The sequence below is a fragment of the Ammodytes marinus genome (genome assembly GCF_949987685.1).
Source record: "Ammodytes marinus genome assembly, chromosome: 5".
In the NCBI taxonomy this organism is placed as follows: Eukaryota; Metazoa; Chordata; class Actinopteri; order Uranoscopiformes; family Ammodytidae; genus Ammodytes; species Ammodytes marinus.
In genome coordinates this window covers 9,544,272-9,616,360 of record NC_137234.1, presented here as the reverse complement: position 1 = coordinate 9,616,360, position 72,089 = coordinate 9,544,272, and the positions used below count along the sequence as shown (strand labels likewise).

General features: G+C 41.4%; 1 protein-coding gene across 2 annotated transcripts; it reads left to right on the top strand.

Annotated features, from left to right (window-relative positions):
• The first annotated feature begins 35,493 nt into the window (after positions 1 to 35,493).
• Positions 35,494 to 67,011, top strand: wnt7bb (wingless-type MMTV integration site family, member 7Bb). 2 transcript variants are annotated; one of them, XM_080027523.1, is made up of 4 exons: positions 35,494 to 36,109; positions 43,166 to 43,392; positions 59,509 to 59,780; positions 65,493 to 67,011. In XM_080027523.1, exons 1-4 carry the CDS (start codon positions 36,039 to 36,041, stop codon positions 65,970 to 65,972), a joined length of 1,050 nt encoding a protein of 349 aa, XP_079883649.1. In that variant the 5' UTR covers positions 35,494 to 36,038; the 3' UTR covers positions 65,973 to 67,011. The 2 variants fall into 2 exon arrangements, with proteins under 2 accessions (XP_079883649.1, XP_079883648.1); XM_080027522.1 differs by lacking the exon at positions 35,494 to 36,109 and adding an exon at positions 38,457 to 38,779.
• The last annotated feature ends 5,078 nt before the right edge of the window (positions 67,012 to 72,089 follow it).

Here is a 72,089-nt window from a genome sequence, read left to right as displayed (position 1 = left end):
TCACCAATGACAGAGTCAGCAAACCAAACCTCAACAGAAACCTGACTGTGAGCCAATGCATCCATTTAGACTTAGTACAGCCTACTTAATAAATGAGTTGAAATAATAAATCAGTACACAGTGCATTTTCTCAAACTGCATGTCAACTCTACAGATATCAACAACTCCATGTACAAATTAGAGAGAGAGAAAGCCACAAAATGGTCCATCTAATTATGTGTTTTGGATTGGTACACCGTACTTCCAGGGATAACACTGTTCAATGCAGTTATTAAGGCCTATAGTGGAGCGAATCAGAACTGCAGTTCATTGGAGCCAGAAAGACGTTTAGCCAAATACATTCCTGATAAAGGAAATTTGAACTTTCAAGAAAACTCCCCGAAGTGAACACAAGTCCAAAAGCAACCAAAAGGAAAATCAAGATATTTTTCACTCTGTCTTTAACCTTTTTCAGTGTAGGCTATGGTCCATGTTCAATATTGGAAAATGTGATGAAGCATATGTGATTCAAACGTATATGGCTGAGTGGTGGGTATACATTTCAGCCCAGGTTTTGTCACAAATCTTGAATTTGGATCATCAGTCCCCTTTAAGTCCACAACAGTATAGGTCTTGGTTTTACTAACATGAATAAGATAACAAGCCAACAACAACTACATGGCCTTTGGACCTTGTAGGCCTCATTTGTTTAAGTTTAAAAAACAAAAAAACAAATAAATTATACTCATTAACACTTACAGCTAATAAACTGATTCCCGCTGAAGTAAAAAGGTTTCTTGTTTATCCCACAGAGGGGGTTAACTCCCCAACTGAAATAAAGTGGCTTAAAATCTGCATGTCTGCCACCTTATTTTTATTTATTTATTTTCCATGTGAGATAAACCTGACGAAACCGTAACATTTCCTCGTACTATAAAACTGTGGGTCAATCCAATTAAAGGACCTATCACGTGCTAACTGTATGCTAACATTACCTTTATTTTGTTAACTTCACAACACTTATTTATTTCATAGGCTGAATTCTTCTTGCTGGGAGTTTGTTTTGAGGACGTTTTGCCCCCTGGTGGTCACAAATCAGCTAATACAGCCTTTAAAGCTCAGTTAATAAAAGGCAATTTAAGGCAATACAAGTCCTAATTTAGTCGTACAAGGCATAGTTACAGTTTTATTTAACAAGGGATAATGTTTTTTCATCTCTGTAATGCTATTGATGAAATTCCCATATTTGACTGCAGGTGTAGAAAATACTACATTTCAATAATAACTGTCTCAAAACAGTTTGAAATAAGGCAATGTGTGTTTTAGGCCTATTGCATTGTAATTCTAAAGTTATCAATATTTCAATATCAAATATGAACTACGTAAGATAATATATAAATACTTCAGCTAGTAAACTAGATAATGGAAATGGCCATAGCATCGTGACTTGGATGTGCAATTTGACTCACAAAAATCTTCTAATCCGTTTCTCTCTCTTGCTCTCTCTCATCTTTACACACACGTTCATACTCACGCACACACACACACACACACACACACACACACACACACACACACGCACACACAAAAAGAAAACCTGTACAAGGTATCGGCTTAAGCTAATTAAAGTGATTAGGTGTTTTTGCCTGAGCACTGTCTTGGTTTACTGGCTCTGGCCTAACCCAATGCACGGCCCGCCTGCAGTCTGCCTGCCAGGACGCCAGGAATGAAAGGCTGGCACTTGCCCTTCTCTCCTCTAACTGATCCCCTGTTGCTACCCTATGTGCCAACAAAGGTATTTCTGCCCCTCAACAGACAGGGAGAGAGAGAGAGAGAGAGAGAGAGAGAGAGGTTTTGAGGCAGGCTTGTCTTTGTAAAGTAAAGCAATAGTATAAAGTGGGATTACTTTTCTAATATTAAATTATACTACAGAATTAGTCTGTTTTGAAGTTTCTTTCTCTGTATCTGTCTTCCCTATTGGATCTTCATCTCAGGACTTCAGCAGATTTATTAAGTGAAATCCATACATGGGCATGCTATTTTCTATTGTATCTAACCAATCAGACCTTTTCTCCCTAATGTATTGCCCTTCAGTCAAGTATGACAATAGACACTGGGTGGTACAGACAAAGACGATGATGAAAATGGCAAAGAAGAGGAAAACTCTCTATGGCGTGTCCGATATCCGCCTGTCTCAATTGACCTGTAAAATCTTTGAGACTGGAACGAATGAAAATAGCACTGACTTGCTCACACCAACAAACAAAAAAAATGGAATTGAACTCACCCTTCAGAATGGTGAGGTGCCCACAGCAGGGAGAATATGCGGCCTGTGCTCTGAATGGCACAATGTGAGCGAGGCCAAACACAGAGCTACGGGGAGCGAAGGCCCAGGACCCTCCAGGCTGCCTAACACTGTTGAGCTGAGCCTCTGCAGAAGCTTCAACAACCTAAATCTGAACACCAATACAGTGCAATGCCTGGCTAACATTGCACATACATGCCTGAGCTCGAAATTTCAACCAGGTAAATTAAAATCAGAAACTACTAATACTAATCATTTTAAGATAAAAAAAAAAAAGTTGTGAGCATATCCCATTAGCAAGGCACACAAACCCCTTAAAGTTTTAAAACTGCAAATGTAGATTGTATTTTATAAGTTCTAAATGTAAAACAGGACAGAAAAGAGATGGTGTCAATCTCTGTAAGACCAATTAAGAATATAACAAACAATTACTTGTAAATTGTAACAAATTACGTCCTTATACGTGCAATATGTGCTTATTTTATTTTGAAAGTATAAAGCATGTCTGTAAAATGTAAAGTTTAAGTTGACCCATCCTTGCCCATTTGTCTTGCTGTTGTTACATAGCCATTCATTATGGGGTGAGAGGTTTGATTCCTGCATCAGCAAATGTCATTCTTCCGCCATGCAACCATTCTTCATGAGCGTTTTCTCTTCTTTTTCTCTGGCTATTTTGATTGTTACAGTCTATAAAAATAAAATAAAACTCTGTCATATGATATAGCAGAAGTGAGAGACTGAAACAGTCCACACCAACTGTTTTATCTTTATCTGACAATATTTGAACTGAGTTGGTGTACAGTACGTCTAAACGGCACAGCACTGTACAGCCTCATTTCCATGTCCATGACTCAGGAATGTATTGTTAATATCTCTTTAAGAGAAGGCTGAACTCACAGCCGTGAAAGCTCTCCGCTTTGCTGCTCTTATTTCTACTTTCAAACTTAATTTTTAGCCCATGCAAAGATTTTCAGAGCCACTCTGTGGACGTTGGCGGCAATTTCACCAGCAGCCAAGCTTCCCGGCATGCCTTGCGGCTGGCTTTGTTCACAAAGTTAACTGTGAAGTTGCTGTGCTCGATATGGGATACAGACCCTGTTTCACTCTAACCAGGTTAACACGACATACATGATTTACTATCACACAAATTACGTTTTCACATGCATGCTGTATTTACAGCTTTTCATTTTGCACCCTCTTCCTGTCTTTCATTATGCCAGTACTGAATATTCTTTCAGGAATCTCTTACAACTTTTGATGCATGGCTATAATTTGAAAGCTGTGGTTGAAAAAACCCAATGACTTCCAAAAAGTGGTTTTAACTGACACATTATAATGTTTTATATCAAATGTCTTCTTTCATCATTCCTCCAAATATTTGAATGAAACCAAAGAAATAAATCACACTGACCTCTGTCCACTTTCTGCAACAGCTGCATCATCAAAGCTTCTTAATAGCACAGAATGGGACGTATTTTCGATGATGCACAACTACATTTGATTTAATCCTTACAACACCATGGAAACAGTTCCAGCTCTTTGCTCCAAAGGGGATTTTACATCTCCACTGCATGCCATGCAAGGGACAGTACACACTGCCTGCAGCATCTGGTGGACACCTGTAAGACTGCAAGTCACTGGAGTGAATAAGAGAGGCCTTTGTGATTCTGCTAAATCACCAAAAACCTGGGCCAGAGTATACTGACCCTCAGTGTTCCAGCCAGTTCCAAAGCCTGTCGGCACGGCAGCCATGTGGGGTATTCAACCTGAGCATTCAATCACTAAATTAAAAGGCACCATAAATAACAATGAACAGTCAGCGAATAGTAATAAAACTCCAAACCGGCCAGCCAGACCAAGTTCTTGGGATGGGCAGCAGATCAAGCTGCCAACATTTGCAGTTGTTTCCACTGACACAGAAGGAACGAGACAGAATGACCTGTGCACTTGATATTTAGCCTTTTCCAAGTACGCATGCGGTCTGCAACTTTCTGGATTGAAGTACAAAGGGAGTGATTCAGAACTGCTTCTGCACATTACTCATGTTTTCAAAACTTCATTCGTCATCTTCTCACACAGTTGCACAGTCAGAGACCTGTTGTTACACTGCAGGTTTTTGATATAGAATACATAAACCGTGGACATAATTAAATAAACATCTGTGAGAAATAATGCAACCAAATACAATCTTGGCAATAAATTTGACCCTGTACACAATGTTAAATAAAGGTGATGAAATTGCTTTTAACGTCAGGTCATACTTTGTGTGTTTTTGCCTTTCATTGCAATGTGTTGTAATGTTATGCAGTATTACAACATATTATCATAACGATGTGAACCCTCTGGAGAGTCAGTAATTCAATCAATACATCATCTGACATCCCTTACCAATGAGAATACACAAACGGCACCTTTCAAAAACTGGTATGTATGACTGATATATTTTACACAGGAACCTTCTGGTCATATAAAAAGTACTCACATTTATCATCTCTTCATTCATTGTTCTGTTGGGTAAAGAGAAAGAAAAAAAAAATCAGTTTGTGTGGAAAGAGTTGATATTGTGTCTGGTGATGAAACCTTTCTTTGTCAAACTCAAAGAAAGTGGTTCAACATGTGCTTTAGCTCTGCAACACTGCAGACATGTATCCAGTGAGCACCGCTAGCTCGTTCATTTATGAGAGCTAATCACTACAAGTGAACCACATCACAAAGGGACAGTCACTGACACCAGTACAATTACGTTATGCAGGTCTAATCCCTTACACAGCACTTATGATAGTTTTAAGGGCCACGAGGGCATACTGTAGTGGAACTGTTTGGTCCATTTTACAGCCACTGGGGCACAGGCCTGATTGTTAAGACCAGGGAAAGTAATCCCTGGAGTCAGGCCACTAAAACCTGCTCTGTTCCTGTAACCATGGCAGCAGACAGGTAGTGTCTGGGTCACAGGGCAAACATGGCCCAGCTTCAGCACTGGACGGCGGGTTAATAAAAAAACTAGCTTGGAGTGAACACACACACACACACACACACACACACACACACACACACACACACACACACACACACACACATGTGCAGGCAAAGGCACATGTGCGTTTACACAAATGCAGATGTGAATGTACATGCATGTACTAAACACACACACACACACACACACACACACACACACACACACACACACACACACACACACACACACACACACACACACACACACACACACACACACACACACACACACACACACTTTGCCAGCTGACATGGGATGCGATACAACCACACAATGGCATTGGGTTTCAGTTAATCAACAGTAACACTGGATATTCAAGTTGGATACAACACCACTTACTAAACACAATGAGTCACAGTGCAGGTGAATGTTAGGGTCCAGACATTTTTAAATTGATACATTTTAAAACAGTAATATATATTTTTTTATAAGAACACATGACTTTACATAAGTCTCAGACATGTAAAAAGTAATAACCCTTATATATATATATATATATATATATATATATATATATATATATATATATATATATATATATATATATATATATATATATATATATATATATATATACACGTCCTCCAGAGGGGTCAGTGGATGGCACAGGTCATCACAGTGAATGGGCTGGATTTTTTTGTTTGATTCAGATTCAGAACTTTATTTAGGATGTTTTTTGCCATCTCTAAGCATTTTCTTTAAAAATATTATAATCCAATTACTTTTCTCCCCCTCTACAAATGCTGCTATCCCACAGCCCAATATGGGCATTTGAAAATAAGCCAATAAATAATGATGAGCTTTGTACAAGAAGAATCGGCAAGTTTGATTTTCATCTTGAAAATGCCCGAACTGTGGTTTGGTTTTGGTCCGTCTTGCCCTTTCGAAAGAAAAACATGATCCCCCCATGGCCTTTTTCCCCCTTTACTAGCTCTCCCTCTCTCTTTTCAGTTGCTATGAGACACTCCAGCCGAAGCCAAGGCTTCCACAATTCATTACTGGAGGAACAAAAGCCAAAGCACTGGACAAAGCCGGGCAGACCAACTCAAACCAGCTCCCACTTAACACACACATCACACCTCTGAGTGCTCTGCTGAGGCACAAATGGACAATTCAAGACCTCTTCTTTTTCCCCCTTTTTTTAAATGTATATTTCAAACTGCCAGTGGGATGGATGAAGGAAGCGCTCAAGATACACATAAGAAGTCAACAGGTTGAAGATTTGCCAAATTCCAAGATCAGTCACAGTTTTCTATTTTCTTTGCTCAACTTGATTCATATTAGCACCACACATATTTTAAAAGGAATTCAGAAGATAACTTTTTCATACAGTAAAACTAATGTTTTGATATGTTTCTTCTTGGTGTAACACAACTTTTGAGAAGAATTTTGTGCAAACAATCGAAGTGGCCACAATGCACCAGCAGTGCAACATCACCTGTTTCTGGCTTTCCACCAGCTTTGTCTCGCCAAATCATGAAACATCTCTTTTCTCACCAACCAATCAGATCACAATCTCTGGCTGTTCTCATGCAAAGAACGAGACGGGGAAGGCCAATCAGAAAGGACCCTCCTCCTTCCCCTTGTTTCCCACACACACACACACACACACACACACACACACACACACACACACACGACAATCACCGTCTGAGAAATGCCAACGGACGGGCAATCAGTCATTGTAATTAGGCTGGCTGCCATTCCCGAGCCTTCATAATTCAGGCTGGAGCTGGAGGACAGAGGTAGTGAGAGCCCAGCTGCAGCACACCCCTGGCTCACCCAAACCTCCACACAGGCCATTCGCTCTCCGTTCCCTCTGATGGGGGGGGGGGGGGGGGGGAACAGCAGAATTATAAGGGGGGATGGCTGACTGCAAAATTAAAAAGCCCCCCCCCCACACACCTCCCTCCCTTCCTTGTCTTCATCCCAAAACCGCTCCCACTCACACTTTTTTTTCACTGCACTGCAGAGTTTTGTTCTCCAAACTGCATGAGTGCAAAAGCAGATACCTTGTGCCGAGAAAAACGGCTTTTAAACAGAGGAAAGGTCCTAATCGAAACACATAAAATGCCTCAATAAAAAGTGGGCTAGTGCCATTTTCCCCCTGTACAGTTTTATTTGAAGGTGAAAAGCCAACAGATGGGTATGTGGTTTCTGGGGAACATTGGTTTTACAGTACAGACAGACATAGCCTGCTCTTTTCTCCTCGGAATTCACAGCTAAACAGGAAGCTATGGCAGTATTCTGCAGAGATTTATTTTATTTGCCTAAATGCCGCGGTTGACTCAGGAACTGGCTTTGCCTGTTGTATAGGACCTGAAGTTTTCTTGGCAGTGAAATGAAGAACTGCAAGTTCAGCCAAAATAGACAATAAAGCAAAATGGAGAAACATGCCAAATTGCTGGGGCAATTCAGTCCAGGGGCTCAATTTTCCAAAATGATTCACACTGGAAAGAAAAGCATTTCCCTGTCCTTAGGTGAACTTAGAGTGCTCTCTGTCGGCTTTTACAAGGAAGCTATGGGGAAGGGAGGACACACACACAAACACACACACACACTGTACATGTGTGTGCACACATATGGATAACCACAAAGCCATCACTGCAGCTTCTTTTCTCACTGTGGAATTAGGCCATGCACATAAAAGCCCCAAACACAGACACACATATACACATGCACTACTTTAAAAAGACATTCTCAAAGTCACAGGGGAAAAACCACACACATGGAACCTTTGCAAGAAAAAAACCCAAATAAGAACTGCCAAGCTGGGTAAGTGCTTTTTGATATATACTGTACTTTGTATACTAACAGCTTGAACAATGAGTATGGGACAAACTGATGTTTTATTTTAGCAAGTGGTTCGAGTTTTCAGTGCAGCAACAGCAGCACAGTTGAGGAATGAGGGAGGACGACTAGAGGCAGGTTTTGCCTCAGTCAGCATTGTCCTGAAGCCGCTTTATTGGCTTGTCTGGCTCAGCGTCCTGACACTGTTCACCTGTTCCCGCTCCACACTGCAGGATGACAGTCAACAGGCAGTACTGCAGCACTGCAAGAACCACAAGCTTAAACTTGTTTGTCATTATTTGTCCATCAGCCATGGACTCCCTTTGAAAAACAGATGCTGGAATGAATACACTAAACGGAATACCTACAGCTGTAGCAGGACTAGAATAAAATCCTTTCACAAAGCAAAAATGTAAAAAAAGCCTACTTCCGTCCGTCAGCATATAGCATTCAGTATATAAACTTTTGATGTAGGAGGTTGGCTCACTTTGTAAATATCCTCTCATCAAGTCTGACAGTCAAATTAGATCTTGCACTAAGCAAACATTAAGCATTAGGTATGATAAAAGCCTTCTCTCTTGCCGGGAGCATTTATGGACTCTTAATGCTATGGCAGTTAACCTTTTGTGGTGAATCAGTGAAATGCAACACAATATAATATTTGATGATCAGGGAGAAATGAGAGGGATATATCGAGAAGGCACATTGATGATGTACAATATGTATTCAGCACAATTTATTGAGAGAAAGTTAAGGCAAATTGTATGTATTTCAAGTTATTGTTTTTTTACTGCCAGTCTTCAAACCTGCTTACTCATCAGATAATGTGCAAACATCTTTAATAGCCGCTGTAATATAATTATTGATTCAGTCAATTGCCCATTTTGTGAGCTCCACACAGCTATGATTTGATGAGCTCTATAAGCAATAAAGAACTTCAAAACAAAATGCAGCACAGTAAGAGATATATGCACACACATACACACACACACACACACACACACACACACACACACACACACACACACACACACACGCACACACACGCACACACACATCGGGAAATACGCGTTTGGACGATGGAAGTAAGAAAAAGCAGGTTGCTTCATTATGTAATATAAATACTTGATTTAGACAAAATGTAGTTAAATACATAACCATATGGACAGTAATCTGCCAAATCCCAGAGAGTCACACAATAGTTAACTGATTAATTCCAAACAGAAGCAGTGAGCATTGTGATGGCAAAAAGTGTGTGACACAAAGCAGGAGTTTATTTCAACTTAAAAAAGTTTCCCTTTATGTTGTTCCAGGTGTTGCTACAGCTGTATATAAAGGCCAATGTTATGTCTGCTTTAGGAAGTGAGCATATAGTTAAACTGCAGACAGAGCCAAAACACCCGATTTGTGACCTCCGTCCCGAGTGTAGGTAGAGGGGAGACGAAGCTAAGAAAAAAATCAAGAGTTTTGTGGTGCGGTTTTGGTAAAAATAAAATAAGTCAATGGGAATCCTCAACTCACTTGTCTCATATAAAATGTGCTGTCAGGATAAAATTGGAAATTTCCAATTTATTTTTATGAATGCAATGGACAATGTAGAAGCCGTGCAGACTGGTTACATACAGCGACAGGTTATTCCATTATATAGATTGTTTTGTTGTTGACAGATACAGGTTACAGCCAAAGAAACAACAAATATTTCAATTCTCAAAATATTTTTCCTCAAGTTGCATATAAAATTCATTTCTAAAATGTTGTCCTCTAACTCCCCTTGTATTATGTTATGACTGTGTGTAACTCGTACCAACTGATCCACACTAGATATTGCATCTTATGGCACTAAAATGTTATAATTAAGCATTAAAGTAACTCAAATTTTTACAAGCATTACCTTGCCATTTTGTTTTCAATAACTTCATCATGTGTCCTCTTCCTTATTAGGTTGATTAGACCTAAATTCATTTAAATTCAGTCAATTATATTCAAGTATTATCTTTTGACCGTATCTTTTTCGAGGGGTTTAAACTTTTAAAGTTGCATCTCTTTGTCAAGTCTATATGCTGCGTGAAATCTCCCCAAAATGAACTTTTACTGGACTGAAATACTGAACTAACTATTATCTGTTTCCTTGAGACTGCAGTATCCCTCATGGTATTTCTCAGTATCACTACAAAACTGCATCTCTATTACAAGATTTTGAACAAAAAACATACAAATGATTTGCTTTTGTTTAGCTCATTTTTGCACTTAACGGCTGTATGAATTACAATGAAACAAACACAGTTACACAAATCTATGCTTAATCCCCCTCCCCCTCCATGACAATGAACCTGAAACCACACACTAGTCTATTTAGGTGCACTGTGAACAAATACAGGAAATAAATGTAATAGGGAAGAACCACAACAGGAGAGAAAAGCACAAGTGTAACAATTTAGTTCAAAATACGTCTTAAATCAAATGTAAGTTGTTGAATAGACATAATGCCAGTTAGTAGCCTCTGCTCTTCTTAATATTAAACTTATTTTCAGTGCTACACAGAGGGCTCTTATTGCAAGGTCACTTCGAGATCACAGAAAATATATCATAAAGACAAAGCCAGTGTTAAGTCTCTGGTGTGCACAAGGGACCCACTAGAATTCCCATTCAAATATTCTAATAGCCTATTTTACTGTTTTTTTTTATTTATTTTTTTACAGATTCAGAGAAGATTAATTTTCAAGCCTACATTACATTTTCTTAGAAAAGTAACACCACCACGTCACATATAAAGAGGGACAAAGACATGTTTCAGTTGACTCACCGTTAATAATAACGCACCATGTGCTCGTGGCTTGTCAGCTGCAGGTCTCCTCCTAGCGTGGCTGCAGTGCAACAGGCAAGAGTGGGACTCTGGAGCCGAGAGAAAAAGCGGTATAGCAAGGTATTCACACCGCCACCGGCTGCAGCTGCTGCCTTGTTGTTGTTGTTGTTTTCGCGCTTCAGAAAATAAGGAAGAGGGCTGTGCGTGTCACCAGTCTCACCACTGCTCCGCATTTAATTCAAATAGCTTAGAAAAGTGGTCCACAACAATAAAGGCGAGTTATAATCTACGAGGTGGTCTGACGACTGTCGTGAGGACAGGATTATGCATGCCAGGCAGCGAAAGCTTTTCATCTGTTTCATCCTCCGCAGGCTGGCTGTCCCCAATATCTCCCCCACGGCTGGCTGCATGGCGAATCTGACTCACTTATAGTATGCGCGTAAGGGCTGGACTGCAAGTTTTTTTTTTATCACAGCCAACAAGGGTTCGGCCCGGTTTTTGTTTTTGATAATTGCTCCTGTGTGCAGTTGTAGGCTATTCAGATCATGTCAGATGCCATATGATGTCGTCTGACACTGGCAGCAGCAAGAAAATGCAAGTTAATATTTGATGCTATAGCGGACAGATCAATACCACACATCTGCTCTGATGAAATTAAGAAGTGAACTACAGTGCATCATGTGAAATTGCCTCTATAAGGTCATGCAGTCCATTTACTTTGATATTTAGGGTTAAAGGTGAAGTCAGCATACTTATTTAACTTCTTTTAAACCCCCATGTATTAATCAGATGCACTGTGAATACTTTTTAAATGATAAATCATGTGTCACATATAGTAGAACAACCCGAGAAAATGTTTTGATTTTATTTGTCACATTTCCAAAGTATTTCTTTCTTTCTTTTTTGGAGTAAGCACTTTTGAGTAAACACTCATTTGGAATCTAAAGCACTAAGCAGCTACTTGCGGTGTTCACTTTAGTTACTCCCGCTGCCATCTTTTCAGACGAACTGAACCATAGACATGTCTATGAACTGAACGGCCTTAGAGATGTTTCAATGGCGACTTGAGCTTGTCACTCAGAATAACTCTCACTGTCTCCTAAATCGCACCTGTTGCATGAATGGCTCTAAAATACCAGACCCTAGAGACAGGCCGCATTGACTTGTTCATCCTGACACAAGACACAAACTACTTTTTACCCAGCAACATGTTTTGTTTTAAAGCTGAGTCCTTTCCATAGTCTCTATTAATACGAATACCACCTTTCACATTAATGTGACTCATGTTTCCTTAAAAGCCTTGCTGAGATTTATGATCATTTTGATCCCGCTGCACTGCCGTTGAACAAGCAATGCAACCCTGTTGACCTCATACTGCATAGAGACAAGGAGTAATGAGATTATCCTTGCGTTGAGTGTGACCGTGGTTTGTGACGTGTCCTCTCCAGATTGTGCGCGCACACAGGCTTTCAGGCTCTGCAGATGGAGTGACAAATTCAGCGCAGTTAAGAGAGCGAGGATTACTGGGCGGGGTGATTGGGTTCACAGAGCGGCGAGCTCAGGGCAAGAGTTAGGTCCCATGAGCTCGTGCGAAAAGGAAATGACATAAAATGTCAGGGATTTTTGATTGTTTCCAGAAAGAACTTCCTGCCTATTAATAATGTTTGGTAAATCCAAATGGTTCCGCTTTCAAGCCATGTGGTAGTCCCCAGTGATAGTTCCATTTCTTTTTCCACAGTATTTATCTAAAGTGAACATGTACACCAATGATTACATTGTTTTGATGTTTGCCTAATCTATTTCTTCTTCTTCTGTTAGGGTTTCCTGGAATGAGTGCCAGATAAAGGATATGAACTCGTTGCCCTCTGTGAAAGTCGGAAAATATAAATATAACCAGACTGCCAACTTGTTATGAGCAGTGGGGTGTGTCTTACTCAACACTTACTCAAAATGCCGCAGGTCTTGAATCTGCCATGTATTCTTTTTGATCTATTGGAGTTTTAAAGCGTAGCCTCTTATAATGTAGAATTGCTTTGGAGGTTTATGCTCACATATGTTCATAAAACATCAGGTTAAGAAAGAAGCTCTTGTTTAATGTAGGCTAGTTGAAAACTTTATTTTAAAGGTGCACTATGCAAGTTTTTGTGTGTCAGAGAAGTGAACATTTTCTAAGGTTTATTCTCATGACCGAATTAACAAACTTTCCTCACAGGAAAATTGGATCCCTGGAATCCTGTTTGAAGTTAGAAAGTTACTGTTTTACTGTTGTTGTTTACAGCATCAGGGCCCACAGTTTTGTTTACAAACCTTTAGTCTTTATTTTGGTGCAGGTGCCTCAAATATTTTATTTATGATGTTCTAATTATTTCTTTCTAACAATTACATTTAGAGAAAAATATGTTTTGTTCACCAACTGCGGGCTCTGCAAGTGTAAACAAATTCCCTTCCCTTGAAACTGCATAGTGCACCTGTAAAGATAAGATAGGTCAGGCCTGTAAGTTGGTCCTCAGCATGGTTTTTGGCCTGAGTACATGTAGCCTATACAGACCACTGACCCATCGCTCCACACGGAAAGTTTTCTGGAAGCATCACAAGGTTTTGCCCTCAACACCCACCCGTCTGGACTGCTCCAGACACGGACGCAAGGACAAAGACACAACTATAATTCTGCTTGTTAAATCAAATCACATTTTGTCGACTTGACGTTAAACTGTTCGGGAGAGACCTCTGCTGCTCAGCCTCAATACTTTGATTAATAACATGGTGACCACTGGATCAGAGTGGCCGGCCCTGATTCAGCTGTATTTAGCTTTGTTTCACCATTCGGCATGACTGTCAGTGTTATCTACATCTGAAAGGCCTTTCATACTGCGTCATAGGGGCATCTCCTGAGGCAGTGCAAGGACAAAAGGCTGCTGTTGACAGCACTGAGAGCACAAGATAGTGACAGACGTCAATCATGCTCATGTTCTGAACCACTTCGATGCTCAAGGAATGCACACTCCTTTGTTTATGTTATCATGTCACCATTCTCGGTTCTTGTACAATTATGTTAGCAAACAGTTCTACATTATGTGTTATATTTGTACATTAAAAAATAAATGTATTGTATTGCAATATGCATACATTATATTTTTAATTATATTTTGCAAAAAAAAACAGAAACAAATAATAATGCCACATGCACAAGTCAATATTGACATTATTAAAGAAAGGTTGTTTTTGACCGCAGGGCAGCTGCTTTTGGTCTCCAACAGTTCCAGCACCAACTGAGTTAAAAAGCTAAATTTAGATTTTACATTCAACATCACTTCAACAATGGTGCGACGGGCCCTGAATGCACACATCCCTTACCCTGTTTCTATACTCTGCTCTGGACAATGCATCTCTTATGCTGCCCGATCAGGAGTCCAGACGCAACGTGCTTGCTTGCAAATGCAAAAAACGCACTTGATATTTAGATTGAGGATTACGATGGCTTGTCTCATTGCTTCTGCGAGAATTCAAAGGAGTTTTCCGCCATCCGTAAGCATGGGAAATTCCTTCTTTGGTCTAAAGCGATGAGGTCGCATGTGACTGTGCTGAGATGATTTGCTTGAATGCTCCTTGACCTCAGACTGTCTGGAGGCTCTTTGCACACTAAGCCATGCTTATTTGTAAACAGAATGCTTTGCTGAAGTTTTCTCCACGCTCACCCACCCGCCTATGAATAAAGCCACTTTGCACAAACAGGCCATTATCAGCGGTGTTCGGGCCCCATTGCTGCTTATTATCCTTTACATTTCAAGTAGAAACTGCCATTTGCTTTGGGTTGAGTAAACAGGGCTGTTTTTTTCTCTTTTCTTTTTTTGCATGAAGCATGAATTAACCGCTAAATTGAGCGATGGGCATTGTGAATGCCTTAAAGGTAATGTTTGATCTCAATAGTTTTAGATGTGCCCAGATCATAAAACCTCACTGGCAATACACACCTTAAAATTAGAAAACAAAATACTGGCAATAGCCTTAAACTCCTGGCTGGCGCTAACTTTCTCACATTCTCCCTGGTGCTAGTCCGTTAACTTTCAGCGCAACCTACTCAGGAAAACATGTTCATTAAATTCCCAGCAGGATTCCCTACGTGGGCTTCACCCTGTCATTGACAGATGCATGAATGACTCAATATGCGTCTGGATTTGGAACCTGCGACGGCTTAAAAAAAAAGCCTGGGGGACAATGGCAACTGAGGCAAAGCTTGCGGAGCCTTCAGTCTAAACAAAATCTCATTGTTCCTGTTTTCCACAGTTAGGGGGTTAGGCATATACCCTCACCGGCCCCCTTGCCCAATAAGACCCCCGGAACCTCAGTCCGTCCGCAGTCCCGCCCCAGTCCCGAGTATTTCACCAGCTCTGAGTGTTGTTAGTGGGGCCGGTAATTAAACAGGACTGCCTCTCGGTTTCTGCAGCTCCATGGGGGGAGTCCCTCCATGAAATGCACTCCTCATTCTGAGTCCAGACGGCAGCTGATGAGGGATTATCTGCTGGCAGAGGCATGGCATACTCCCCACCATAATCTTCAATTAGTTCAGTTCACGGTGATGTGTCGGATGGACCTGCCACTACCTTTCCCACGGCTTCTTCATAAACACCACACCATTGAATTAAGATAGCTTATATCACTTTGGTAAGGAGGAGTCAGATCGTTGGGCGAATTGAAATTGAAATCCAATCATTTTATTTGGCAAAAATGTTTGTATCAAAACCCACATTTACAATTTATGTAAGTTTTTTTAGTAAACTTAATAACTAATATTATTCGTTGTTAGAAATAACCTCTGTTAAGATACTAATACAAATTACAGTCCCTTTAAAGCTCTCTCAGCCACCAAATACAATCTTTTTTTTGTAGTACAGGTACTTATTATTTTGATGCAAAGTACCAAAAATTAAAAAAAATACACCAAGATTTAAACATGAAGAAAGTTTGTTTTATCTTGTTCTCCACTGATGGTCAGTTAAGTAAATGTGGAGTTGTTTGTATTGATGCATAAACATGGACTACAACTCTCCATGAGTTTCCTGTATTAAATACTGGTCTTTATTTACTCACAAGAGAGGCCAGGATGAAGTTCAAGTTCATTTTCTTTCGTAACTTTTTATCACATGCCAGAGAAGATAGTACTTGACGACCAGCTCGGTTTATACCAGTTACCTTTGACGGAGACAAAACAAAACAGAGGAACAGAGGAAAGGGACAGGCTAAAAAACCCTAATTATATATACCTAATTAAAGGGGCTCCGTGGAACTTTCAGCTTTTTGTAAATTCTTGCAACCCCCTTTGGACAAAAGCGGTAGTGTTTTTACTACGCCAGCTATAGTTCCTGGGTGAGTTTACCCATGACAAAAGCGTTAAGAAAAACTAAAAATGCCATTATTTTTCGCTGATGGTCTCGTTTGTTGTTACATGTCATTTATGATCATCAGTGGAAAAATTTGACTGTTTCAGAAATATTTCAAAGTTACTCTGAGCACCTTTAAGAAGAAAAAGAGAAAGCAAATTAAAAAGACACGTCCAGTCCACTAATCTCATCAGTGAATACAGCTGAAGTTGCTTTGCAGCTGCTACCTTTTATTCTCTGAGGGAAAGTCTTATAACACACATGCGTTGCAGTCACCAACGCTTGGCTCATTTAAAGTTTGAACAACAGAGGATCCAGAAGGTGCATCTCAAATGACAAAAAAAAATTAATTACTTTGACTGGAAGATGTTTTCAAAAGCTCAGGTTGGAGTTTTAAAGCACAGTTCAGCGACTCAATGAAATACAAAACTTATGCACATAGTCCAAAGACAATGCCTTTAGACGTTTATTTTTACTATGGATACATTACATTTTTAGAGCATGCAGCAAAGTTTCCATTCATACATCAATTTCAGCCGAAAATTAGTATTATTATAAAATAGTAAATGTCAAATTTAGCTTGTAAAATGATTATCCATTCACGTTATCAGCTTAATCTGATATTCCATAATACATTAATACTAAACGCATTCTGGAATACCCAAAAGTCCCAAAACATTTCCATTTTAATAATTCATCTTTCATTGGGCATCTCAAGTTCTGGGGTCTTGCATGATAAAGTGAAACTGGGTCTGTATTAAAAGAACAGTAATGTTTACAGAGGAACACAATATTTTGTTGAACCAGTTCTCACTGCTTTAACATTGCTTGAGCTTATGTTGTATTGGCTCGGATACTGTATGCCTCACAACGCCTAATGCCAAGAGACTGTTAAACTGTGTGGAAATATAGGGTCTTTCGGTGCATAAAAACAATATGATAGGGATCCAAAAACTCTGTCTTGTCAGCGCAAAGGTTATCTGATCCACTCATCAAATGGCCAAGTGACAGCCAGACAGGTCCTACAGGGAGATTGTGAAATGGACCCCTCAGCCACTTCTCCATCTACTATTGGTCTTAGGAACCTGGAAATCATCTCACATGTGGAAAAACAAATCCCTATTCCTTTAAAAGTGGCCATGAAAAAACTTAAATCAGACTACTTTAAACATTTAAGGATGATTTGATGTTTAACACTGCACCATTGAACTGACTTCAGAATATCAAAACATTGTTATCCAATTGCATTTAATAATTCTTATATTTATTATCCATAAATATTTCATTCGAACCAAACGTTCACTTTGATATTGAAGATTCAGTTCTCACAGCAAAAGCATATATTTCACTACAGCAACAAACAAAAATGTTTAAAGTAGTTTATAGAATCAGGATGAAGCACATTAATATTTTTACTACTTCTATGAAAAGTGCGAACTTCAAAAACTATTATTCAGAATCTTTTAGTATGTTTTATCTCTATGAGTGAGGGTGCGATTTGGTTAATAACAACTTTTTGATCATTAGGTGAATATGGAGTTCTTTTAATAATTGATTCATTAGATTACATACAGCTGTCTTTTCCCACCATGAAAATGCAGAAAACATCTTTTGAAGTGTACCCTCATGAAGGAGTGTTTTTGAATTAAATTTGCACTTATTTCCTTGACAAAAACGACTTAAATGTCTGAGTCACAAATCCCACACACAGGTTCACATTTTGTCACAACAACTGAAAGAAAATGGAGCACAACCAATAACCATGTTTTCACCTCCCAGTGAAAACCCTTCAGCTAGTGGTTTAGTCTAAGGTGCACAGCAAGTCATGTAACATTATTATCATAAAAACCGCAGCAACAGCCGCGGGGTGAATCACATTCACGTGGAGAAGGGTCATATCAGGTAAAGTGATCACGTGGACTCCCCTGGCACTTAAGGTCTGGCATTTCAGCCTGTTATTGTTGAGAAGAGGCCTGTATGCAGTGCTCTGCAACAAAAGCAGCCTTCCACTGTCATGAGGCCAGAAATGGTGTGACACAAACAAGACATGAGACTCTCAGTTTACCTGTGACCTGGTTTTTTAAGGACAAGTCTGAAAGGATGAGCACCAATGGTGCCAAGTGGTTTGATAGGTGTGTGTATGTGGGGCTTGTTTGTTTTCCCTTGGAGCATGGTGATAGGCTTAGATAGGCTGGCAGACGTGCCTTAACAAGATGTGGGACAGGCCTTGATAACACACTCAGATGAGCGGTGTATTTTTGGTCATGGGACTCCATGCACTCGTTCACCCCAGCCAGTGCAAATGAAAAACAGTTGGCTGCAGATTCACATATCAAAATAAAACAGGAGTCTAGTTTCGTTGCTATATCCATACAAACCCATGCAGAATGAATACAGTTGTGGCTTTATTGTGGCTAAAGGATGCAATAGTGAATGCATAACACTTGCATTCATTATATATTCATTATATTTTTCTCTGTGGGTTTTTGCACAAGTGTTGTGTGCATGTGGCCTCTAATGGTTACGTCATGTGACCTGGCCCTGTTGTTTATTTGGGCATTATCCATCTGATCCTTGTCAGTGCTTTTGGATTGTCTCCACTTGTGGGTGTTATCCCACCAGCTGACCCAGAAGATCTTTGCCGTACTGTCTGTTGGGCCATTCCACCAGCCCTGCTGCGGTTCTCTTACTCAACACGGCATGTGTTATTCATCACATGTTGTCATGAGCTGTCAAAAGCAGGCCTGACAAATGCTGCGTTTCTGTTTATGAAACGATCATGTCGGCCTCACACTCCATACTACCATTATCATCCACAGTCGACAGCTCTGCACTTGCAAATCTGTTTCGTTGGTATGTGGTGCCATTATTCAAAAGGCAGGAGGACGTTTCATTTGCAAAGACAATGAAATACAACATTATTTACTACATGCCTGTGTAGTAAAAAAATGCTGAAAAAACAACAGGAGAGGCATGAGTATAATTAATGGTCAGCCCGGTGGATTTATCACAGAAAAACATACTCTTTCCCTTACAGTAAGTGACCTGAATGAACTTGCAGCATAACGTAATCAACGCTGGTCACTGCACAATACGATTACTGTATATCCCTTACGATCCCCTCTCCCTCCTTCCCCCCCCGAGATGACAAACATGCTTTGTCCTTCGCCAAGGCCAGAACAATCACTTCTTTTTTGGTGGAACGCTCAAGGGTCAGGCAGGGTCAATGATCTTTAAGAACTGGAGGACTTTAAAAAAAAATGCACATATGGGTGGAAGGGAAAATAGGACTCATTCACAAGAAGGGTATTTATAGAAGGACTTGCAGCCGCAAACTTAACTGTAAACCCCATTTCAGTTGAAATCAAGCCTTCTGCTTGTGTGTCTATGTTTTGTTTTTGCATCTAAAATGCTCAGGAGTCTGGTGAGCCTGTTCGGACAAAGCCTTGCCTCTGTCACTGGGCTGTGCTGAAGATATTTCGGCTGCTGCACGCAGACAGTCTTGTCCCTCACTGCGTCACTCCGTCTTTCCCTTTTACCCCTCCTTCTCCACACAGGCTGAATCAGCACACTGGGCCCCCCGGTGTCGCTTTGCAATGGCATCACCACACATTTGGTCTGGTGAGCCGGCCCCATGCTTCAGCGACAGAGAGCCGTCTAGCCCAATGACACAGCCAGGAGGGGCAGGGTGGGCGGGAAATGGATTTGAAACAGCCGAGGTGACTCAAGCGAAAGAATCACCGACTAGAAAGAAAAAAGAAAAAAACTGAAAAAGTTCAGCTCAACTGAGATTTAAGGGGAAACAGGCGTAATAAATCAAAAAGAGCTCATGGAGCGTCTCTGTAATGTTGTTTTGGCTGTTGTTCTCATTTTGACATTTAAAATACATCTGTATTCACTTTCTGCTGTGTAAAGACCACAGAGTATTTTTCATGATGAAATACATGGTCATAAAGTAAATTCTAACCCTGCGTGATAACTAAACATGAAGCAAAGGAAGGAGATCAGTGTAAATTGGCACATGTGCTTATTACTCACTGAACTATCTGACCCGTGTGATTAGAAGGGAGCTTGAGCAGTGGAGTTTACACGTGCAGTGAGTGGTGCGGTTTATGGCTCTGGGGTTTGCTCTGTTAAAAGGTGCGAATTGGTCTTGACGCAGCGAAGATTGATTGTATACTAGTAAGAAATCTGGTGCACACTCAGTCGGTATAATTTACTGGGTCATTGGGTCTTGATTTTTATCTTTCTCGCAAAAATCTTTGAAGCAAAGTAAAAGCTAATCTCATTAGTAACAGTATATTTTCTGGTAATTTCTGACACACGCAGAAATACCAGATGAAGCGATCATGATTAAGCGTTTACAACAATACAGTAGCAAAAAAAAAATGAGGTGGAACCAAATACATTTAAATGTAATAATTCTACTCTCCACTTTGTAACAATGTATTAGCATTTCAGTTAGCAATAATACAAATGATACTTATCAGCATGTTAGTAGAAATATGGAAACACTGCTACAATATGACCATGAGGTCTATTGGGTAAGATGATCAGACTGGTTGCAAACCATCCAGCAACATAACCTTCTTGTAACAGTAAGTGGAGCATTTGGAGATCATGGGTCTGAGAAACATCTGTGTTGGGGTTGCACAAGGGAGCTGTCTTGGTCCCCTTCTATTCCCACTATAGATGCTTCCACTTGGTGACATCATAAGAGAACACAATGCATGTTTACATAGTTCTGCAAATGACATGCAACAGTACAACTCTATTACTTCCTATCTATTTGCAATATATAAATGGATGAGCAACAATTTTGTTATAATTGATTCAGATCTAAGATTAAAATCTCACATTAACATTGTAACAAAGACATCCCTTTTCCACCAAGAATTATAGCTAAAGTATGACCATTTGTAGATCAGAAACATGCTGATTCATGCCTTCATTTCAAGCCGACCTGATTATTGTAATGCACTGGTCTCCCGAAACCATAAACCAGGAGGACAGAGAGAGAGAGACATTAGTCCAGTTTTAGCTGCTCTGCACTGGCTTCCTGTGACATTTAGAATTGACTGCAAGGTCCTTCTCCTTAAACTCAAAGCTCCATGGGCAAGGGCCAAGCTACACCGCTAACTCACTTGTTACATATTTGCCTTTAAGAACACTGCAATCCTCTGCTGCTGCTTTAATGGAGGTTCCCAGCAACACACATGACATGCCTACTGGTAACAGGGAAGCCAGCTTGAAATATTTTTAAAAGAAAGCTAAAAACTCACTTAAGTGAACTATGGAAGACTGAGAACTCTTTGCGTCGCACTTTTGCACTGCTGCACCTCTTTTTAATTTTGTATTCTCATTCTATGTACTCTTTTATTATTTTTTGATTCTGTGAGTTCTACTTTCCATCTTATCTTTTGTTATACCTTTAATGTATTAGATTTAAAAGGTCTTGAACTGACATCAGACCTAAAATGTTATGCATTTCAGTCGTGGGTAGATTTGAAGAAAAGAAGACTGTTGTTTGTGTGTGAAGAAAAAAACTCAGTACCACAACTGGATGGTTTATTTCAGGGCAGCTCTGAGTTGTGCCCGGACACAGATAATACCCACAGTCAGGGTCAACCTGTGGGAAGACAATCTGGGATCGGCTGAAGGAGGCTGACCTCGGTTAATCAAGACCGGTGGTGAATCTGTGTCCATTGGGAAAATGAGAGGCTCTGTTGTGCTTATGGCTTAGGAGGCCGAGGCGCCGATCGTAGATAACATATGCAAGGGGATGAACATTCTGGGTTTTCGCCTATTAAGTCGCAAATTGACACCAGTGAAGTGAGTATTGTGTCAGTGGTTGGTAGATGCTTATAGCTACAGAGACCGAAAACCCTCTAGTTCTTGTCGATTGAGTGTCAGAATGTCTGCAAAAAAAGGGTAAACTTTTTTTCATGCATATTGCTGACAATGAGAAGTTATTATAACATTCATGGCTATAAAAAATATAATCGGCAAAGAAAACACTCTTGCTCTAAAGGTTGAAACAAATTCCTTAAAAGCTGTTGTTCCTAAGGAGGAGCGTGGTGACCAAGAGACTGCGGTTGTACTGGGGAGGTCCTTAAACTAATGAAGGGTACTGATAAAAATCATGCTGCTCTGCAAGGTCTATAAAGTTTCTTCCACGCAATCATGGACGTGAATGACATTTCCTCACAGGGGAATAATCAGATCGTTCAGCGCTTTTGTGATTATTATTCAGTTTGTGTAAGTGGCGTACACCCCTAAGTATTCCAATCCACGCACTATATGAGAGGAGGCAGTTTTGATGTTTCATTCCGGTCGAGACCGTACAATTAAACAGAGTATTTACATACGTTTGATGTCCAAGTGCTTTGTGTTACATGCTAAAGTAGAGCCCCGCGCTTTAATGCACTTTGACTCGGAGCAGTGGGCACGATTTCTATCTTTGATCAAGCTCTTTTCTGAATGTTAATAGGGGTACTGTTACTGTACAGCGATATGCCTGGTGGGACTGGGAGCGTGGGGTGTCCGAGCCCAGACACTGTTTCAATCACATGGCAAGGGCTGGAATTGGAGGAGATGTGTTCCTCTGAATCTACAAAAGTGGTGTGCAATCAAGAGTCAGCCCTTACACTCCCCCCCAGCCCTTACACACACACACACACACACACACACACACACACACACACACACACACACACACACACACACACACACAGACAGACACACAGACACACACACACACACACACACACACACACACACACACACACACACACACACACACACACCAGTCGGCAATTCAAACCGCTGTAGTGTTGGCCGTAGTCAGGAAGTGCTAATGAAGTTATTAATGATATTCATGTGTGCAGTGGCGTGCAAGCAGGGACTGGGCCTCCGTTCGCCAGCTGGTAGATCTGTCTCAACTTTGGTTCACGGTGATTAATAAAGTGTGGAAGAAAAGAGAGAAAGTCTTTTTCACTCTGAGCTTTGTCAAGGAAACAGGAGCAGAGAGTCTCTGCAGACAAAAAACATTGTATAGTCAAAGAGTGAAATAAAACGATCACTTGAACAATAAGCTGGAAAGCTGGAAAATCTTGCATATGATTAAGAGATTTGCGGGGAAATCTCTTGAAACTACTTTTGATTGTAGGCTACTAGATGGTTGTTTTGACACTTTGGACAAGCATTACCACTGCAGAAACACTTTCTAGTATATAGAATAATTGACAGAGACAAAAAAAATTCCTAATCACTATACTGTTAACCTGGTCGCAGGATGGTCTTGTCCACATTGTTACAACGTTTCGTTATCACAACGATAAATTTGAACTGTGAGTCCCTTCTGCAAAGATGGCAGCAATTAAGATGGCGGAGGGACTGGGGGGTGGGAGTGGGGGCAGTGAGACCCCGGCTCCATGTGGGACGGATCCACTGCTAGATGCTAAAGAGAGTAACAACCTCCTTCCCATTTGGTTAATGCCTGTCCAACAACTCCCTCTGCTGGCCATCCACAACTAGGATCAAATACTGAAATGTGGAATGAATAGAAAGAGATTGCAAGTTCACGATCAGCCCCCAGCCTGTGTTATGTCTTGTGAAGGTTAGACATTTGACGGTTAAACAATTAATAAAATATGAACCGGAGTTCAAACTTCTGTGTGGGATTTTATTTCATAGTCAATTGAGGGAGACAACCAAAATGGCCCAAGTTGATTGTGTAGCATTCTTTGCAGAATACTCTGTCTCCATCTACTGGGAAGACTCAGATGTCACTTTTGTTTGCAAAGTGTATTTCAATAATCCAGTCTTTCAATGGCAGCTAATCCGGTTCACAAAGGCATCACATTTGTGGATATTTCTTCACAACAGGAAACTCCAGAAAAGGGAAAAAATTTATAAAAATGGGATCCCTTTGCTGAAAATGTGCAGTGTGACATGACTAATGCATTGTGCATGTCAAAATGAGGGAAAGCGGTCTTCGCACGACTACACACCGGAGCTCCAACAGGGAGGTGGAGTCATGTTCAGTTCATGTCACAAAAAACAAGATAACATTTTTGAAGCGAGTGTTTCAGACACATCACATATAGATTATGATGTATTGAGGCGATTCTTTGCACCACACACAGATGGCCAGTGGTTCTCAAAGACATCCTCATTCGAATGGATTCCTGATGACAGCGGTCAAGTCTGAATTTCACACGGGAGTGCCAGGATCCAACCACCCATTAACCACCAATATTTCCCTCAATATACTTAATCGCTTGGTTATGAGTGATTTATCTGTCCGACAGAATGCGGCGCCAGAACAGTGCACGTTTGGGAGACATTATTCTGTTCAAGTTAAATGAAGATAAAGCAAAAGGCTTAATGTATTGCTCTCATGCATCATTAGTCAAAAAAGAGGAATTGCATTGTCTACATTTGTGATCTGCCACTTTCTGTGAGCTCCATGCGCCTCTGCCAGCAAGCGTTTGCTACAAATTCCACTAGATTCCAGTAAGTGGTGTCAGACAGCTTTCCTGGGCTTAACGGGAAATCTGTCTTTGGGGTGCAAGATTATAACCTCTGCAAACCGCTGGTCAATGGAAAAGTCCTAATCCACTCATAGGCCCAACCACTCCCGAGTGTAATATTGGCACCAGGAGATATGGAGGTGGCCGATTTGACCAAAAACAAATAAATTCTGTGAAGAATAAAATAAATACTCAGCACAGCATGCGGGCAACGGAAGAACATTTTAGTCTGTGTTTTCTTTCAGTCACTTTTGGCTATTCTACTGTACAACAGAGTTGGAAGGGACCAGAACATGCTGCTATGAGGATGTGGGCTTTCTTTTGTTTGTCCCCTTTGATTAGCCTAGCGTCAGTACAAACTGCTAGACAATGAAGCATTTACAATTTTTCATTAACTAATCACAAATTACAGCGGGAACTGAAAGTTCTTTAGAGTCATGCTAACATCTTCCATATAAATGCCTTTTATAGGACCATTGCATTGCCATTCCACACTTACAGTCGCCTCTCATTAGAGGCTGATAATGACTTTTACTCTCGCACATGGCCTAATTGTTATAAGACAGTCCAAACAAAGGAGACAATTCTTTTAATTCTCAGAGGGAATGCATGCAGTAAAAAAAAGTGTTGCACCGCAGCAAAATGAAACCAAATGGGAAGCCTTTCATGTCCCTGCAGCTTTGGTTTATAATGGGGGTTTTACGCTTTGACTGAAAATATCATTGTCATGCTGGTGTGGCGGCTGAGGTAGCGGCTCCGGCCTCACTTTCGGTGGGATGGCTCCCCTTCTTTTGTCCGCCAGCCGTTGTTGTCATCTTTGTCCAGAATGTCTGACACTAGTGAGAAGAAAGACATGAAGAAGACTGAAGAGGAATCCTTCAGAGCAGGCCACAGTCCAAGTCCAATGGAAGTGGCCTTTGACCTCCGCTGTCAAACACCCCAGAATGCTCTCTGTCTGCAGTTCCAGTTGAGTTGAGCCTGCCGGCAGGGAATTGGCTCTGGGTTTGGCAACACTCGCTGTCACTCTTCTGTCTCCACGGAAATGTCTTCTTCCTCTACGTGCCAAGGGAAAGCTTGAGGGCAGACACCCAGACCGACAGACAGACAAACCACAGGCAGGCCAAGCGCTGCTCGGGAGTTGAAATAGCAGTCACTACTTACAGGAAGTCGTTGCTCACTGGGATGCTTCACTGCTCAGACACAACAAAGTGGGGCTTTTACAGACCAAAACACACAGGGAGAAAAAAAAGTGCGGGGTTAAGCGAAGGCCGGGAGCAGGACGAGAGTTGAATTAGAGGGTGTGTGTGTGTGTGTGTGTGTGTGGACTGAACATGCACATTGTGTGTCCTTAAAACTAGCTTGGATTAATTTAGAGACCTGGAAGTAAACAATCCCTAATAGACAAATGGCCTCAGATGGTGTGTTCACAAGGAGTTAATTTTCTATTTTGGAAAAATAATGAAGGTTTGTGCGGCCTGGTTGCCCTCTGCAACCCGTGTCGGTATGCAAACTAAGCTGTCGGTGTCTTTACACCAATGTCGCCAGGACAACGTCACATACATTTATTGTTCTTGACAATATAAGTGATTCTGACTGTGACCCTCCTGACCCAGAACAATTTAACTGTCCTAGCAGCATTTCCTCTCCTCTCGCTCCCTCCTTCCTTCCTTCTCCACGGTCCAGCCCGGGCGCACTACAAGAACCTCCCTGACCCAATTTAGATGTCAGATTACTGTTGTGGAGTCAAACACGCCAACAAGCAGTGTGTGTGGCTGTGTAACGGATCCCATCCAAACATTCCTTTGTGTACGTGAGGCCCCTGCAAGGTTCAGTGTGCGGCCGACACAACAAAGACAACCTGTGTTTGACAAGCAGCCCGATGCCAGGCCCAACCCGGGGGCTGCCAGAGAAGCCAGGGACACTCTGAGCTCCACCTGAGGCAGGAGGACGTTTAGCTCAAGAGACAAGACACAGAAGCAGAACAAACTTGGAATATACCCACACGTTAGGGAGCGATTACTGGCCCTCATTTGCTTTTTGATTGGGATCTTGTGACATGTTTTGTGTAAGTCTGTAGCAGCGCCCTTGTCACTGCAGGGACATTCATTTGGGATAAATAAAATACTGGTCTGTCAAAGGAAGTGAGAAATTCATTTTACAAGCCTGTGCATGATGAAAAGATTCTGAGAAAAAAACTGTGTTTGATGTGTGTGCTCTTAGCACAGCGACTACAGCAATGATAGACTTGGATCGTATACAATGTTTGTTCCAGAGCTTTCTATTGCATCTCATGGTCTTCCTAAATTGGGTCACATGATTTCAATTTGGAGATAACAACTAAACTAACTCCATTTCCATCTAGGAATACGGTGAGATGAGATTAAAAGCTCAGGAAAAAGCTACAAAGTTGACCTTAAATGTGAAGTCAGCGATTCTGCTTGTTTTTGTCAAAATCGGTGAATATCTCCTCAAGATCGCAGTACCTGTATTCACTGCGTGGTGCTGAAAAAAATCAAGTCTTAATAAACAGCATGGGCTCTAAAGGGCATGTCACTAGCTAAGGTGGGGCCCCTTTGCTTACACATCAGTTTACAGAGCCTAGGCTGTGTATTAACACCAGATTTCTTTCAGTGCACACACAGTACTGACAGGTATCAGATAGTGAGGAGATATTCACTGATTTTGACCCCCAAAAAATGTCAACATCAAGCGTTCTCCAGAATCGCGGACTCCACCTTTAAGCCAGAATACATTTTTTCTCGTTATGTTCATTGGGGGGGTTTTTAGTTGATATGATTTTTTTTAAGTGTAACCAGGCAATGCTTTAAACTTTTTTAAAGATAAGTAAATAATTATCCCGCAGTACTACGTAATGGTAGCCTGGTCCTACCAGACCATCGTACTAACTTAATTTAATTTGTAAAGAAGGTCTGTTATCGCTCAATTGACAAACGTTAACTCACTTGAAGGCGGGTGTCTGTTGAAGTTTAAAACTATTGGATCTGCCCAGTGCCACTCTGGATCTGCCAACCAATCGCACAATGTTTGGTTGTGACGTATGTTATGCGCCAGCTTCTGAGCCACTCCCTCTGTTCACTGATTGGAAAGGCAAAAATCTGTCCGGAGAAAACCTAAGAATATACCGCAAGCCCAGACTGACTACTGAAGGGAAATGAAAATGGAGCGGGAGTACGTAGGCGGGCGGTATAGCGTAATGGGTAAAAGTTCCCCAAAAAATAGCAAAATGTAGCAGCAATTTCATGTGCTTTAAATTTGCAAGGAGAAATACATTCATTTCATAACACGGAATCTTGGGCACGCGCCACATTGCGTTTTGAAGGATGATTGGTCGGGCTAATTGCTCCCCTATATCAACAGCAAATCTAGCTTGAATATCAGCCCCCTTGAAAAAGGCAGCATTGTAAGGAAACTTTTTTTGTGCCATTTCTTTATACCACAGTCTATCAGGCCGGTATTATTAGGCCTCACTACACAGCTGCCAAGCCATCAGTGTGCAGGAGTGAACACCACAGATGGCCTTTACATATTACAACCCCAGTGTTTGATGTTGGGATGGTATACGAAAAGACATTCTGACAGTGCCAAAACAGGAAAACCGCATTCTTATATCCAAACATATCAGGCCATTCGTATGGAAACCTCAATCTTGAAGATAAACAGCATGGATGGATTGAGGGGAATGGCATATGCAGAGACTGAGTGGATTGAGAATAACCAAACGCTTACAAAAAAAAAAAAAACGTTTTCGACATTAAGCTGATGCACTCATCCAGAGTGATTTATGTTGGGTTCATCAACGGAATAACGCAATTCTGAGGAAATTAAAACCAAGAAATTGTAGGGCCTGCTTTTTTGAAACTAATTTGACTTCAAAAAATTAACTGATCTACAAGTAATTTATGATTTTAATAAAGACAATAAATGCCATGTTCATTTCAGAATGCCTTTTGTTCATTTTGTAAAGAAGTCTGGAGTTCATTGTTAATCCATATTTTTTTCTCTATAACTCAGCAGACCTAAGCGTACCAACTTCTTACAAACTGCAGGTTTGTCTCATTGTTAAATAAATTAAATAGTGCACATCTTATTTCTCTGTGTCCCTGTTTGGAATGCCAACACATTATCAATTGCCAGAGGAGATACCAGGGGGCGATACATATCAGGTGCATTTCTAAAATTCTACTTGATTTCTCAATGAACTTGGCCCTTGTTTTCCGAGTGCGACCTGAGGCCAAGCCTTCACGGTTTGTGTGTGCCTTCACAAAGGCCAGCGTCAGAGTGTGCTTGAATGGCGAGGGGACGGAAACGAATGCTGTTTGAGCTAGGTGCAGTGCAAACACAGACAGTGCATGGGTCATTGTGTGAGGCAGAGAGGAAAACTAACGACCGGCTCACATAGCAAACACTCCCAGCTGTTCAGAGCCAGGCTTGTGTTTGTGTGTGTGTGTGTGTGTGTGTGTGTGTGTGTGTGTGTGTGTGAGTGTGTGTGTGTGTGTGTGTGTGTGTGTGTGTGTGTGTGTGTGTGTGTGTGTGTGTGTGTGTGTGTGTGTGTGTGCGTGCGTGTGTGTGAGAGTCTGTTTGCGCGCGTGCACCGGTCCATGCACTTGTGCCAGTCCATAGCTGCGGTCAGATACAAATATGGCGCCACACCTTCAGTCAATGCTCTCTGTTTAACTTTCACAGGTATGTAAACTCCAACGCCAAAGCATGCATTTGATGTGTCCGCAAAGTTTACCCAAAAGGAGAGGAAAGTTAATACCTAATTCCGTTTTGCAATGTTATCGCATCCATATTCCTGACTATTGAAGCAAAACATGCTCAGAACATTCACTAATATAATAGCTCTCAGGCCAATGAGACCAATATGCGCTAAAAAATCAGTGATGCAAAGTTATTTAAAGAACTGTAGGCCACGTTAAATGTCATAGCACCAACCTCAAACTCACTGTTTTGTCATCTATGCTTTATTAATGCCCCTTTTCCAAAACAAAACAGTAATTATCCAGTTTAATTGTTGCTTCTGGACATAGGGCACAAGTCACAATATTAATATTTCAGACAAAATCCCGTCCAAAGTGCCAAAGAGACGTGGACTGTGTCTGCTCTCAGACCTTTTTCTCATATCCTCAGGCTTATTTGTGGCCAACAGAGGGTAAAGCTTGCATTCGCTCCACCGCACACAAGGTCTGGGGCCTTTGCTGGAGACACATGCCATATGTCTGTCAGATTTTATTGTGAATGTAAATGCCTGGGTCCCACTCTCTGACTGAGGGGACTGAATGTGGTTTGTCTATTTTTTTTTATTGTAACATCAATCTTTTTTGTTGTTGTTGTTTTTAAGTGATGACATTCATTGTTCCTTTATTTGGGGATCCCTGTCCTCAGCTTTGCTTCTCATCCTATATTCAGTGTAACTGGGTTATATCAATAAGAAATTAAAAACAGCAGTAACACACTTTACAGTCTGCTGCATGTCCCTTAAACACAACACATGTGCCATTCAAACAATCAACAATCCCATCCGCAAACTGTTGCACAATTGCTTCCTCTCCATCTGATATCGATTCAAGCACCTGCATACACATCCTTTCTGCAGAGCAGTCAGATTGGTTTGATGCTATTCGGTTTGACTTTCTCATTTGGATTCAGGGGATATGCAGTATGTGGCAGTGTGGCTGGTTTGTGTCAACTATAAGTTAGCTTGTATTCTACATACTGTACTGTATCAAGGTCTGGAATTGGGTAAAGCCATTGATTATATAGTGATCCTTGGAAGAAGTATAACTTTGGTTTAAATGTGACGTTAGCGATTTATTTATGTTAATATATGTGATAAATCGCTCTACTGTATATTCATACAGTGATCACTTATATAGTGCAACCCGATCTCACGCCGAGGCGTCACTTCCAGACGCATGGACCGGCGGCTCTATTTCACGCCTTGCCTGACCAGGGCGGCTCTTTTACACGCGCACCTCCGTAGTCAAGATGGCGGCCGCTGTCGTGGCCGCCCGTAGTCAAAATGGCGGCCGCGGTTTTCCGTCAATGTTTTATCTATATTATAACCTCTCCCTGTCCCCTTGCCCTAACCCTAACCACCGAGGGGGCTGCAGCTAGATAGTACGTGCTATTCCTGGGAGAACATGTCGGCCCCTGTTGGTGCTATTCCTCCGTTAATTTAGACTATTCCTCCGTTCATTTGGACGGCGGGAGGTGCGCGTGTGTAATAGAGCCGCCCTGGTCAGGCAAGGCGTGAAATAGAGCCGCCGGTCCATGCGTCTGGAAGTGACGCCTCGGCGTGATACCAGGTTGCATAGTGTGCACGTTTCATAACTCCGATTTCTCAGTCACCCGCTCTGCATGTAATCGGCAAATAAACTTTTCTGGGATCCCACAACTGATATCCAATCAGAACAGAGAACGCTACAAACCGGCACGTCTCATTGCCAGTACACGCGCAGAGCGACAGATGGGTGAATGTTTATGCGCCTACAATGGCGGAGCAGGTAAAAATCCTTCCCAATGTCTGTTTCGATGGTTTTTATCATGTTTTATTGCACTTACGGATCTGAGATAACGCTAGACAACTCGCTGCTTGAAGACCGCAGTGCATTAATGTGGTGACATAGTTAAAAGAACCATTTCGCTTACAGCACCTTTAATCCCTGACAAAGCATCAATTTACTATTTGTTGTTTAGTCTATTGTTTCATTTTTGACATTTGGGAATGAAAATATTCAGCTAGGCATACTTTTTAAAGCATCATTTCAGCAATTGATAACATATAATTGGTGAATTGGCATTCATTAAAGTGCAGTACGGACATGTTGTTCCATTTGTACTTTATAGTGCGTCCAGCTCATTAGCCGATGTTGAGCAGAAGACATATAAAGTCAGAAAAACAAACCATCAATTATGTTATCTTGTGTAGCAAATATTGCTGGTGGTGGCACTAGGGTCTACTCTAGCGGAACTTATTCCTGCTGAACTACCACATGCATTTATTATTAAATGTAAACTATATATCTTCTGTGAAAACATACATACCCAGCTATGGTCACACTCATATACTGATGAGCCAGGTCTAGACACATGGCACAGTAGCAACAAATCCTAATCTCCGTAATTCTCGGGCTTCTCCAATTTGAAACTGGACTCTTTTCTTTCCTCTAGGCAATTTCATTCACTTTACTCTGTGTGCTCTTGAACAGAGCCTACAGCTTTGGCTTGGTGTCCCAGACTGTCAGATTTGGGTAAATTGATCCTGCCTCCCTGTTCTGTCTTGGAGCCCCTGGCCTGATCAGCAAAACACCCTTGACAGTTTGGCGAGCGACATTGCAAATTAGTGTTTGAAGTTTTTTCAACATGAGAAAAAACACTGCTCTCCCTTTAAGTTTCAGTTCAATCTTTATACAAGCTCCCCGAGTGGTATCGGACACTAGTGAGGCCAACCCTCAGAAAAACCTGCTTTCCATCGTGAGGGCATGGCGCAGCATTTCAGCCCGGGCTAATCAGCCAGTTAAGAGGCGGGGCTAGGGTATACATGCGGACCCAGCCTGGCAGATCTGCTCACACACACACACACACACACACACACACACACACACACACAAAAACACACACACACACACACACACACACACACACACACACACACACACACACACACACACACACACACGCACACAAAAGAGCCACCAAGGATGGCGAGGAATTAATCAGATCACACATTGTTTCCCTATCCACAGCTGTGACTGAACAGGAGAGAGAGGAAAAGGTCAAACCCATTGGTCAGGATGGGAGGACCGCTAGAGTTGGTTTAACCTCTGACCTCACAGTTAGATGTACGAGGAGACATGTGACATTTAGGTCTGAAAGGTCATTGGCTGTCGGCGTCCCTCTGTGAATTCTCTCCCTCTAGGGCTGATTCCCTTTGAGCCATTATCCTTTCTAACTATTTCTGAGCTTGGTTATAGGTGGAGTCAGCGATTCTGGATAACGCTTGTTGACAAAATCCCTTTTTGTCAAAATGAGTGAATAAAAATTGAGTGTCAATACACAGCCTAGGCTCTGTAAACTGGCATGTAAACAAAGGCTATGTAAACAAAGGGGGGGAGGGGGGTGCGCAGCTATCAAAATGCCCGTTTACAGAGTTTAGGCTGAGTGTTAACACTAGATTATTTTTGCGTACACACTATATGGACTGGTGGTGGATCGTGAGGAGATATTCACTGACCATGACAAAGAATGTTTTTCAGAAAAGCATTCTCCAAATCGCTGACACCACCTTTAATTGAGGGAAGTGTTAAGATGGAGAAGAAGAGCGGGGTTAGAGGGAGATGAGGGGGACTTTGCGAGTGCATAATAACCCTTTCCCCCCTCTCGCCTGGGGCCCAGTGTAGATGTGGTGGACCCAGCCCCAGACGCCACTCCATGGTTTGGCACGCTCTGCATTTTCAGCCCTCTCACTGTTTCCAGCTGAAACAGCTCCCATGCAAACACATGGGCAGCCGGTGGGTTTTCTTATTTAGTTGTCGGTCAAGAGTACTTAATAATATTCAAAAAGACAGTGCGACATATCATCCAGCGCTTGCCAAAATATGATCCCCCTCCCCCCCTTCTTCCCAACATTTTCCCCTCTACAGTTTGGGAAGAGTACACGCAGATGAAAGAAGAAGAAGAAGAAAGAAAAAAACAGATACACAATGGTGCAATCTTGAAAAGGTTTGGCAGAGAGTTATTAAAGTAATAGAGCAGACTGAGGAGAGGGTAAGTACGGAGCAATGAGGACAGAGACCTCCTTTCAGGAGACAGTAAGGAGAAATATTTCAAATACAATGGCCTGTAATTCAGCATGAGGCTCAAGCGGTGATGTGGCATATGACTTGCTCACATTGATACGTCCTTGCTGACCCAAATGCCTCTCATCCCTGCCTCTGCTTTTTGAACTTAAATAAACAATGTGTCACAAGATCTTCCACATACCACCCAAGTGCTAGAGTGTGTGTGTCTGCCGTGCTGGTGTCTATTGGTTTGATTTGTGAGTCTGCATACATACTTACTGTTTGCATGGAAGCAGAGAGACAGATAATGTGTGTTAGCGTGCACCGGAATGTGCGCGCCGCTGACAGCAACTTAGCGGGTTTGGATGTGTGCAGCACGGCTGTAATGACAATGGCGGGTGACAAATAACGTTGACGCACACTGTCCCTGGTCTTGTCCCTAGTTTAATAAGAAAGTGTTGGCTCTTTGAACATTTTAATTAAACTAAACAGGCCCATCCCCACCCAGGCCTCGGCGATGAGCTATGTACATTTGAAGACAAACAAGACCATCTGTTACAGGGTAGACATCAAATGCATGTCTCTTTTATGTCACCCTGGGCCCCGCATGTTGACTTTCATTATTTCTAAAATCCATCTGGAATTTTGATGGGCATGTTTTGAAGGAAAAGGCCTTGAAACCACAATGCAGGGATGTCTTGAAACAAAGGTCTCTGTGGTTTTGTCTGTTTCTCGTGGTCAACAACAGCCCGGCAGTCTCAGCGCTCAGATAGCTCATGTCTGTAATTTTAGTTTATGCCATCATTATTACAACACGTTAGCCGTTTTGCATGCAGTTTCTTGGAAATAGATTGAAATTATGGTTTATGTGTTCTTTTAAGAAATTGAACGAAGATCATAAAATGTTTGAGACAACAGGACAGGGATTGACGAGGCCGGCAGAGGCACAGTATTCAGGCATGTTTTTTAGTAATGTCAAGTCAATACAAATTGGGTTAGGTCAAAATCTGAGACAAATGTGGCTTTGACAAATATCACCACCTTTATTTTCTCCATTAACACGACAAATTAAATGGAGTTCATATGCAGATGGTATTTAGTTTACTGGCATTTAAGTGAGTTCTTCGGAAAGGGCCCCACAGCTGCACTTCAGCCGTTGCACAAAAACACATCAAAAATATCAAGTGGGTGATTTTAATTCATATTGTCAGGATGAAAACTATCCATTAATTCCATTGTATTATCTTGTTTGGAAAATGCTTATTAGTTTAATATCATTATGTGACACAGACCTAAACTCTTCAGCAGACTGTATTTCAGTCAGTATTTTCTTTATTTTGAATGGCCTTAAAAGATTCCACCACAAGTGAATAGGTTTATCTCTCTATGTTGCCACCAGAGGGAGTCTTCTTTGTCGAATCACAGCTCCCATAGGCTTTGACTCTGTGCTCTGAACATCTGCTCAAAATTCACATCAGCCTGACTCCAGCCAAAATAGTGGGGATATTGATGTTTTGTTTGTGTTGTTTTGTTCATGCATCGCATTATCAATCAAAGTGACTGACAGAACCTAACTGACACATACTTATCATGACGCCAGTTCATTATTATTAGTCATTATTAGTCATGCAATTGTAATTTTTATTCATACAGCTGGAAAGCCATTCCTCGTCGCTGTGACTTTATGGGACTTTCTGTTGTGGTGAAGCTCATTCAGGGAGCCCACACTGATGGGGCAATGCCCAAATGTTAGAAGCGACAAGCACCCAGCCTAGCCTGGGCTACGGGCCTATAAAAGGCCATTTCACTTCGTTGCTTTTAGTTTTCTGTACAACAACTACACGTGTTGAGCTCAGGCTTGAAGCCCGTCCCATTCCCTGCATATCCATGCTGCAGGAGGAGGAGGAGGAGGAGGCGTGCAGCCCTTTTGTTACCTGTATTAGTGTACCTGGCTTTTGTAAGTTAGTAGCATGCACTGAGTTTACGATGTCTTCAAAGGATAGAAACGGCGAGAGATGCACAAAAGCCTTGAACAAATCGACTGGCAGTGTACTGCAGAAAGTGCAACTGATTTTCTTTTCTACCTGCATGGCTCAGCAAATAGGAATTGCTAATTAGGTTCTACCGTCAACGTAAGGACGAATAGGAGGCACTTCCTACAAGAACTCATTCACCTCTCAAGTCCGACCCTCTCTCAAGTTTCATTTTGGAGTTGATAGCCACCTTTCAGGTCGCCATCAGCATCTCACCTGTACGGACGGACCATGGATATCACAAGGTCGAAGATTTCACAGGCGCTTCAGCTTCACGTTGCGGGAAATAGGCGGTTTACGTGCATCTGGAAGGGTTAAGAAAGCTGCCAATGTGAACGGAAAAGCGTGACCACTTTAAGTTACAGTGCATGGCCTCTGGACTAAGTGCTAACGATCATGCACAAACCCCTCCGAAAGCGGAGTGTCTACGTCTTCCTGTGTTTTGGCATCATATACCTCAGACTTGGGTGAGTTTGTGTTATCTTTGATTACATGCGCAAAGACTGTTTTTGTTTTTTTCACACACGCATGCTCAAACCTGTAGACTATTTTCATTATGACACAGTTATCTTTACAGGAAAGTATCGGTTGCCCTCTGACCTCAGACTTATGCGGAAAAACATTTTTCAGCAGGTGTATTCAAGAGAAGTATTTGAATCGTTATATCCAAACGCTCGCGCCTGGGGGAATGTGTCGTGCGTAAAAGTGGATCAGGCTTCATCCCGGCAGAAAACGTGATCGATTCGTATTCGCTGCCATAGGGCTATTTAGTTAGTTCACCTCATGAGACTCCTGCTCCTTTGTGGCACAAGATAATTTGAGCCGCTGTCTCTGCTCCGGATCCAGTGCACCCCCTGCATACCTTCATTAATAGCGGCAGACTGAGTTGTATTTCCACATTCCATTGCCCAGACGGAGTTTTTACCTGTTTTGCAATGCCTCACCTTGATGCAAAAACACAGAGGAGCTTCTCTGCTATAGCCTTCCCCTACCGCAGTCGCTCTCAAGCAGGATCATATAAGGACCTCCAGGTAGAGACACATTAGTATTGCCATGACGGATGCTGGTTAATGTTAATTCACGTTGGACATTTTTGTTGATTTTTTATTTTTTTGTCGCGTTGCATGAATGGGACGGTTATTGTTGTAGCCTACACATTTTATACATAGGCCTACGCTCTTTTACTAAAGTTAAAACACTTTCAACTTGCTGGTGACCTCCCTAAAACACGTAGCCTACCTAAACCATTATAACTCTACTACTTATAATAAGCCCTCAGGGCCTAAAGTTTTAGGGGTAAGTATGCAACAGAGCATACCTGCCAAATGATGATGCCGTGCAGGGCAAACAGACCACATAAAGATGTTATGCACCTGATATAAATATAAATGTATATGCACCACTCCATTGATTTCTTAAATACAGTCAAATTAACCAATTTCACATGAAATAATTATGGGTTATTCATTGTATTATAAGCTTCCACATGTGATACCGTCAATTTTCAATATCAAAACAGACATTGATTAAGTCCATGCAACTTTTAAGGCTCTTGCATTGATTATAAAAAAAAAATCTTTAGAGATTCTTACAGACCAAAAAAAAAGAAAGAAAGTGTCAGCCCTCCCTGTGAGTATCTCGTGTTAAGTGAAGCGCAGACAGATGCTCATATCACATGACAGTAGCTCCAATATAGGGGGATGTGTGTGTGTGTGTGTGTGTGTGTGTGTGTGTGTGCGCGCGGGGGTGGGGGGAAATACCCATCTCCATGTTTACTAAGCCCGAGCAGTTAGCTCATCCCAGCGATCCTTTTTACTCCGGCTAAATCTTTCATGGTACCCTCTTCATTCACAATGACTGGAGCCTGCAGGTGTTGAGTGAGAGTCACGACGCTGGCCTGGCCCCATCCACTCACTAAGCTCTGCGACAAAATCTCCCCAGTATTGTATTTCTCTGCTCAGAGACTATCGTGGGCAAACATATATGTTCACATATCACGCAGGCCTATCTTCACTTTTAGCTATTGTCTTGCTGCTGTCTGAACAGGATTATTTAAAAAAAAAAAAATTCTACAGCAGCACAAAGTGAATATTTAAATATGCCATCGAATACCATCCCACCAGACATGCAGGCAGACAGAGCAGAAATATTATAGACGCCTATAGGAATATTATAGAGTTACCACAGGAAATAATAAGGTCAGTGAGACTCATATTTGAGCACCACAAACATACTTAAGGTCTCCAAGGCAGTATTATAGGGTAACATGTTACCAGATGACATAACACTATATAGGTCCCAAGTTTGTTATAACAGTCTTATAGGAACATTATAAGAGAAAAACAAAACTCTTAACAGCAAAAAGAAAAAGAAAAAAATACGCTCTATGCTGACTCTCACATAGACACGCAAATATATGATAAACACGTCATGTTTTAAAGACTTTTGCGCGTAAATCTGAACTTGATGATTAAGAATACCATATCATGCCAAAGTGTGCTGAAAAAAATTGCTGCTTTTCTGCCCATGGAGCTGGAATGATGGTGTGAGGCGAGCGTCTATGTTTGTTTATTTTTGGTGGGGTGGTGACGGTGGTGGTGGTGGAGGGGGTGCGGGGTGCGATGATGAATGAAACCTCCTGCGCGTCTAACGGGGGATCGGATCAGTGTCACCCTATTGTCCCGTTGTGGCAAAGTGGGCGGATATAGCAGTGTCTCTCCCTGCCCAATGGCAGACACGACTCTCATGAGAGTGGAGAGAGGCACTTTTTTGCCATGCAAAATCCCTAAAACCATCATCATTCCGGCTCGGGAACCCACAGTACTGTGTAACAGCCTCCGCCGCTGAGAGATGACAGAGCCAATCTCAGCGCACACACGGCCCTGGGAGCTTGGAGCTGCGTAGAGCCACTGCACCAAAAGACAAGGAGACGCACGGCACCTCTTTTTGATTTTGTGCGAAAAGGACTTAAATCCGGGAATTAAGGGAGTTTTTTTCTCATCCTGTCCGCGTCGTCTCACTCAATCCGAACGTGGCCATTTGCTCAATGTCATCATGATCATCTTCTCGTCGCGCAGTGTACTGCTGTCAGTCTATTATCCACAGATCTTCCTGATCCTGACGAGTGGCAGCTACCTGTAAGTCTGAGCCAATTAACGGAGTGCTTAATTAACTTCAGAGAGAGAGCGCGCGCGCTCATCCACAGCAACACAAAGACGCACGCTTTGGTTTTTGCCCCCGTGCAGCTTTTCTACCGGACAACGGGCTTTATTTCCTTTTTTCTTAATCATTAAACACCGGTTTTGAGATGAATTTCTTTAGTTCCCTGCGTCTACAGATTGGAGATTCGTTTTAAGTGTATGTTTTGTCATCAAACTGTAACGGCGCGAGGAGCAGGCGTATCTCAAAAGTTCAGCTTACACGTAAATGTAATTTAATTCTAGGATATTTTTCACACACTTTTGAATGTTATACAAGCGTAAAATCCCGTAGAGAATACTCATCAGTGGAAAGATCCCCGGGAAACTGATCCACGTGGGAATAAACTAATTAGGTGAAAACCTGAACCCGCTAATGAGCGGACGGTTGAGTTTGCCTAGTGAGTAAGCAATGATGGTTTGTAAATAGCTGTTTATTGCAAATATTTTGTAAGATCAGGAAACAAAATATTCTGGTAGCTCGTACATGGATTCATTTTGGCCACAGAGTGGCAGAGATGTTCAAGACAATTGGATGCTGTGATTCTGTCTTCCCTCTGAGGAGAATTTAACACAATTTGGGCAGTTTTTACGCATGCGAGCCCTGTTAACCTGTCAGAGCGCGTGAAATCTTATTTCTGTGCATTACCTCATGTCTGGTTAATTCTCAGTATTTCGATGTTATCATTTCAAGCCACATCTTAAAATATCTGCCTGTAACACGCACGTGATTGACGCTATAATGCGCTGCGGCTTTGAATTAAACGAGAATTACTCTTGCAGGAGAACACTGGCTTTCCTAAAGCTTCCAAAATAATTACTCACCCATGCTCCCTCGCTCCTTCCTCTGCTGCCCGGAGACCCCAAACCTGATGCTGAAATAGATGTGGTTTTTGGTTTTCTGTTAAAGTGGGCTTCACTTCTAAGTATAGTGATGGCTTGCACATTAAAACATATTGTTTGTTTTTATTATTGAAGTATGTTTTCTGTTGAGCATTAACCACACAACACGTTTTACGGAAAACATTTAAATATGGATATGGATAAAAAAGAAGGCAGTGCCTCAAAGCTATACTGCACTAATGTGTTGGCATGTTAAACTGTAAATTGTGTAGTGCTGTGGCAAATGAGACGTCAGCAAAAGGATCTGACCATTTGGGCCATTGCACACCTCAAACTCCAATATCAAGGAATTTCACAATTAATCTTCCAATAACAATATTCTGAGCATTTCTAATTTGTTCTGTAAATGTCACACTGGCGTGTACATGTGTGGATACAGTTTAAATCTAACACCTCCACTCCACCGTTCGTCTGAACCTCTTATGTTTGTAAATGAGCAGCAAAGGAGGAACATTACATTCAGCACACCAAAAATGACAGTTAATTTCCTGCTCCACAAAAAAAGAGGAGCATTTATTCACTTGACTTAGTTAAGTTGTGTCTCAGGCATTTTTGTGAGTGCATTCCTCGGTACGAGATGCGTGCCTGGGAGCTTAATAGTGTGTCAGTTGTGTTCAAAGTGTTCCTTGTGATGGAGTGGCTGTGAGCACACTGTATGCCATGACGTATACTATAGTTTCTTTAAGGCCAAAATACCCTGCAATGGAATCTATAAACTTTTTCCAGCTTACACGGTTACTGATTAAATGACTTATTATTTAATGCAAATCTTTTCAATTATGATTTCCAAAGTTTATTTTCAGGTAATGCTGGTTTATCTCTGACATTTGCTGTTGAATATTTAGTGTGATGCCTTTCCCTTTTGCTCACGTAACACATTTTGTGATAAATATAACATACCCATGTTCTGTGAAAAATATTGATCCAATTATTATATTTACGCTAAGGATTTGTGTCACCTCTTATAGTCTAGAAGTGTAGGAGGCATCAAAGCCCTTGTGCATAACCAGATTGTCAATGTTCCGTCAATAATACAACACACCATTTCTAAAGAACACTTAGAGTACAGTAAGACACATTTGGCCTTTACACCTTTAGTTTGTTTACAATTTTGGATAAGCACTCTAATTTTCTATCTCTAATCAGTAACTACAAGGGTCCCACTTGGGTAAAAAAAACAAGCCACCTGTTGCTAAGTAATAAAACAAAAAAAAATCATCTTCCTCCCAACCGCAGCAGCAGCATCTGAACACACTCATTCTGTGACGTTTCCAAGTGTTGTTAGAGTTTTCTGTTTGCGGCCTATCTGACGCTAAATCTGTGACCGTGGGTGAGCTGCCCCCAAGCTGCTGGTGCACACACAGACGCAGAGTATACACTAAGCAAACAGAATCGCATTTGTGCACTTTGATGATTTCAGGGATTTAAAAGCTTAGCTGTGGAATTCTCTGTTTTGGTGTTGTCTCATGCTTTGCGTAGACAGTAGATTCTGTGAATTAGCAGGTGAATGACTCGAGACAGATTCAAGAAGGGGAAGTTATTAGGAGTTGTTTTTTGTCAGACTTGAGAACATCCATGTGCTGCCGTGTCAGCCTTTGAGCAGTGCACTGAAATGTCAGATAGAAACGACTCAAATGTATTTTGATTGTCTTTGGTTATGTATAAACAAACCAGTTTTAAACACCCTTAATGTTGATTATGCAAAACAGTGACTTTCTCCAGTTGCACATTACTGGTCTTAATGAGCCTGACCTTTTGGTTTGTACGGACTACAAGTCATTGTTGCCATGGACAACCACATATGCAGCGGAGGGTCACAGAGGGTCAGAGGAGTTCAAGCCTGTTTAACAGCAGAGAGAGCAAAGAGGCCTCTAAAGCAGCAGCAGACACTGGGTACTCCTGATGGATTTTATTCTCTTTGTGAAGATGTTTTAATATACATTTTTGAAATAATAGCCTTCAGTTGTCAGTGTAGCGATGCACAATAAGAAAAATAAATGTTGTTCTTTGTCTCATTAAGAGAAAGCACAGATTTTGGAAAAACACATCTTTACCTGTTTATTAGAACACAGCAATTCTTCTTAGCTCAGCTTGCTTTTGTGTTCTGCAGCATGCATACACAGGGGCGCTTTCCCTTTTTGATACAGTAGTATGCTCCCTGACTGCAATGAGGAGACCAAGAGAATGTGTGTAGTTCCCAGTCCGGTGACGGATACTCATCTCGCTCCGCACAGTTTGGATAAATGTAAATGTATGTGTTTGAAACTGAGATTAGTTTTTCTTTCTTTGTGAAGAAACTAACCAGCAGAAAGGCAACGTGCTTGTCTGAGAGCAATTTGGTTGGTTTTGTTCTTTGTCAGAGGGTCTCGTACCTTTTAACTCCTCCATGGCTTTACGCTGACACACAACTTGTATGCGTTATAGTTTGCCCTGTTTGTGGTGAAGCCTTTGGAGGTCGACGTCATACTTCAAAGCCGACGTTAGCCTCCACGCTCATTTAAGGCTCCCTGTCTCTGACATGTTTGAAAAAGCCTGTATCTACATGGTTTTTCCTGGGCTGTAAACAGAGTCGTGCAGAAAGTCTGTGCTTTTTTTTCAGCTTTAATCTGTTTTGGCTTTTTTCGGGATCGCAAAGCCATCTTCAGCATATGTTTCGAAATGATCACACGGAGAGTTTGGATGTGAAGATGTCTCCCTAAAGAGAACTGAGTGGGAGGTGTGTCATTTATGATACAGCACATTAATAGCCTTCCAATTAGGGCGACCGGCTTTGAGGACCTTACATATTTTCCGTGCAAACCAATCTTAGGATGTGGCTAAAATAAATGTAGTCTCGTGAAATTTATAGTCAGCACTTTACACCCTCAATGACTTTCGAACACATAACTACACAAATCATGAGAAATAATATTTTATGTGACATTTGGTTAAAAAGTTATCCCTACATCTACATCACAAGAAAACCAAGCAAGTGTACTGTATTTGCGTAAGAGTCTGGCAACTATTCACGCCGCTACGATACCTAACAATTAACACAGAAACCCCAGCTCATTACTCAAACTGCCACTCTCCAAACCAATGTGGAATGCCGTTGTCAGTACTGTAGTCAAATAAGTATCTTGTTTTCTCCCTTGTGGCTGTTTTTTGCAAGTTTCCCTGTAGCTTTTTCTCTATTTTATGTTGGATTAAGTTTGCAAGTTTTTTGATTTACCTCTAATCCATCAAAAAGCAATACACTCGATTCAGCACAGCTTTCACGTCACTACAGAACGTGCGTCAATCACCTTTTTGAATTGAATCCTGTTCAGTTTGACCATCGTCCTGGAAGTTCTAACTGATTGTGCATGTTTGTGTGTTGTTGTGCGCGCATGTGTCTGTGTGTCCATTGGTGTGTGTGTGTGTGTCTTTCTCTTACTTTGGCAGGGCCCTGTCCTCGGTGGTGGCTCTTGGTGCCAACATCATCTGCAACAAGATTCCCGGGCTGGCACCTCGCCAGCGGGCCATCTGCCAGAGCCGCCCAGACGCCATCATTGTTGTGGGCGAAGGCGCTCAGATGGGCATCAATGAGTGTCAATACCAGTTCCGGTACGGACGCTGGAACTGTTCGGCGCTCGGAGAAAGGACAGTCTTTGGTCAGGAGCTGCGAGTAGGTCAGTCTGGGTTCTATCTCGTATGGGGAAGGGGCATAGAGTGGACTAGTGTGTCTATGTGTGTATGTGCATTCCTGTACGCGGCCCTTGTGAGAGCCTTTTTGAGCTTCAGCTGTTTGAGGGAGGATCATTGCTGCATAGTGATGTCATTTCTGCAAGTAATCACTTCTTTAATGAGCAATTTTTGTGTGGTGAACTAAGGTTTATGAACATTCTAAAGTTGGTTTTGGATTAAAGCTTTGGTTTAAGGCAAAAAACAATCAACATGCCCAAAATGGTTGGATCCCAAATCTTCCACAAAGCCCCCAAATGTTATGCTGGATTAAAGGTACATGCATATTAAGTGACCTAAAAGATTTTACATTTGATCATTTATATGAAATAAAATAGAAATAAACAAATGACATCTTGTATTTTACAATGTCTTCCATTTGAGTGTTAATACTAATATAATACCCACTGCAACACTCCAACCCCAGAATACAGTAAAGATCCATGGTCTTTTACTTTGAAGCTGCTTAAACGGCAATGTACGGGAATATCAAGGTTCATTTAGTTAAGGTTTTCAATATTGTGCAAGAGAAAAGGTGATAGCTTGAGGGTTTTATATATTATCAGTGATAGATATTCAGTGGGGGTGCAGAGGACATTTGTAGCTGTCTGATTTTCATTTGGTAATGATAATGAAGTTGACAATGATAATACCAGTGGCTTTCCTATTACAGGGAGAACAGAAGTTGTGTAATTCACATTTTGAGCCATTCCATTGTCTAAGCTCTAGAAAATAGTCCAACATGGCTATCAAAAATCTAGTACCAGCCCCCGACCCCCTGAGCCCCATGAAATATGGCTCTTCACAAGCCAAACCCGAGCTGCACACATCACACAGTCAAAACTCAAACCAGCAACACACAGTCTCTTTGACTCTCTATTGTATAACCATATGCGTACGTAGGCATTGCTCAAGAGGGCTTCACTGCTGATTCCAGCCCATCTTTTTTGCACTATTTTCGATTGACAATGTTGTATTTCTCCAGCGTGCTCTGCTTTCTGTTTATGTAGGTTCTGCAATGAGCCTGCTGGTTAGCAGCACGCCGTCCGTCGCTGGCTATGCCAAAGTTATGGAAAAGCTACCGAAAAATACTGTAGCCCTAATGGGGAAAACGTATGTTTGAAAAATGATATCGCAACCGAGGAGACAAGTAATGGTGTTATTGCAGAGAACGCTTGTCGAACCAAAATAGATGGACACATCTGTTGTTAATCGGGCAAAATTGGTTGTGTCCATGCCTGGCTGGTTCATGAGTTTGGGCACATACATGCAGCAAAAGACGTTAGGCAGACAAACATTTACATTTACGATGCTTTTGTTTGGGAGACTTGGCATTCTGCAAACCTCTTTTGCATCGCCTTTGTTTAACAGGGACTTTTATGTATTTCCTTTCATTTAGAAGATGCTTTGTTGCCATTACGTTGCGGTTGGGCTGTGCATTTAATCCAGTGGCTCTGTTAACAATCACTCCTCTTAAGGAGCAGATGAATTAGCTCCAGCTCCCTCTCCAAACACATTTTCTTCTTTGTTGTGAATGTGGCGCTTTCTTTTGTAATGGAGCTCATGTTGTTTTCCTCAACACTCAACATCCCCTTTCCTCCTCATTTTGGTTTGTTCTGTTATGCCCTTTTGAAGGGCGTAGAGATTTAGGAATTATATTAGGCACTTGTTTATCAGAAGCATCTGTGCGTCTACTCCGCATTTTGTAGCACTGACGTTTGTGTTTTTACGCATTATACTGTTTACCTAAAGTACTTTGTAGCATAACAATCTTCATTTAGCCATTCTTATTCACACAGTCCTTGTTCTGTAATGGGAATTTGTAAGCATGGCCATTCATCTCTGTGTATTTGATGTACAAGCAAAGTTACATTATTTATGCCATGCAATCCCAGGGGGCACTTGCACTGTTCGTTGGTTCGTCATCTGAATTTTATTCATGCCTGTTCTCTTCTTATTTGGTTTCCATAGTGGATCTAGAACAAATAAATGCTTTATGCGCCCACGCTGAGCACATGGCTGTTGGTGTCCAGTTTGGTCAGAGAGTACAGGGCCAGCCATGATTGTCCAATAATGACGGGACTTAGTGGCCCTCTCAAGACAGTATTCCAACGGTGACGTATTATTTAAGACCTCGGAAATTTTGCCCAAGAAAACAACCAGTGAACAAGGACTTATTTTACTTGTTAAGTTCAGAGATGAACAATGAATGCACTCACTGACTGGAACAATAGCGCACAGAAAATAAAGTTGTCTGGAATTGAACCGAATTTAGAAATGCTCTCACCACTGGGCATTGCCTCATTCTGAACACCGATGACAAATCTCTTTTGAGCTTCTTTTCCGCTCGCACAGGTATGTTACTGTTGCATGTTAATGTTACCTGATGAGTGAGTTGTCCCACACGCCTAAGGACTTGACAGCATATTTGGAGGCAGACCATTCAGACTCAGACACCCAAATATCTATAATAAAATTACCAAATTCTTGATCAAAGATGCTTCTTTGATATCTTTTTTTTGATAGCCCAAAGGTTAACCCTTTACATTTTGGCCTGCATGACTGTAGAATATTACATTTGTTAGTATGGGGTTAACATGTTATATTATTAATAATAATCATCTATCAGCATGCAAGTGCTCATAACTTTAGTAATACAGACGGACATTTACAGTGGCCAGTGTGGTTAATCATTTTAATACTTGAATTATAATAATAATCTGGTTAAATTGAGGAATTGTTTGAAACCCCTGATGTTGAACAGGCTGTCTAATAATATTGACTTGCCAACCTGTCTCAGCAGAGAAGTGCAACAGAAAAATCTACTGACCAAATACTAAACCTTGCCTTTTTTCCTCCACTAAATTGAATTATCGTTCAACAGTGCTGAGACTGGCTGGCACGTTCCGGTGTTTCTGACTGGCTGGGGATGTGTTCAGGTTTCCCCTTGTCTCTGTGCTCGGCACTTAAAAGAGACCTGTGCTGTGGGTACGAGAGACTGCACTGTATGCTGCATGACTTTCTCACACATTCTCTGCACTATTCAACCAAGCCTAATGTCAGTTGTGCCAACCACAATCACCGTTCTTGCTTACCATATGATGACAGGTGAGGATAAGGCTGCTCGATTATGGCAAAATTTGCAATCACAATTGTCTTAATTAAATACTAAGAAAAATATGAATTTGGATATCATGTTGTAAAAACATGACCTGGCTCAGTGGCTTGACCTGACTTAAAAACATTATCTTGTAAAAGTCGATAGTCTTATTTTCATAATTAAGTCAAAATTGTAATTGTGAAACATGTCAATTAATTGCACAGCCGTAGGTGAAGAGCATTTCCAGTTGACTTGTTACAGTCAATTTGCTGATGTAACACTGATGTGCCCAATTACACATATGTTTGTGTTAGTGTCACAGCTGGGTAGGGACGGACTTTGGCCCCTTGGAGTGTGAACCCTGTGTAAAAGAGAACAATGGTAATGTATTGTTACGGTACATTTTACATGAAATACACTGACTTGGCTGCTCTACATCTTCACTGATGTCTCAAAAGCACACAAAGAACTGGTTCTTGGGAGAAATACGGTTATATCTTTTGCGGATGAGGTATTGCGTAGCTCCATCAATTTATAGGGTTAAATGATCTCATCTAGCTCTAACATACAGAGTGAAGTGCAGTTCCTTAAATGACTATACTGTAATAGCATTTAGAGCCTTCTTGGAGATCTGATTCACAGTTTTACTACTTCATAAGCAATTGATTTTAAACCTTTTCCTCTCATACTATACGAAAATGTATGTATGTTGTCAGGCTTGGGAAACATAATTGTAGAAGTTGAACATCTTTGATTTTCTTTCTTGACTTTAAGCAAGTGATACACTGCTGGAAGTGTGTGATTGGCTATTGCCCACATGTGGGATCAGATGAAGCTGTAGGTGGGGTGGTTGTTGTGTTGGGCTCTGACAGTGCTCGTTCAGTTTAGCAGTGTCCCACTAGGTCATCGTGGGAGACCACAGACACCACAGCTACTGCAGATCCCTACTGCCAGTTAGACACTGTGGAAAAGTGGGCGATTTAGCGTTTTCTCTCAACACCTCAATGTCAAACTGCCATCATCTCGCACACGCCATTGGCAGCCTCGATAGTTTCCAGTGTTTGTTGCTCATGATTGAAGATGTAACCATGTTTTCTGACCATGTCTGCATGTATTATGGAATCCTTTAGCATGGCATATGAAATCATGGAATACACCCCCTTCAACAAAATGTTCCAATCCCTTCTCCGAATCTGCAAATTCCCACATCATCATAATCAAGTACAGGGGAAAAGCTATTCCCGTTCCGCTCCCATTTAAGTTTTTCATTCAAATCCCCCAAATTATGAACACTAAACCTTTCCCCCCGCTCTGTGATCCAGTCTTAGTTTTGGACTGGAGGGAGGAGATGTCGGCATTTTTTCAAGAACTAAAGATCAGCCGACCGCAAGTCTAATGCATTCTCTCTGTGCTGCCTGCTCTTGGAGGCAGTCTTTCTGTTCTGGAGCTGCTCCACGGTATTACATTCGCTTTCCAAGAGAGCGCACATTAATAGTTTGGTTATTGGGCATTACAGAGCCTGAGATATCTTCATTCAGCAGAGGTGATTCAGTTTCAAAGGCTGATCATTCCATATTTATTTCACTCCTCTATTGTCAACAGAAAAGTGTATTCAGTTCAGTTTCGGCTGGCACCTTTCCTGTTGCTTGACACTCTCCTGAACACATGACTTGAGAGTAGATGGACTGATGGAAAAAGGAAAGCATCCCCATTCTTGTTGCAGCTCTATCCCTCAACAGTTTCTCGGGTTTGCAAAGAGCGTTGGCTCAATTATTATGCTCTAACTGACAAATTGGAGAACAACACCATAAACTCCCAGTGAGATTTGAAACTGGCAATTTAAGTGGGTCTCTGTTTCCTCTGCAAAAGCAGATTTAGCAGTCCTCCCCTTGTGCCCTGCTCTGGTGCTGGCATGAGTTGCTACCTCCAGTCTGTAAAAATGTGGTATAAATTATCCCTGTGCTAACAGAAATGGGTGTTATTGAGTGGCTTGTTGCAGTCTATTAAGAAGTAATAATAGGAGTTAGAGACAAATCAATCAGCAAGTCAGTAAGAAAGGAGGGGGCTTCGGGATAAGAATGGCAAACGTGGTCAATCCTCCAATCATACCACTTGGCCTGGTTTCTGGATGAATCATTCAATTGCAAATTTTTCTGTCAAGACTCACCCCACAGCCTTGATTTGTTGATGCCATTTTACTATGCATATTTAAGTGTGTTCACCCATGCGTGAAGTGCATCGAAAGCCCCATGTGGTTTCTGTTACACATCTCACATAATAAGTGGATGTGTATTTAGATCCGGCGTCTGATCTTTGCCCCATGCCTCAACTTTAACACACATACAGAATAATATGAACACGCTTTATTTTCCTGTTGCATATTAGCACTTTTTTTCTTTCTCTAATGATATATTTTGACCTGACTGAAAAAAAAGGCTCATCTTGTGTGCCATTGCGCATTTCTCTGGTAACCACCTGTAATAGAGATGCCCTTCTCTTAAAAGACCTGCTTAGGAACACCTTGCAGCTCTGTTCAAATTGCAATGCACTTGATGTCGGCGATTAGAGCTTGAAAAAGGACACCTTTCAACGGCTACACTCAGCATCAAAGGCCAACACTGGCCCCCTTGTCATAAAATGGCCTGCTCTGGTTACTCTCTGTTTGACTTTCCAGCCAGTTTGTCACCGTCCTGATTCATGCTTTTCATCTGAAAGAGGTTTCTTGTTGTGCCGTCAGTGAAATATTACAAAAGTTCAATCATGCTGCCCCTGGCTCATTGCACAAGAATAGATGCCGCACTTGAGCAGGTGAGCCTTTGCTGTAGAGGGAATATGCTGTGTATTTTTTTTTCTTTTCAGTGCTAAAAAACAGGGCTAGAATGTATCTGTTGTTGGCCAGAATTGCAGGCCAATGCTACATGGACATAAAATACCTTTTCAGAAAGGATGCAAGGAAAAGTCTGTCTTGCTCTGTGACCTACATCATGAATATCTCCCTTTTGCTTTCCCTCATTGACCCCAGGTAGGCACTGAGTGTTCACCCCCAAGCTGTGCTTCATGTCTTCATGTCTGAATATCTAAAAGAAAAAAATATGCAAAGTATGGCAACATTTGGAGGCTTAGGCTGAAAGGAGTTTGGAGACTATAGTGTGTTCATTTCATTATTTTCATATAGTATATAGAATATACACTACTGTATATAGTATCACTTTCCAGCCTGTCCGTCCCTTCCTTCCCCTTGGAAGCTCATAGTGTGGTGAAGGCAGCAGGCCATCCACCTGCCAGGAGTGCAGGGCTGCAGGGGCCAAACCAGCGTCGAGTTAGATAAAGGATGTTTAAGTCAGCAGGTTCATTGAAAACCACTTGTGTGGAAAGTACTCCCGGACAGGCACATACTTGATCGGGAGCTGGAGATGCAGGACTCTTCCCTCTCAGAGGAGGGGAAAGGTCACTATACACTGGAAGAGCTAGACATTACTCAGTGCTGAGGTCAGGTTTTTGTATCCCCAGTTTTAAACAGTGGAGGAGGATAAGTGCAAAGAGGATGTGGTTGATGGACGTTTTTTGGATGTTGGCTTAGTGTTTTACATTGCATACCCTTTAAAACAAACTTCAATTGGTTGAAGATTGAAGGGTGTGGAGTCCTTTTATGTTCGGATGCAGTGTGTCAGGGTCAATAAATGAGCTGTACTGTGATTTATGTCTTGAGCTATTCTGTGATAGTTAGTATCACCCAACGTTCTTAAATCAAAAAGATTAGTCATGGCTTTGGCTCTTATTTAATCATTATGGTGTCCATGCCATTACCCTTTACCATTCTCTCATTGAACACAATTATTTGACATTACAGATCACTTTGACAAAGGTTGTAAAAGATGAATGACCTTATAGCAGTATTCAATGGTCAAAATAAGTGACTCACAACAATTTACTAAATCAAAAATAAAAAGATTGACAATGCGCGATTAATTATGAAGATCACATGTTAAAAAATGCCGTTGATTATTTTGTTCCCCCCAACATATGTAGCATTTCTCCTCTCATATGCTGCTCTACAAGCTCAAGTTCAAGGACAAAAAAAAAATTCTTGGAGATTATAAATGCATTGGCCGAGCTCCTTCCCCTTCTCGGAATCAGTTGATGGTCATTTGTGGTGAAATCGTATCCCAGCAGTATGCAAGTACACCATCGCAGACCAACGTAAGGCTAATAATGAATGGATGAGAAAATCTATTCAGTGACCATGACCATGACCATGTGGTTCCATTCGTGCTTTGTTTCATCATTTTGACAAAACTAAAAGGAAATGCGAGTTGAAATATTAATTTTCGACTGGCGGAACTTTTTCAACAAACTCCTTGTAAATCATTTGGTGTTGCTTTTTAAAAAAACAGACATTTGAGTTGAATATCAACGACAGGATAAACATTCTTTCCTTACAAGCAAACAAGTCTGTCATACATTGTAACTGTAGCCACGCACATTGTCAACCCAATGATTATTCAACATTTAAAAATAAATAATCAATCTATGAACTCAACAGATTTATTTGCTTCTCAGTTTTTAGGGGCTATCACCATTAGGGAGTAAAGCTTCACAGTTACATTCTTTGTATGAAAAAACTGCAACGTTGCCCTGTTTGACATATGAGCTTAGTCAGTTGGCTGTGAGGGTTATTCCCAGGACTACCTGGGCGAAGACAGTCAAGAACTCATTCTTCAAAACTGGGGGTTTTTCAAGAGCACACAATTGGATACTTTGACACTGATGAACCCTCCCTAAATACTATCAGTCATCTCCTTGCCGCCAAGGTTTTTTCCACTGTGGGATTAGTTCCTTGTTGGTTGTGCACCCTTTGGGCAAATTGTGGTTATCGACTTTGATATGTAATCATTCACCCAATTCTGTTCCTGTATAGATCAAAAACATATTAGTCATTATCATAAAAGGACGCCATACCGAGGCTGCTGTCGCTAAAAAAGATAACATATCTCAGATGAATTATAGTGCTGAGCTACCAGTAAAACTGCAGATTCACTCATAGGCAGCCCAGTACTTGATACCTTTGGGATAACAGCGTGGAAATGATGCGTGCATTGTGTTATGGTGGAGCGGTGGTGGATAAAAGGACTATTTTTCAGCCCATCATCATGTGGGTAGCTGTAATCCTCTCTGCCCTCCTCTATACAAGTCCAGAGAAAACAGAGCAGTCGTACATGTGTGTGTGTATGTGTGTGTGTTTGTGTCCCAGGGTGCAAGATCTTTCCCCTAACTTTTTCAGATAGGGGAGTGGAGTTTTGTTGTTTTACAGTGTGTGGGTTGTGGTCATCATGGCTCGGTAAAGGTCATCTCTTACTCCGTTTCCCCTGATGTTTCGACTCATATCCCCTGCCCACAACATGTGTCTGTATCTAGGGTGGGGCCTCTCGTCCTACGCCACCACTATCATCGCCAGGACCCCGTTGCTTGTTCATTCATTCATCAGTGTCTGTCTCAGACTGTGTGGGTGTGTCGGGAGCTGGGGTCCCTCTCCTTTCCCTCACCCCTCTCTCTCTCCTGCCCACCCATCGTCTGTCTGCTGACGTGGCCCGGGGTCGTTCTGGGCCCTGGCCCTCGGGCCTCTGTGTGTGTGTGTGTGTGAGCTGCTGTGTTATCGGTGGGATCTGCGTCTGTCTGTGTCTGCCAGTGCCGCTAGACGCAGGAGGAAACAGGATGCGAGAGGATCAACTATAATCTCACAGTGCGCTTTGTTCCACACAATCCCAGGCCGATCACTGTATTCTCTACACGCAGGGCTGCCACTGGACATTTACATGTGCCAACAATCACACCGCTGCTGGCCCACTTAGGTAAGAGCACAGACAGAGGGAGAGTTAGTGGGTTTTGATGCAAAGAGGCAGTAATAGGAAGGAGAGGATGTTAATAGACCTGGGGCTTTATTTGAGGGTGAGATGAATATCAACGAAAAATGGAAATGTTCGGACCTGAGGTTTCTTTTGTCATGTGAAAGCAAACTTCTCATCAGTTGATGATTATAGTGATGACAGTGATATCTTCACCGATATGATGTGGGATTGATGGATATCTCAGTAAGTGTGTTTCCATTGAAGATGAAACAAAGTTGAATGGGAATTGAAATTGAGGAAAATCCTCAACACTGTCCTCAAGCGAACTTGATTATTACCGTGCACACAGAACAAACAGGCCTACGTTTCCACATCTGAGCAGGTGAGGTCCTGATTCGGCCTCATTATTAGGATGAAAGGATGGGAAGGAGGATTTGTGCCTGTTTTAGCAAGTCTCGGAATTCATTCAAAAAGCTTTACCTCCACCTCGGGGAGTTGAGGGGGAAAAAAAAGGATGCTCTTGTGACATTTTTCTGCCAACCCAATTTTCTATGCCTGGGAGGCAGCTTACATAGAATCTCAGCATTTAATACCAGCAACTTTAAATACCCTCATAATTGTTTTAGCGCCTTACTGCCGAAAGCCCTCCTTATTATAGGTATCAAACGCGGGACCCTACAGTAAGCGGCTGTGCCAAAGCATGTCACTTCCACATCTCCATGATGCGAGTACACCCAGAATGTGGAGCCTAGTTCTGGTAAAACAATATTATTTTATTGTACAGGAACACGGCCGTGCTAATTCCTCAAGCTGCAAACCTCACGGACCACAACTTTGTCTATAATTTGCTGGGAGCATATGTTCATAGCAACGGTACATAAAGCGGAACGGAAAACAGTAGTAGAGAGCGCATTAGTCAGTTCAGTGATTGGTATACAAAGCAAGGGGTTTTCCTCCAACTTTCTTCCCCTTCTATGGGGCCCTGGAGTCACAGTTCCAGCGCCAGCACAGCATTGGTTAGAGCTTGTTTTCAGTATTTTGGGTGTCATAACTTTAATATATATGCACAGTGTGGAAAATGTACTTTTTTATGAAGTGTACATGAACTTATTATTTCAAACTGTTAAAAAGACCTTCCTTTATCAGATTTCTATTTGATTGACTCTCTTGCAGAAGTTTTGGAGATGTTTTTGGTGGTATGTTTGACATTTTGCTGGATAAAGTTTTGTTATTTTTTAAAATGGATATTAGGGGCTGTCTTGGCTTTAGGCCGAGAGAGTATAGGGGGAATAAGTAAACAGCAGGATTATCTTTAAAGTCAGTGAAAGCTCTAGAAAGAGTTATCTTAACTATTCAGTGTATCTTCCTTTTCACCTTAAAATATAGTTGACTGTGATTTTCAACTTCCATGTCCTCTGGATGAAAAAAGAGCTTACTATCCTGTTCATGATATACTGTCAGTCAACAACATCACAAGTGTAAAGGCCTGTGGCCACCAGCAGGTGACACTTTTTCCTTTGTTCACTTTAGTACCATTTGTCTGTGACAGGATGTCCTCCTGCTTAATGGATATGAAGCTCTGAAAATCCAGTGTATGATTGTGTTGTCGAGATGTCATTTCTTATGCAATCCAATCCTCCTCTATCCCTGGGGTGTGAGTGCATGTCCGGGATGAGGGGGCCTTTAAAAAGCTTTCCCCTTCACTGCTTCACCAACAGGCTTGTCTTGTGTAGAGAGGCCATTCAACTGCACTGCTGGGCTCTGCCGGTCTGTGTGTGTTTGTGCATATGTGTGCTTTACTCTTGGCAAGACCCCCACCAATTTTCCAGACCAAACTGCTTCTATCCTGGCCTTTTCATCTGCTAAATTTCTTTTTCTTTCTTCTTACTATATCCGGTCCTCCTCACCTTTGCAGTAGTGAAGTCATATCAGTGCTGTAGGGCTGTTACCGCTCTATGTCTGCATGCTTCACTGCAGATATTCTTATGTGCTAGTGCCAACTTAATTGTCAGAATGAGAGTTAAGCTGTGTAGCAAAATATGCTGAAACAAACACTACACAGCCATTCTGCATAGTAGCCAAGTTATGCGAAAAAGTATTCAGAAAGTAAGGTTTAAAATCTAATTTGGTGCTTTTTGATTCCTACAGTATGTGGTGTCTCACAAACTAGAAAACAGATTCCTTCAAACTTAGACTTCAACCGTTTATCTCATGGTCGGAAAGATACCCAACAAATTTGTTCATTTTTGGGGTTGGTTTTTGAAACAAAGCAGTGGCCTCCAAAAGCCCCTTATCCAAGTCCCTTCAGTATATCGTTTCCCTTTCCTCTGTTGTCAGCAACATAGCCTAAACTTGGCCTGTGAGTGGTGAAGAAAGCAGGGACTGTTGAGGTCAGTGGCAGCGTTACTACTACATCAGCTACAGCATCCACCAACACTGCCTGTGTAGTGTTGTAAATCTCCTGTGCTGTGTCATGTGAAATTTGTCCAGCGGTGTGCCTGCCTCCGGCTCTAAACGCAGATTTCCGTCTTAGCGGCGAGCCACTACATCCAGAGATTTCTTTTTGTGCAGATGGTGAAAAGACACGACGGCTGTTGCAGCAGCAGGGCCTGGTGTCCAAAGTGTGGTCAGTTAATGTGAAGGCCAAGGCATAAACTGAGTCAGTTGCCTTCACTGCAGCTCTGGTTTAATTCCCTAACACATGGATATTGCAGTTAATGTCATGCTTGTTTATGACCTCTTGTACCTGTTCTGAGTGAAGAAAGGCTGATCTTCTTCTTCCCTACTTTCTTGGATAGTGTAGCAGACACTTGCCACTAAACTCCATTAGACATCTGGTTTAATATTCCACCATTCTTTTCTCCTGGATGTTTCCAAGTTCATTGAGGTTTTTCTGGTCACTCCAATTTTCCACTGGCAGCTTGCGAGGCTATCCCAGGGTGGTTCCTCCTGGAGGGCTGTCAGGACTCTAGGGCCAGCCTCTGTAGGGCTTTCTGCTGCTGTTATGGGTGCTTATTCTCCTCCACAGTTCATCAACCACACGGCTGCTCAGCAAAGCAGTCCCTATTCCGGAGGGCAAGGGAGTGAAATGATGTTACACACACAACAGCCAACATAAGACAACAGAGCATTGTTGTTCACATATAAAGAGTTTCCTGGTTGTGGTTAATATATTTGTTTTGCTCGGAAACCAAAGACCCCAAGGTTCTGAGCATTTGGTTCTAAGATTTCTGTGACTTTGGGGTACCCATATGCATTGTCTATTCATCATGCATTTTACTAAGCGGAAAATAGGTTCTACTACAGTTCAAGCACAAGTCTGCAGTTATATGGAGTAACTTTGATTTTTGTTTTTATGTTTCCGATTTAAATTATTGTCCCACATAATATGATTTGATTTGGATTGAATAGGCAAGAGGGATATTGTATGCCCTATACACATGGACATTTATACCCAGCAGCAACATATTTGAAGTGCTAAGAATCTGATTTGCGATGTCTTCTCTGGTTCATTGCACAAGAAAAAAGGGGGGTCTTGAGCGCCTCAGTTCCATGGCTTGTATAATTGGCTTTCATTATGGCCAGGCAGAGTCTTGGCAGTGCCAGACCCACCAGGGGGTGACAACCAGTACAAGCCCCATCATCATCATTTTCCCCATGAGCAGCACAACTCAATGGGCCTAGAAATGGGCATGCATCTATGGCTCAGGGAACCACCCTTTCTCTGGAAACTGCCTTTATCCTGTTTTAAACATTACAGTGACGCTCTGTTTGTGCGTTTATGTGCAAATGTGTTTTTAACAGTGAATGTATGTGAGGGTGAGGGTAGTGTGAGTATGTCGTGTATTTTTATTATGCGGCCAGTCACATTTGCGTGCATATGCATGTGTTCGAATGCACGTACGTAAAAGTTGTGCGCCTGTGTCCGTGCGTGTGTGAGATGGGGGCAGCAGAATGTTACCACAAGCTGGTGGGGCACAGCTTTGCAGCTAACCAAAGGAGCAAGTGGTTGTGAGTCAGTCCCCACCGGGCAAACCTGTGGCTGTGGTATTAGCTCTGCAGCACCAGTGCCAAGATAGGAAATTAACAGTGGCTTTGGGTGAAAACGTCTCTGAGAGTTCAGACGAGAATGCCCCCGAGACCAGAATGCGAGGTGCAAAAAGTCCCTCTGAAGAATGGAGAGGAAATGAAATATAAAAGCAGTTGCAAATGACTGCATATAAGCAGTTCATTTAGAAGTACTTCATGAAAATGACTTTTTAAATGCTGAAAACAGCTCCATTAAATTGGGCAAAGGGAAAATATAAACAGATAAGTACATTTTACTATTCTGCGTTATGCAGAGCAGTCATGCTTAATCTAGACTCCAACTCATGCTAAAAGCCTTTGCTGTATCTGACCGCACTGTCTGGGCCCATTAAATTAGGTAAAATAAGCAAAGATTTTACGTCTAGTAACTTTTAAAATTGTTAAAAGTTTATTTGGTCAGGCAAAATGACACAGACCATACTATATTTTCTTCTCTCATTTTCTGAGGCATGTTTTTTTCCCTTGTAATTTCCACTCTATTGTCGTACTTTGCTGTTGCAGATGTAAACATTTCCTCCATTCGCTCATTTTAGGATAATATTTCGGTTTTTGGTGGACAAAGAGTCTTGGTATGTCTGCAATTTCTGACAGTTTGTTTATTTTAAGTATTGAATGTTTACAAAGCGTATTTCTTCATTTGGTGTTTCACCATATTCAGAGCTGCTGTAGCTCCCTTTTGCACTCAAAAGGTTGTGTATATTTGTTTAAACTCCATTTGTCACATCTGACATGTTACAGTCAATATGCAGTCCAATACATTGCACGTTTGCTGGTTTATTTTCCGCCAATAACACATCGTAATTCCTCAAAAAATATTGCATTTCCAAGATGTAACTAGACGTGACTTACAAATAAATCACTCTTCGGTGAATCTCCACCACAGATTGTTTTAATATAATTTGTCTTCATACCCACATCTTCTGCAGTGTGCAGTGACATAAATTCACAATGTCCAGAACACTGGAGTTGCTGTTTAAATCTGAAGTAATATAGTAAAGTTTGTTGCCAAACTGTACTGACAAGCTTCTCGGCAGTTTTTTTTACAAGTCATTGAAGAAGTGATGAATCATAGAAGCTTTTGGCTCTCTGAAGTGCAGGGGAAAAATGCATTCTACCTAGAGTGATTCAAATAATTGCAACTGAGTACATTACACAACGTACATCAAAAGACTTACAAAACATTCCTTTCTGCTCTGCGGTTAGTCTTGTTTCTGCTGCTCGGCCTCTTGCAGATTACTGCCAGTTGAAGGGAGACCAGGGTTGTAATAGCGCACAGTCTGTTTTAGACCAAGGGAGGCTTTTTATGCCAGACCTCTGTAGCCATTAGGAGAGTAGTAGAGAACTCATGTGTGGACAACATGTGTGCCGTAGTCCTTTGGCTCCCTTCATTGATATTCCCAAAACTGCTTTTTTAAAACTCTATGATAAAAACATGTTACGTTTTCAGTGCTGAAACATTTAGTCGATCAACAGACATTGTTTCAACAATCATTTATCAAGGACAATCACACCCTTTCAAATGTGAGGTTTATATCCATTTAACATCTTTCTCATTTGAATACGTTTCAGGTTTGGTCTGACAAAACAGGACATTTCAACACGTCACTTTGGGTTTTTGGATATAATTTTCCACTATTTCTGCCATTTTATAAATTTGATTATTAAGCAAATAAATCAAAAATTATCAACATTCATTTCATAACACTTATTCATAAGTGTTAATGATCTACTTTTTCAGAACCCCGACACTGCCTTATTTCGCATTGATGACATTTTGCCATTTATCCAGTGGCATAAACTCAAGCTGTCAAACTTTTTTCTCATCTCATCCAGAATAATGTAATCCCTAAATTTGAGGGGTGACATGCTCAGATGAAAGCACAGACACAACATGAATCGGATTAAAAGGTAAAAAATGTCACCTGTTAAGGTTTAGCTGCCATGTACAGCATATTCTGTACAGTCTTGCCCCTCAGATTGTCCCCTCACTTGTCAGCGATCATAGTGAGAAAGGCAGCAAGACCTGCACACCCCAGCTGTTTCCAGTATGGGCAGCAGTACAAGGTGCTCCTGTAAAGGAATTCAGCACTTTGGACAGCACCTAGACCAGCTCTCTCCACACTGGAATTCCAACACTGCACTCTTGCAAGCTGGGCCCGAGCACTTTGCGGTCGGAAACGTGACCACATTTCTACCAAGGTGCAGGAGGGAAGCTGTTTAGGAGCAGTAAAGAAAAAGATGGTAGCTTATCAAGACGATGTAGCAGACTTGAATTTTCCTTGCGGTGTATCATGGTCAACATATCTGCTGCATCTCGGAATGTGACCGGAGTGTCTGTTGTGCAGATGGTGATTGTGGTGATAAGGACTAACTTTATAACAGTAATCTAAAGCATGGCAATATTCCCCCTAAAACAACTTTGGAAGCTGTTAAAAGGTTGCCAAAACCTACTGCCAAAACAAAGGAATTGTAAGTCGATTTGTCATTTTCATTTTAAAGCTATATTATGGTTTAGCTTTAAGAAGAAAGTAATGTCGGTTACATTCAAGCCATCACCGAACGAGTTGACACAAAGTTGGTTAAGCTTATGAGCTCCACCAAACTCTCTCTGTATTTCTCAGTATGACAGCATTTATAATCTGGTGTCTAGCCCGACACTGGCACAGGAGCTCGGAACATTTTCCAAGAAGCGCCCAATAAATATTTCAGTTGATAATTCTACTGCTAAGAAAACACATGGGCGTACAGCAGAAGGTATACAATCCATGCAAGTTCAATCAAGGATTTAAATGCAGATGCGCCGACAGTGTTGTTGTAATTACTCAGAATACCTCATGGGGTCAACAGAAATTCTCCACTATAGCTTAAAATACCGTTTGTTTTTTGGGGTTTTACACACCTGTGTGTGGTTAACAAACTGTGTACTGGGCTCTGTGTTTTTTCTACAGTAAAAGGGAAAGCAACTTGCAATTTGCCGTTATCTCACCTCATCCCAGTATTTTTAAGACCTCTTTTTTTCTCTCTTTCAGGCAGTCGTGAAGCAGCGTTCACCTATGCCATCACAGCGGCAGGTGTGGCCCACGCGATCACCGCAGCGTGCAGCCAGGGAAACCTGAGCCAGTGCGGCTGTGACCGGGAGAAGCAGGGATATTACAATCAGGAAGAGGGCTGGAAGTGGGGGGGCTGCTCGGCTGATATCAAGTACGGGATTGAGTTCTCTCGACGCTTTGTGGACGCCCGCGAGATAAAAAAGACCCCACGCCGCCTGATGAACTTACATAACAATGAGGCAGGGAGAAAGGTAAAGATGTTTTTTTGTTTCATCTCAGCTGCTTGTGTTTTTCCTCTACTGATCCAGAGAGAGCAAGGGCCAACCCCTTTTGAATCAACAGAGGAAATAACATTAAGCAACTCAGTCCATCTCTTTAAAAACTAATGACCTGATATGGATTTATTTAAACATTGAATCTAATTTTGTACTTTTAGCCATCATTCCAGTCGATGATAATAATATCGTTCTCAACAAGTTAACTGCTGAATGTGATGATATTGCTAAAAATGGGGCAAGAAAAGGCCAAACATATTGAATGCTCATCTGTTATTAACATCCATCACAGTCAGCAGAGCAACTTCCGCGTTAAACTTTGTCCCACACATCTTCTGTATATTGCATTATGCAGATAGCCTGGTCCTACCAGACCATCGTACTTCATTTCATTTGTACAGAAGGTCTGGCAGTGCTGTAGTTGGCAAACGTTCACTCACTTGGAGGCGGGTGTCTGTTGAAGGTTAAAACTATTGGATCTACCCAGTGTCACTCTGGATCTGCCAACCAATCGCATAACGTTTGGGGCTTGACGTTATGTTATGCATCGGCTTCCGAGCTTTCCGACTCCCTCTGTGCGCTGATTGGACCGGCAGAAATCTGGCCGGAGAAAACCTAAGAATATACTGCAGACCCAGACAGACTACTGCAGGGAAAATGAAATTTGAGCGGAAGTAGGTAGGCAGGCGGAGCCAGGCTATTATGCAGATAGGGGGTATTAGCAAAACATCAGTGAACCGGATTTTGTTTTCATCTCCAAATATAGTGGTCTAGGTAATCGGACTGAACCGTTTAAGTTTCTTTACGACTTGGGCAGATTTTTGAACTGCTCATATGTCTTACCTCTACTCACTGGAATTACCTTTGTTATTAAAATGTTACAATGAGCGATAAAAAATATGGCCAAAATGAGGGATCTCAGACCCAGCGGACGTATTGTTTAAAACAATCTTCGTCCAAAATCACAAAACATTTTATGGCTCAATACTACATGCAAATGTTTGTGCATGGATGCAGAGATGCGAGTGTTAATGTGTTACTTTGCAGAAGAGCAAACAGTCCTGGATAAAGAGCTCTAAGTCACACAGTAATGTGACAAAGGACTAAGATTGACCAAGTTGCCGGTAGATTAATCACCAAGCTTGCCTTTCAGCAGCTTGTTTTGTTTCAGACAATTATTGACATTTCTTTCCATTCTGAGAGGGCGTCCATTATTTCTGAGAGAGTGTTGGCAAACTCATCACGGACGTGTTTGTCTGCTATTAGTCATCCCAGAACAGTCAAAGAGGAAGGAAAATGTGGGAACGAAAGAGTGTGAGGTAAATAAAAGAAGAGATTATGTTGTGTTGACAAATGGATGTAATTAATAAATTGGGCTTTATTGTGTCCACTGGGGGAAATGAGGTCCACCCAATGGTTGCCAAATGGAGGACTGCCATCACCTCTTTTCCAGTTCCCTTTTAATGGAATTATGAAGTGTAAAGTCAGGAACAGGATATTATTGCAGTTCTCTGCACAATACCAAAACATGTCACTGCCATTTGACTGCGTCTATTCAGGGTGTGAAAGCAGACCGACAATGCCGGTGTTAACACAGCAGACTGATACGGTCTGTGCTGCATGCCAGGGTGCTGGCATGTTGGACTGTCAGGGTTGGAGTTGGCAATGTTGATGTTCTCACTCCGGGGCTTTGATTCCAGGAGGATGTGTAAAATCCGATTTCCTCTTTGCCAAGACATTCGGAAGTGATATCTTTCTAAGATTGGAAGAGTTTATGAAGGATAGTGTCTGAGACTTATCTGGGTATGCACTCAGTTTCTTTGACCCCAGTCACACTTAGTCACTTTAAGTGTCCTTGGTGTATAGCTATCAGATATCCAAAAATATATATCTATAATAGCTATCAGATATGGCGTAAAAATTCATTCAAAAAGCATTCGAGATTGACTGAAATCCATTTGGTCAAAACACCTTGGGCGATAAAATGTTGTGTTATGTTTTGGTTATGGACAGTTCATAGGTCATCATTATTGCTAACTGTTAAGTTTTGTAACAAGACTGCTACAATGCACAAGTTATAGTTTTTTTTTAAACGCTTCTGGTGGAATCCAACCAACCTGTAACATGCTTTACATGTAGCCTGGGAAACCTTTGACAGATTACCATAATATGTGTGATCTTGCCAACAAAGACACATATGTTCAAGCCAAGTTGCTGAATCTGCACAACAAAAGCACAAGTACGTATTTGAGGTGTTTGTTGGTTATTTAATAATAATTTACAATTGTTTTTGTGCAGAATATTAACTTCCCGTTCCTGCTTGGCTTTCTTTATTGTGAATAATATTTAATGTGTAAGTGTATGGACCTTGTTTGTTTTCTTGGTCCACTGCAGCGAAGGTGAGTGAGTACTTTTGTATACAACTAGTCTCAACACCAATGTATTAAAGACAGGTGAGAAGCTAAACATTTTGTGATTCTGATGAGGAAGGAAGTAATGGGACTTGATTTTCCACTGACTGATAAGCAGAATCATCTAAGTAGAAAACTGTAATTATAACGGATCCTATGACTAAACCAAATGTAAAAGAACACTCAGTGAATCACTAGGCCTCTTTCATCGAGTGTCCGGCCTATGTGCTTGACAAGTGATCTTTAGATGGGAATCTGGTCATATTGTTCAAATTAGTAACAGATCAGAGGCTTTGATGGACACAGCTTTAAAGTAAATGTTTCCACACATCTGTCATACTCCTTATGCCAGGCATTCCTTGTGGTTATTGTGCTATACATTTTTGGAAATCCTCACTATGGTTCAACATCTGAGGCAAGATTGACGGCTAACCCCAGCCTTTGATCAAGTCGGTGGAACTCCTGCTTTTTTCAATCAAATGTGCACAATCTCATCGTGAAACATTGAACGGACAAGACAGACAGAGATATTGAAGAACTATTGTTTACACTTTGTAAGTGTCAGATAGAAATGATGACTTGCATTGCTGGCGAGGCGAGGAGCCAGGAAAAAGCTGCTGGAAAAATGCCCTTCCAACCGACTTTATACAATGACAAAATGACACATGCTTCAACCAAGGGGTTCCTAATTCGGTTAAAGGAGTCAATTCAGGACTATTACTGACGTGTTAATATGACCCAGACTCCACCCTCTGTTTCCTCTGTTCCTTTGCCTTTGAGAACAGTTCCACAGAAAATTAAGAGGGCACAGTTTTTATTTTGAGTTTTTTGAGTTTCTTAGTCCCAAGGGGCAAAGGATTGACACTTAAATATTGACGACAGCGCAAATATTTCCCATATGCCCCAGGATTAGGCGAAGAGAAAACCCTCTGCCCTGTGTACCATATGTTGGAGATAACCTCAAAGAGAAATACAATCTAAGTCAGAGTGAAGCACTGAGTAAGGGCATAACCTTAAAAAGATCTACATTATTGCATTTAAAATTGACTTGACTCAAAGCATCTGAATCTTTAACTGTGAGACACTTTCAAGCATTTGGCAACAGTGCTTTCTTTTTATCTAAATTCCTATCTAATTTATCACAATATTTTTTAAGCAGTCAAATAAACCTCAAGTCGCTTGCTAGCCCAACTGCAATCAATTAATTGGGTCTGTCTTTGTCTTGTACTGCATGTGCAACACATTTAAGGACACAATAATCTTGATTCAAACTATCCAAGATGATTGATGGCTGCATGGGGATCCAAGTTTTTTTTTCTTTTTTTTTTTATCTGTTTAGGGAAGGTAGACAAAATTACAGGATAGAATATTACCAGTAAGTGCAATTTCCCCTACCTTAGGACATGCAACTGCATGTCACTGATGACCGAAAAAATGCAAATATGCCTGTCTTGGCAGAGATCTGTCACCCATACACTCAAACTAAATTGGCAATTTCTGGATGCTTAAATTTAAGTACGAAGAACGTTTGGCATAAATTCACTGAATTTATAGCTTAAACCACCAATACAATCACCACTTACTAGAAGCATGGAAGCAGGTTATGATGCCCCAATGCCATCTCAGTTTTTACACAAAAACCTAAATACATATCTTGACATTTGGTTGACCAAACATACAGCTCCGGAAAAAATTAAGAGACCAGTCTGGATTTTTCTCAAATCTTCATCTCTACATTACTAATTGAAAATGTTCTCAATGACAACAAATGTATTGGAATTTGGTAGAAATGTTGTCAGTAGTTTATATTATAACACCAAAATGTTCATTGTACTCAAACATATGCCAAATAGTAAAACGAGAGACACTGAACATTTGGAGTGGTCTCTTAATTTTTTCCAGAGCTGTATATTGCATTTGTTTCAACTAAAAGCTGGTGGTCAGTGATTCTGGAGAATCCTTGTTGTCAAATCACTTTGTCAAAATCAGTGACAGACTCTCCTCACTATCCGCTATTTTGCGTGCGCTTAAACATTGTTAATAAACAGCATAGGCTCTGTAAACTGGTATGTAAGCAAAGGTTATGTAAACAAGGGGGCCCATAGTTCTTCAGAATCGCTGAGTCCACCTTTGTATGGTGACACAACACAACACCAGCATTCCACCAGCATCTGGGTAAAACCTTGTTGTCGATTAATAAACTCAATGTTTAGTCTCCAATTGACTCAAATAATTTATCTGTCAGTTTCTATGCAAATAAACAACAGCCAGTCTTCAACTTTTCCTATGCCAGTACTAGGTGATATAGAGTGATGCAAACACGTTGTACCATCCAGGAAAATGTCAGCGGCTTGGTGCATGGTGAGAGTAGAGTGGCTGCGTGTTATGAACTAGCTGGCCTCAAGAGCAGAACACATACTGTACATGGGAGATGGGATGAAGTTTATTAAGATTAATTGTAGGTTTGCAGAGATGAGATGGAATGGAGCTGCACGCCGACTGGCAAGGGCAGAGGAGAGAGCAGTCTAGAGAAGTTTGGCAGGCAGGTATGAGATAATCCAGAGACACAAAGGAAAGGCAGAAACAACACAAGGAATAAACGTGTGGAATAACGCAAAGCAGGAAGGCCTGAAGCGTGTGACTACAACAGTAGCTGAGAGAACAATTTGCAGAGGAGTGGGAGAAGAGCTGGGTTGATATCCTGCAGCAGTGATGAGTTGATTGATGGCAGGTGTGTTGTTCGAGCAGGAGCCAGGAGAGAGAGGGCGGTAACGCCACACTGCAGTGGGTTCCATTAAAAACTTCACAGAGGGACACGGTCAAAAGGGAGATACAGGCAAACAGTGAAAAGAACTGGGGCAATGCTGTGGCCACTTTTCTGTGCAACTTAGACCATGTACACATGTGCACAGGTATTTTAGTTACATAATCCTGTTCTATGCGGGTTGGCCTTTTGTCCACATAGGTAATCAGACGTTCATGTTGTATAGCTGTTTTCACGTCGATCAATAAAAAGCCATTATTTCTCTTACCTTTAGTTGCATATATACATATTGCTGTTGTGTTTTGTTTTAGACTATCTTGAGCAACAAAGAAATGGTTTATTCAGGTTAGCTCTTGAATTAATTTTATTTGCATTTTCTAAACATTTTCCATGCAAAATTAAATGATCCTCCATTGTATTGGGGTGTCCAAACCTGAAGAGACAAAACGTTTAGGGATTGTGGTTTTGGCATAAAATGTCCTTACTTTAACCGTTTTGTTTTTTACTCACCAGGTACTAGAGGAAAGAATGAAGCTAGAATGCAAGTGCCATGGCGTTTCGGGCTCCTGCACCACCAAGACTTGTTGGACTACACTTCCCAAATTCCGTGAGATTGGCTACGTACTCAAGGACAAGTACAATGAAGCAGTGCACGTGGAGGTAGTCCGGGCAAGCCGACTGCGCCAGCCGACACACCTCAAGGTGAAGCAGACTCAGGGCTACCGCAAGCCCATGGAGACAGACCTTGTGTACATCGAGAGGTCGCCCAACTACTGCGAGGAGGACACATCCACGGGGAGTGTGGGCACCCAGGGACGCCTGTGCAACCGCACTTCACCACACACAGATGGCTGCGACCTAATGTGCTGCGGGCGGGGCTACAATACACACCAGTACACCAAAGTGTGGCAGTGCAATTGTAAGTTCCAATGGTGCTGCTTTGTCAAGTGCAACACGTGCAGTGAGAGGACGGAGGTGTTTACCTGCAAATAAAGACACAAGGAACTCAGTGCCAGGAAGTAAGGCGCCAAGGACTAGCTGAATGAGGAAGACTTAAGCAAGCGAGAAAAGAGTGGGTCTGGGACCAGTGAAAGATTTTGAAATAAAATAATGGAATTTACACTATCAGTTCTTCATGGCAACGTTTTGCACAGCAGAATCTATCTAATTTCTTTTCAGAATGCTAAATGTCAGTAGATAATACCCCAGAACTTTACTGTCACATAGAGATTGTGCTCATGTACTGATGAATCCATAGTGAAGTTGGGACTACAGGTAACGAACGAGGCCCTCGTGGGAACTGTGCTTTGCACTCTGGGATTTGTAATTGTTAAATTCACTAGAGACTCATGCATGGAGAGGCAACACAGTAACCTGGGAGTTGATGAAAAATGACTGCAGCTGAAGAGGTTGTGACTGGGAGAGATTTGTCAAGTCTTTGATTGAAAACTTTCAATTGTTGTGTCGCATTTTCACTAAATGGGAGCAAAAGTAAATCTTGACATGAATGACCCCCCCAAATTGGCTGGGGCTTATGTTGGAGTATTGTAGAAATGAAGAACATTTTGTAAGTATGGTGCGTTGGGGTGCGCCAAAAATGTGAGTGGAGAACTCTGTTAAACCCTCTGCTGCCAACTGGAATATGGTGGAGTATGTTAGTTTTCCAGTCACACTGGAACTGTCTGTTCTGAACACTGAAAATAAATTGTTTATTTATGTTATAGTATCTTAAAACGAAGCACTAACGGGTAGAGATGTCTTTTTTTGTACTAAGTGTAAAGAAAAATACTTTTTAGAAACTCTGACTGAAGATTTTTGTCTATTCGAAAACAAACCCGAATTCATGAAACACCTATTTCTTTTTCCTAAAAAGAAAAAAAAAGCGTTTCCTTGCTACTGGTGTTTTGTCAAAAAACATCAATACTGTGTTTTACATACAAACAAGTTGGTTCTATTTTACTGTAGCATAGTGTGTCCGCGGTACTTTCTAAGTAAGCAGTTAATAGACAGTAGCAAGAAAAATAATTAAACTGCAGACATCCTTCCTCAAGTCATTAAGCATGAATCTGATATTGCTGGATGTGTTGTAGAGTGCTGCACTGATATTTTCTATTCAGAAACAACTCATAATACCTAAATAAACTCCCATTTGACTCAGTTTGGCAGTTTGTTGCTAAATTTCAGTTGGAGTTGAACCTGCAGCCTGCCTTTGGTATTAAGACAGAACATTATTATTTATTTCAAGATATTTGCAAATCTGTAGTCAGTGGAGTCTTTGATAAACTACACACCCATGCATACGGTCCTTCTCATATAATTAGCATATTGTGATAAAGTTGATTATTTTCCATAATGTAATGATAATAATTGAACTTTCATATATCTTAGATTCATTGCACACCAACTGAAATATTTCAGGTCTTTTGTTGTTTTAATACTGATGATTTTGGCATACAGCTCATGAAAACCCCAAATTCCTATCTCAAAAAATTAGCATATCATGAAAAGGTACTCTAAACAAGCTCTTAACCTAATCATCTGAATCAACTAATTAACTCTAAACACCTGCAAAAGATTCCTGAGGCTTTTAAAAACTCCCAGCCTGGTTCATTACTCAAAACCGCAATCATGGGTAAGACTGCCGACCTGACTGCTGTCCAGAAGGCCATCATTGACACCCTCAAGCAAGAGGGTAAGACACAGAAATAAATTTCTGAGCGAATAGGCTGTTCCCAGAGTGCTGTATCAAGGCACCTCAGTGGGAAGTCTGTGGGAAGGAAAAAGTGTGGCAGAAAACGCTGCACAACCAGAAGAGGTGACCGGACCCTGAGGAGGATTGTGGAGAAAGGCCGATTCCAGACCTTGGGGGACCTGCGGAAGCAGTGGGCTGAGTCTGGAGTAGAAACATCCAGAGCCACCGTGCACAGGCGTGTGCAGGAAATGGGCTACAGGTGCCGCATTTCCCAGGTCAAGCCACTTTAGAACCAGAAACAGCGGCAGAAGCGCCTGACCTGGGCTACAGAGAAGCAGCACTGGACTGTTGCTCAGTGGTCCAAAGTACTTTTTTCGGATGAAAGCTAATTTTGCATGTCATTCGGAAATCAAGGTGCCAGAGTCTGGAGGAAGACTGGGGAGAAGGAAATGCCAAAATGCCTGAAGTCCAGTGTCAAGTACCCACAGTCAGTGATGGTCTGGGGTGCCATGTCAGCTGCTAGTGTTGGTCCACTGTGTTTTATCAAAGGCAGGGTCAATGCAGCTAGCTATCAGGAGATTTTGGAGCACTTCATGCTTCCATCTGCTGAAAAGCTTTATGGAGATGAAGATTTCATTTTTCAACAAGACCTGGCACCTGCTCACAGTGCCAAAACCACTGGTAAATGGTTTACTGACCATGGTATTACTGTGCTCAATTGGCCTGCCAACTCTCCTGACCTGAACCCCATAGAGAATCTGTGGGATATTGTGAAGAGGAAGTTGAGAGACACCAGACCCAACACTGTGGATGAGCTTAAGGCCGCTATCGAAGCATCCTGGGCCTCCATAACACCTCAGCAGTGCCACAGGCTGATTGCCTCCATGCCACGCCGCATTGAAGCAGTCATTTCTGCGAAAGGATTCCTGACCAAGTATTGAGTGCATAACTGAACATAATTATTTGAAGGTTGACTTTTTTGTATTAAAAACACTTTTCTTTTATTGGTCGGATGAAATATGCTAATTTTTTGAGATAGGGATTTTTGGTTTTTCTTTACTTTTTTGCCAAAATCATCAATATTAAAACAATAAAAGGCTTGAAATACTTCAGTTGTGTGTAATGAATCTAAAATATATGAAAGTCTAATGTTTATCAGTACATTACAGAAAATATTGAACTTTATCACAATATGCTAATTATATGAGAAGGACCTGTATAATGGCAAGGGCTACGAAACCTATAGAAAAGATTATTATTGTTATTATTTGTATTGTTATTTAGCATTACATGCTGCTGGAATGTATTGTTCAAAGTATCCCTTTTTACACTTAACACAAGGCTAACTTGGAGTCTGATGATTCACATTTGTTTATTCTCATTGGGGCTATAGGGAATTTCGCTCCTTGCTCTGTTCTAACACACCGTTAAAGGATGCATCCAGTATAATACAACTTGGAGCTTACTTTATGCATTTTTGGAAATCATTTCTATCCATTATAACATTTGTACTTGCTGAGATCCGGGAACACAGTGATACAATAAAGTCGGAGGTATTGCAAGCTAACAGTTTACCCAGTTTATCTAAGCCACTTCGCTGGTAAAGATAAAAGTGAGTGCACCTGTCTGTCCACTGCGATAAATGGACTCTAATGAACAGACATTTTGGGTGGTAATTCTACTGTTCGCCTTTTCTCTTCCAAATAACTTCAACTAACCTCCTTTATAGTGATGTCTTACTGTCGTTAGCATTCCTTGAATATTGCGATTAAGTAAAATGTTATCTTAATTGATAAGAATGATGGCCAAAACTATAAAAATGAGTTATGTGCTTATGTACTTTTTCTTTATGAACAATAGTACCTCTGTGCAGTGTCTCTGCTGTTTGCTTGTGACGTGCTTGATCTGGTACAACCTATTAAATTGTTACAGCATTTGACTCCCCCTAAAACCATAAATCAAACATTTTTACATGTCTACAGATTTGACAAACAAAGATACAGTGTGTTCATTCGTAAGCTTTCAAGTAGTAGGTTGGTGTATTTTTTCTTTTGGTGCTTCATCCTGCTATAAGCTAAGCTAAGTATCTTATTGGCTCTGAAGATCCAAATTTGACGCACAGAAATGAGAATGGTATTGATCTTCATATTCAACTTTGGGCAAAGAATTGAATAAGCGAATATGTCAAACTTGTCCTCGAATTTATGTAATGTGAAATAGGCTATGCGAAGTCTATTCAAATACTTAGCATAGGGCTGAAAATGTGCTGTTTGGCACTGCACACCTGTTAGAACCTGTTTTCGTTGTGTTATATTCATGATGTTGCCGTCTATTCAGCTTTAATATATAATACTTTATTTTTCAAGGTCATGTGAGGTTTACCGACTATATAGGCCAGTTTGTCCTTTGGATACATATAAATCGTTAGGTTTGGAATGTATAACTTTGGTACATTAATATTAAGCACACATTTTAGTGATTTGGAGAATGATGTAGGCTAGTCTTGCAATTTTCATGGTTAATCACTTGCATCAACCTTTGACTTACTTGAGCTACTCAAATGAATGAAACACAGACGTTGGGTAAATAGATTTGCATAAAGGCATGCTCAGCAATTGTAATCCAGAATGCTTTTTGTCAAAATAAGCTAATAACTAATCACCATCCCCTACTAGTCCGTCATGGGTCCAAATTGGGTGTTTATACACGGCAGCGGCTCCGTTAACAGCGATCTAAAACCCTGGCTCAGAGCCAGCAGCAGGCCAGTATGTTAGGGATCGACATTTAGGGGATTGCCCAGGCCACTTGCCTACATGTCGACCCCTGACGTATTGGCCGTGGATAGTATAAACATGAAAAAACGTTCTCTGGAAATCCTTTACCCAACCTTTTCTCAGTTAAAGTAACTTATTAATAAAACATGAGGTATTTAGGATTTTGACATTAATACACTTTTGAAAAAGATTAGAAATATAAAATTTCCTTTGACAAGTATGCAAATATATTTGCACACATTAAAAGTTGATGTCTTTAATTTGATGATGACTTATGTTATGAAACATACAAGAAATCCTACCCTTGAACCCTGAGTGAAGGAATCCACATTCTTCCTTTTATTGCACGACGCATGTTGGTACAAGAATGTTTCTGTTCAGTGTTCAGTTGCCCGTATTGACTGTTCCAAAGAAATATCCAAAGCTATTATTTTCATACATTTTCTCCCTTTGAAGATAAACACACAAACACACACACACACACACACACACACACACACACACACACACACACACACACACACACACACACACACACACACACACACACACACACACACACACACAAACACACACACACACACACACACACACACACACACACACACACACACACATCAAATCAGGTCATTGTGTGTGTCCAGGTTTGTAGCCAAACTTTATGTGGAACTCTGTTATTCAAACATTCCAACCACGCTTAATATAGAAACTGGCAAATGCATTAGGAGGCATAAATCATTAAAAAAAAATCAGAAATAAATAAATGAAGCAGTGTGCTGGCTTTGACGTTATTTTGTACACAGCACATTTTCATAATATGCTGTGGTCTTCCGTCTTGATTGTGGCACGCACGGAACAGAAGTCAATTATCTCTCCCAGCATGGAAAGGAGCGTCTTCTCCATGTCTGTGTCAAGCAGAAATGTGATCAGAAACACAAGGATTATGGAAAACAGTTATTTTCCATTAAAAATGAAAATGCAATGCCCCTTCAAAATAAATCCATAGAAACTGTGCAAAATGTGATTATTCAAGTTGGGAGTTGTGTTTGTTTAAGTATAAAAGGAACCATGCTGTTTTTTTCAGGGTAATTGGGGCTCTCTGACTTGGGTGGTCACAGCCACCTGTGAAACCCTCAGTAAGTCTTTACCTCATCATGCATGTTTATTTTCTGTTGTAGTTGAAATTGTAGATTATATCAGCAGTGTATTCTCGAAGCCTGATGAGGTCCAATCCAAGATAAACTGAATGAGTACTTAGGATGCAGGATGACAGAATAAAAGTCCCAACACATTGCGTTTCTCCTCCTGCGCTCTGTGTTGGCAGAGCCGTTTGGAGTCAATAAATGGTAAGAGGACCTTCATGCAAATGACCTGATGTGAATAGAAAGTGGCTCAGTGTGCCTCTTGTTTTTGGACACACAAACAGGAGTGTAGTTCTTTTGTGAGGGTGTTTTTGAGATGGATGGGATGGCTTCATGAAACAAGGATGTGCATGTGTAGCCGGAAACTTAAAGTGAAAAGAGTGGTTATTTAGGAGAGGAACTAATTGAGAGTGGTTTGGAGAAAGAGTGGGTATACACTATGCTCCTATATAAGTAGGAGCAGCTGTCGAACCAAGTAAGGGACTAATTGCAGAGCATGATA

Bases quoted from the DNA above. Each gene is read 5' to 3' on its own strand.
- wnt7bb (XM_080027522.1), top strand. From the start codon at position 38,697: ATGATCATCTTCTCGTCGCGCAGTGTACTGCTGTCAGTCTATTATCCA. The intron at 38,780-43,165 runs GTAAGTCTGAGC...TTACTTTGGCAG, and splicing joins CTGACGAGTGGCAGCTACCT to GGCCCTGTCCTCGGTGGTGG. The intron at 43,393-59,508 runs GTCAGTCTGGGT...TCTCTCTTTCAG, and splicing joins TGGTCAGGAGCTGCGAGTAG to GCAGTCGTGAAGCAGCGTTC.